Genomic DNA, 72,089 nt, shown 5'->3' on the forward strand with positions numbered 1-72,089 from the left:
TTCTTATTTTGGTGTACACTTTATTTGAGATAATTTTAACTTTTTAAATAAAAATAAAAAATTATTTAATGAAAATCATGAAAGGTTACAAAAGTTTTTGTATATAATAACTCCCAACTATTCTATTTTGGTTTTCCCTCTTTTTATAGTGTTCCCTTCTACCCATTAAAGGTTAAGATGATTGGATAAAACTTACATGCAGTATTATAAATATTGTTGATATTATTTTATAATCAGAATTTAAGTTTTATCTTGATAATATATATATGATAACAAATAATGAAATTGTTTTTATTTTATAATTTACCAAGACAAAACTATAATTCTAATTAGAAATATAATATATTTGATTTTGTTTGTTTAAACTTTTTTCTTCTATAAAAGTATTTTTTTAATAAAATAAACACTTCTTTTTGTTGTGTTTGTTTAATTTTTAAAAAAAATTTAAGTAGTTTTTTTTTTAAAGAAGCAACCTCTATCTATTTCTTAAAGAGTAATTGTTTATAACTAATTTTATTTAAGTTTAAACAAAGAGACCCTATATCTAAATTTATACTTATAAAAGTGCTTATTTTTAATAAAATAAACTTTTATTTTTTTGTTGTGTTTGTTTATTTATTTATTTTTAAAATAAGTAAGTTTTTTAAGAAGCAACTCTTGTCTATTTATTAAAGAGCACTTATTTATAGTCAATTTTATTTAAGTTTAAACAAAAAAAATCGTATATCTAAGTTTTTCCCTTTATTATAACTAGTATTTCAGTATGTGTAATGGAAAAGCTAAATATTTATTATAAGCAACTAAAATTTATAATAAATCATATATAAAAATAAATATTATGTTTGAATGTATAAATTATATTTAAAATTTGTATTTTAAATGTATAAATTATATTTTAAATTTTTGACAAATAATTTATATTGTAGAACAATATTATTTTTATTTATTGATAATTTATGTTAAAATATTAAAATTTAATTCGTTAATAATTATAATAAATAAAAATTGAATTAGATAAAAAAAATTTAATTTTTTTTAAAATTTTCATTAAAGAAAAGTCTTTAAAAATATTATTATATAAGATAAAAATTCATATTTATATAAGACTCAATTGAATTTGGAATTGAGTTTTTCAGGACCTTCAATAAAGGAAATATAAGTTAAGGCGTAAGTAAAAAAATTAAAGTGCATCAACTCTTGAAAACAAAATTAAGAATCTTAATATGTTCTGTTTCTAAAAGCTTTAAATTAATAACTCTTAATTAGGGTGATATTCAACTCTTCAAATATGCTTTGATATTATAGGCTCCAATTTCATTAAGATTACATTATTTGATATACCTTATCTCATAGGATCACATTCCATTATGATTGTTTTATCTCTACTTAATTCCTTTCATACTATTATCCTCCCTCTTGTACTTAACAAATAAATTATAAACATTTTATCATTAAAGTCAACCCAACTCCTCAATTAGATATGGGAAGCTTAACTCCAAAAAAAAAAAAATAATCAACATATCATGGTCAAAATATTTATATTTCTGCGGATATTTTTAAATCACCACTACAAATTCGATAAATATTTTCACTTGATATTAATTCATCACACACTTACTTCTTGGAATGCTTGTATGCTTGTATTAGGACATTTTTTAACAAATAAAAACTAGAAATTTATTTAAGGAGTTGAAATAATTACGATGCAGTTCAACTAAGGATAGTAACAAATTCAATAAAATACTATATTAGTAATTTAGCATCATCCAATCGAGTATGATATTGCTGACAACTTACCAAAATTGTAAGGACATAGGATAGGAATGCCCGTAATGTATCAAAGTTTGATGTGAGTCACGAGATCGAGAAACACGTCCCATGTACCTTTCTGTGTAGGCCATGATGTCCCATAAGTCCATAACTATTCATCCATCACATGTAGATATTGGGATGAGTCATGTTATTCCTATCTCTATTCTAAAGTCCCGTTCACACCCTTTTCATCTTCTAAAATCTTATCAATTTTTTAACTCTTTAACAATTTTTATTCTTTATTTTCTTTCCCTTAAAATTATCTATGTGTGAATGTGAAAAGACTTTTTGTTTGTCCCCTGTGACTATTTCTTTAATTTGGCATCTATTTCTTTTCAACACCTAGCGTCTGCGTGATAGCGTCATCTTTATTTAATTTAACACATGAAAATTCTATTGGCACATTCATATATATAATTGATTATTAATATTTTAAAAAAAAATCTAACCGATCATTTCTAATAAAGTATCTTTTTCTAACTACGTATTTTTTTCTATCTAAGAAACTTGAATCCCTTCCTAAAGAGATATCAAACCTAGTTTCAGTTTAAAGATGAGGCGTTCTTAATGAAATAAATAAGAGAGATGGAAAATATATCACTACAAGTTGTCGTATATTGTAATTTAATTGGGTAGTTGTAATTATTTATTTATATATATGTACGGGGAACCCCATATTCTGCATTTATTGTGGAACACATCTTCTCTCTCATGGTCATCATCCATTTGGATTCTTGATCTTGTACTTCATTCATCGTCATCACCAATGTGCTATATATATAGGTTGTTCATTTATCTAAGTTCACACAAAGAAGTTTCAGTTAACGTCTTGATTTAGTCATTGACATCAACATAGTCATGGAAGAAGTTAACGGTATGTAGTTTTCCTTGGGGAGAGAAATTTCTTGTTATTATTTCTTTTCCTTTGTATACTTGGATTCTTTCATTTTAATTATTTTTCTCCTCTTAATCAACCAATTTCTTTCATCTGGGCAATTCCAGATTCTATAGTTTCATCTAATTTCCACTCTCTCAATCTTCATGAATCACTTGCTTGCAGCATGTGTTATTATTTGTCTGATTCATGTACCCAATTTCTCTTTCATTTTGTTTCCACTTCATCTTTCTTCTTTATCTCTTTCATTACTTCTCACACCTATAAGTTTTTCTCTCTTTATTCCTCCCTTTTTTTCTAACAATATTTAACCATATACACATCTTTAAGTATAGTTGGTGTTGTTTTTCGATCAATGTTCGAGTTTTATCTTAATAATATGCATAATTATACTTACAGGACTTGCATTTAATGCAAATACATACTATCAAAATAAAATTCTAATTCTAATTCTAATCGGAAAGTAATACCAACTGCATATAAGAATACATTTAAGTTTTGTTCTTTGCATTTTCCTTATTTCTGATTTTACTTTAAATTTTGATCCCATCACTCTTTTTATGGTTTGCTACTAGTTTTAAGAGTCCACTTGTCTTTTATTTTTGGAAATAAAGTGTCCACTTGTCTTATATCATAAAAAAGAGTAGTAAAATGTCATGTATACCCAGAAGGCTTATGCAACTTGCCCTGGTAGTAACAAAGTGTATAAATTAAAATTAAGCCACCCCAAATATGAAATATGAACTTTGACTTAAAAAATAACAGAATTGCTTTGGGATGGAAAGTATCATGCCACTCATCGATTTTCAATCTGATACATATACCCATAGAATTTGTACCATCAGTACAATTGTTCTAAAGAAAAATGCTGAATCATCATTATGCTATCTTCTGCTGATCATATTCATATACTATGTTTCCCTAAATACAGAATAAACACAACTTGCTCTATGATATGCGGATATCACAATCGTCTGCTGCATATTAAAGACAAGATGTCACAAATCTGTGTGATACAGGAAAGATATTAGCCTAAAAAATTGAAATATGAACTTTTAGTGGATTGGTGCATCCTTCAACCCGTGGAATTTAAAATTATGCAGTCGCTATTGTAGTTTGGTTTCTCATATATAATATATTATGAATAATTGCAGACAAATTCAACTGATAAGGTTGCAATCAAGGTTACGGACACTCCTAAAACTTTGACTTTAGAGACTAATTTCTCGAGTCAATGTTTGTTTATTTTTAAAACCTTGAGTCAATGTTTGAATTTTTATTTTCCTAGTATTCTTTATAATTTTTGTGCTTTCTTGATCATCCAGTGGTTCAAACCAAGAATGGAACTGTCTCAGTAGCTTCTGCGTTTGCTGGCCATCAGGAAGGTAATGCTTCTGAACTATTTAGCTTTACTTTATTGCATTCTTAGTTTGATTATGTAGGAATCAAGGTTAAGATATAAGACATGCTCTATCTGAAATCAATTATGAACAAAATTAACTAACATGTGTAATAATTGAGAAAGTTGAAATCATTTAATTTTGATAATACTAATTAAAAATATTTTTCCTTTATATCATCCTTCATTAGAACTTGATATTAAAAATAATAAAAAAATGTCATAGAAACAGCTAGAATCTTAATTAAATGAAGAATATTTTGGAAATAATATTATTAAATAAGATAAAATTTATTGATATTTAAATCTATTGTTTATATATTTTTATATTTATATTTAAAATTGGAGGAACAGGTATTTTGAGGTACCCCTCTTGGAACATTATATTATGAAATTTTGGTAGCATTTTATTGATTAGCTTTTGATGTTGCATTGGCTAATTAGCTATACAGCAAAGAGACCACAAATTTTTAAGAATTGCTGTTGAAGAAGCGTATAAAGGGGTAGAAAATGCAGATGGGGGTCCCTTTGGTGCTATTATAGTTTGTAATGATGAAATAGTTGCTAGTTGTCACAACATGGTTCTCAAGAACACAGACCCAACTGCTCATGCAGAAGTCACTGCAATAAGAAAGGTGAAACTCCACAATTGATTTTCAGCTGCAATCTCTATCATATTTGTTCAACATAATTTGTCTCTGCTTAATATATATATAATTGTTTCAGTAGATGCCAAATGGAAACTTTGCTAGCAATCTTAATTTTTGTTCTTTATTTTGATATGCTGCTGCAGGATTTGACAACACTAATATACTGCATATGGTATCAGTTATATGCATACTTCAGGCTATTGGTGTCAATGGAAATTTTAATATCTAGTCTTTGTGAAGAATTCACTATCAGATTTTATTAATTTCTTGCTTTAATTTTTTGAGTTATGAAATTCAGTCAAAATAGAACTGATTGTACATTACTCTGTATCTTTTTTTTTTTTTTTTTTTTTTTTTCTTTTCAGCTTTATGTGTAGCAAACATAATTTATGTCATTAATGTGATTTATCTTTTAAACTCAATGATTTCATTTTACAGGCTTGTGAAAAGCTAAACCAGATAGAACTTTCAGACTGTGAAATATATGCTTCTTGTGAACCTTGTCCAATGTGCTTTGGAGCAATCCACCTTTCACGGGTTAAGGTTGTAAATACCCTGTTTTTCCTACCTTAATTTTTCATTTCTTTCTATTAATTTTCACAAACATTTGGCTAAAATGCACTACTAATATAATTAACTTTTTTTCTCATTGCTATCTAATAATAAATTGTTATATATGGTAAGATTTGTGTAATAATTTAAAATCATATCTAAAGTGGCCTTAAAGATTAATTCCTTCCTAATCATTGTTGTTATAACCTTTTTTATCTATAAAATAATTGGTGGGTGCTGTAAAAAATTTTACACCCCAAGAGGTGAAAATTAAATTTCTTTTACAAAGCATACTTTTGGGTACACTTTCTTACAATAATCAATTTATTCATATAGAGGTTGGTTTATGGAGCGAAGGCAGAGGCAGCAATTTCTATAGGGTTTGATGACTTCATTTCGGATGCATTGCGAGGTACTGGATTCTATCAGAAAGCACAATTGGAGATTAAAAAGGCTGATGGAAAAGAAGCTAACATTGCTGAAGAAGTTTTTGAGAAAACAAAGGAAAAATTTCGAATGTATTGAATTGAATCTCTATGTTTCCTAAGCCATTAGGTATTTGCACAAGATGAAATTTAGCTTCATATAAATAAGCTTGTTGCTCTCATGTGCATCCAAAATCCTGATGAATATCAACTAATAACTGTACTGGGAAATCAAAATGAAAGTATACTTTGTAATATATCATGCAGTTGTCTTGTTAAATCCTTGTCACTGTTGTAAATATTAGTATGGTGTAAATAATTATATTTGTAATATAAGTACACAGTTATTAGAAGTGTGAATAACATAGTAATTAAGAGCAAGCATCTCACTTTATTTCTTTTAATCGAAATTGCTTATCACTTATTTTTATTTTTCTTAATACAAACAATTTTAAAAACAAAATTTCTACAATAGTAATAACTTTTCAAAGTTACTATCAATGGATCCCACAAAAAAATCTTAGAACATTATGTTTTATTAATAACTTTTTTTTATTAATTTATAATTATTATTTTTAAATTAGTTAAAGTTTAAAATTATGAAATTTTGTAGACTAATATTGTGAAAAAATTCACACCATAAAAAATATAAATATAAATATAAGTAAATTATATTTTTATTTAAAATGAGGAAACTTAACCTTATATAAATAATGCAACATAAAGATGCTAATTAAAATATTAAAAATTACATAATTAAAACAATAACTAATTTTACTAATTATTGTGCCCAAATATTCTCTACTAGATTCGCTTGAAGTTGATGATGACTTCTCCTATCATGAACTTCTCTCCTTTGTAATTATCTCTCAAGATTCGGATGAAGATCAATATGTATGTCAACTGTTGAGACATCATCTAGATTATCATAATAGTGGTTAAAATTGTTATTATATGTTTGTCATTTATCTTTCACAATCGTGTTAGACAATATGATGCACTCATATAATATATGTTTAATTTCATACATATTCTAGCCACGAACATTTGCAAATCAAAATTGAAGCATTCCAAACGCTTGCTCTGCATTCTTTTTTGCTGCTTCTTAATATTGAGCAAACAATTTTCTTTTATCGCATTGTGGTTATAACGACCCGTCGTAGTTGTCACACTACGAAACAACACTACACACTACTAGAATATATTTACTAGAATAATATAATAAAATATTTACAACACAAGTTGTTAATCAAACAACCAACAGTAACTAGTTATATACAACAAAATATGCTACTATAAGGTAGCCTACAAAAAAATATCCATCTCCAGGCACCTCCTGTGGCCTCTAGCAGCTATCTCCCAACCTATCCCTGCCCTGCTCCCATACAACGTATTATCATCGCATTCCAAACCACATGGAAACATGCAAGGGTAAGCTAGAGACAATAAACAACTCATAATAATTTAATATGCAACACAACAACTATATAATCATCTTCGCATCCGACACATAAGACAAACAACATATATATTATACATCTTAACATCATTTCAACTTGATTCCACATATAAACACTTCAACACAACTACTGTACAAACAATTGGAATAGTTACCATATTCATCATATCAACAACCAACACATGTATTATACACCTCTCAACGACACATGTTTAAAAACAACTTACAACACAGGTAATCTAGCGACGCTAGCATCATCATTAACTTGTATACAAATAAGCAACTTACAACATAACAGCACTATCATCATCCTCAATAGGGTCAACATACAACACAATCACAGCTTAACAACACAATAACATATGTACAACTCATATCAACAACAAATCAACTCATCAACAACTTATGCGTCGTCACACATTTCAACTCGGAGATCTCCTACAACGTGGTGAGTAGTCTAAGTGGCTAGGTCCTACCAAACTGAAAACACATAACCTTTTTGGGTTTGCTAGGTAAACAACAAATTTGGATAGAAATCCACAACACGATAATGATTTCTCAAACTTTGCCACTTAAACAAAAAAGTATAGTACTCTGTCAGGATAGAACAGCTGGGTTTAGGCCTACCACGGCATTAGCTAGCTTAACTAAGCCACCTGTGGGATTAGCCTACCAACTATCCTCCAAATACTACAACCCTTCGATACTCGGTTAGGAACTAAGTTCCCGACTTCGTACTTTACTCATATTGGTCGCTTGTAATCGGTATAGCTCGACCTGACCCCTATATTGTGGTCGCTTTGTACATGTGTGTCTCGGTCTTGCTCACACAGAGGATCAACTAAGTCCTAGAGGAGAACAACACAATGTCCACTCCAAGGGACAAGTTCCCAAGGAGGGTTTTTCAACAAATTGGGCTCTTAGAGCACCACAACTATCTTAATCCACACAATGGAATGAGCAACTTAAAAAATATCTCCCCTAGTCCTAGTGATCAAAAACTCATCATCACAACTTAATTAGCTTACAACTCAACAACACAGCTCAACTCAACAACTTAAACAACATACAACTTTTCAACTCATCATCTCAATCAACTTTCAACTTAAACAACATGGTTATCATCTCATCAGCTCAATGATCAACTCATTTCAACTTTAAACAACAAAGTCAACTCAACAACTTATTAGCTCAACTCATAATTTACAACTCAATCATCATAAAGTAGTATCTTTTCAACACATGGCATAACATACAACTTTTATAGCAACATACAACTCTCCTCTAACAACTTGACAACACAGTCTACTAATAACATCTATATAAGTCTCAACGCATCTACACACTTCACATCATGCTTCTCACAACTCACAATATTATCATCATGCACTTCACAACTTTCAACTATATCATCTCATCATATTTCACAATATATAAATGTCCACACATAACATATAACAACTTTAACAACATATCACATATTCAACACATTTTTATTTGGCACAACTACTCATTTAGTTTACAACACTATACTCAACATGCATCTCTTCATTTCACTTTCTACTCATCATACATCTCAATGTAATTATACAACTCCATACAACTCAAAAATAACCTCAAATTCAACATGAAATCAACCATGCATCAAAATCATCAAAAATCCCATTTTTCCCAAAACCCCAAAAAATGAGAAAGTCCTCAAATCAATCAATGATTCTCAACATTCTTACTCCATATGAGTTCCTAAACTCACATATAACCAAACAAACATACAATCTAGCTTCCCTTACCTAAAGATTGACTCTAAAAGCCAAGAATTTGAGAAGAAGAAGAAGAAGAAGAAATATCCTCCAAAGCTTGACTCTTGAATTTCAATCCTCCAAAAATAAGCTTTTTAGTCCAGAGTCCTTCTCTCTAGAAATTCTCTCTAAAACCTCTCTTTCTCCTCAACTGCACACAAGTTCTATTTATAAAAGTCTGAAGTGGCCAGAATGACTCGTTTCGAATCCGGAACGGTCCATTCTAGGCTCCTTCATCATGTGTAAAATTCACATGCAGAACGACTTGTTCTGAAACTAGAACGACTCGTTTTGGAACGTCTAGAACGACTTGTTCTTAAACTAGAACGACCCGTTCTAGAGTTGAATTTAACTCACAATGACCATTTTGGAACGGCCCGTTTCAGTCTAAGATTCATAAGCCTATTTAGTAGTTTGGAACGGCCCATTCCAGTTTGGGAACGACCCGTTCTGAGCTACTAAATTACCCACACTATGCTTTGGGCCTTCTGAAACTTGCTACGCTACAGTGGCCATGAGATAGTCTTCACAAGATTAGTCCATTCTAGATAAATATCACCGCTAGATAATACCCCATGTTATATTTGGTTTTATTCACTATAAATTGTAACATAGGGGCTTTTCCTTCCATAATTTCATTGAAGACATGAGATTCATTGAGCATGTTGATGTCGTTGTTTGAACCTAGAACCCCAAAATATGTATGTCAAATTCATAAGTCTTATAATGCCATGACTTCAAACATGATTATGGACGGGGCATCATTATGACAAATTTGACATTTCCATGTTATTAGACAATTTTTCTATTTCCAATGCATACAATAAATGCTACCTAACATACTTAAAAAATCACCTTACTCACCTATTTGCAATAGTGAAGCTCATTATTGTTGGGTCTTCTCAAATATTCAGATCTAAATATATTGTAGACCCCCCTCATAAACTTGTCCAAGAATTGTAATGTTGCGATTTCTCCAATTCGAACATACTTATTGACTTTATTAACAAGTGATCTATATGCTAATATGTGAATAACAACAATGTATTTATGAAAATACATCCTTCCAATTGCATCAACTCTTAACTTATGAAAATATTGATCTTTATTGTCAAAAGGCTTATACAATACGAAGGAAAACATTCCTTCACATTCTACATCTTCTTTGGAATTGGTCATTTGTGTAAATCCCATTGTTGGAAAAATAGTCATTGAATAATTGATTATGTTTGTTTTCAAGATCTCTTTCAATGTGATTTCTTGGATGCCTACTTCTCGTTGCGAGTTGTTATTGTCTTTCCATAACCAACCTCATATATTATTCTTCATAGTCATCATTTAACAAATATTTGATGAGTTCATTTTCAAGAGATGAATCACTGGAGTCTATCTTAAGCAACACCGCAAAGTTATAGAGTTTAAGAAGATTTGACACAACTTTTGCACAATTGAGATGTGTGGAAATCTTTGTACAAGAAAATAATATATATATATATATATATATATATATATATATATATATATATAATGACTACCTATTTTTTGTAATCAAAATAATGGCTGACTTATTACAACTACTAGTTTTTCTTTTTTAAAATGAAATAATAGCTAGTTTGTTACAAGGGCTAGTTTTTTTTTGTAAATGAAATAACTACTAATTTCATAAAATTACAATCATAATTATAAATAATAATTAAAAATTACATAATTAAAACTTAAATAATTAATAAAAGTTACACAGTAAAAATCACATTACAATAACTAGCATAGTTACTGAAGTCCATATTTTTCTATATTTGTGTTACACATTTTTTGATGAGTTTATAGTTATGCATTGATCATACCAACAATACCCTTATAAAGGATTTGCATGTTGATTTCTTTGTTTCTCACCTTGATTTCTTAGTCCCTCAATTTGCTGCATTCATTTTTGGCACATGCATTAGTTTTTTTTTATGCTTTTACTTTGGTCTTGATTACATATTCTATAGATGTGAGATCAACAACATTTGAAGATTTTGTCTTTACTTTTGATTTTGTGGCTCTCTTTGTTACTTTTATCACTATTAGATGATCCATACTAGGTGATGTCGACTAGTAACTTGATAGCATGTATGGATTAGGAGAGGATAAGCATACTTAAGAAGTAGAAACCCTTGTTCTCTCACTAGATTCTTTAAAAGTAAAAACCTTTATTCTCTTAATAAATTGCATGCGCATCTTGCATGATGTTAGACTCAAAGCTACAAAAAAAATTTTCTTTGACAAGCTTATTCGTAGCACACCAAGAATTTTTTATAGTTACCATTGATCTTTTGTCATTAATATTTTAGTTGTGACACTTCTTTTGGCTTCAACTATTGCTCATGATAATTATTGTATTTTTCTGCAACTTTTGTCCAAAAAATTAATTCTTTTTAGTTTATTCCTACAATTGCATTCTTAGAAACATTTAGTCGAGCGTCGACATGACACTCATCTTCTTTTTGGAAGAAACATGATCTTTGTTGTGTTTTGGATGCTCTTTTTCCCTCCTTTAATTTGGGTTGAAAATGGTGGAACTTGAAACTGTGTTGTGAAGTCAAATGGCGTGCCATTCTCTTTTTCATTACATGCTTTGCAACTAATACCCATTGAACATATTTTATGTAGGTACACATAAGGTCTAGGTACATTTTATCACCACTAAGCCCATTTTTCTTCTTCTTCTTGTAGTCTTTTAGGTGTATTGGGCAATTCTTCTTCAAAAGTCCAATCTTACCACATTGGAAGTAGTTAGCCTCCTTAATCACCCCATCTTTTTCTTTTGGGTTAGAGGAATTACACTTGGATTTCTTCTTAGCTTTGTCCTTTGTAGTATTGGGTGTCTTTCCCTTTCTAGATTGGATAATCATAATAGCCTTTCCCTTTCCTTTATTGATGTTACGTTCAACAATTCTCAACATGTTAGTAAGTTTTGAAGTGACTTGGTCATGTCATTCATGTTATATTACATTACAAACTGGCTATAGTTATTCAACTAAGAATGAAGTATTAAATCCATCAACAATTCTAGTCCGTAGGAAATCTTAGCCTCCCTAGACGCTCAATGTTTCAAATCACCTAGAGCACATAAGGTTTTTTTGGACTTCCCTCTACCACCTTGTAGTGGAACGTGGACCTAGATTTGTCAAACCTTTCTTGCCTTGCCTACTCCTGAAAAAGTATCTTGGGGTGCTTAATCATATTGAATGCCTCCATGTTCTCTTACTGCTTTTACATCTTCGAGCTCATGATAGCAAGCATGAGACATTCAACATTTATCATCATTTAGGTGCTTCTAATAAGCATCCTTTTCCACCTTAGAAGTAGTAGTTGTAGGTGGTTCAAGATTTGGCTCCTCAAACACATATAACTTTCTCTTCTACTTAAGAAGAATCCTAAAGTTTCTCTACTAGTTGTGAAAGTTATTCCAAGATAGCTTGTCCTTCTCAAGGACCAATTGTAGTGATAAAAAATTTGTGTTTGCATACATTGTTATTTAAAACAATTAAACTTTGCATAATGTAAGTATCACTCTTTGAAACATATTCAACAAGGACTTTCATAAAATATGCTCCCACTATTTTACTTAAACCATTAACCCTCAACTATTGGTTTAGGAAATCTTATTATAAGATTTTCTAGTGGGTCAATATCCATATTTCATCTCATCCTAAGTCAGTTGTGGTTGATTGCCCATAACTTGGCTATTTAGGTAGGAAATTTCTTTCCAATTGCATTTCGACACAACTCTTGGAACAGTTGTGTGAATAACACTCCTTATTCCAATTTATCATATAAATTGATTCCCAACTATTGTCTATGATATTTCATCATTTAAATCAAACGCAATGGGTGATAGTCAGATATTACCACTAGATATTGTGCTTAGGCCCATACTCGAGTGCAAAGAAACATTTTCTGTATTTTGTTTTACAAAACACACCCATGCATCATACGAAGCAAACAAGAAGCATATATGTATCTCAAACATTCATATCTTATATGGTCATGCTTTCTTAAAAAGAAGAACAACCTAAGAGGACCCTAAGTTACATGTAACTAGTGCTATGATACCATTATTGGGGTTTTATAGGGTAAAATTTCAAAAAAAATATTTTTCATTAAAGAATCCATGACCATAATAACTTGCTTCCCATAAATCACACATTACACAAGAATCATTCTAAAAATTTAAGATTTTACCTTTAAGGTGTGATTTATAACTTTTTAAAATAACCTTATTGGTTGAAAGACCAAAAGCATTCTCCTTTTGATTGTGAAGCGCCTAAGTAGATGGTGCCTTCACTTAAATCATATTTAATTAAATCTATTGTTAAATAATTAAATAATATTTAATTAATTTTCTATTAAATTAAAGAGTAAATTACACTTTCTTTTCCTAATAAATATGAATATTATATTATTCTCCTCTCCTATGTTAAAGATTACGGTCCCTTCTTTCAATAGATTTCAATATATGACACTTTACTTATTTTTTTTTATTTTAATTTTTTCATTAAACTTTCGTTACAAAAAAATATTACCAAAACACCCTTTACACTAATATCTCCTTGGATATGTAAATATTACACTATCTTCTCTTAACAAATTTAAATATGTTAAACTTTAACAATTTATCTCTTGATTTACATATTTAATTATTAGTTTAAAAATTATTATAAATTTTGCTAAAATTATGTATATATCTTAAAAAAAACATTTTTTATTATCATCTTTACAAATATTTTTAAATTTACATATCAAAATAAAAACAAAATATTTGTATAAGTAAAATAAGATCAAATACAAGTTTTAATATATTATTAAATTGATGTAGTTAATATAATATTTTTTTTATAAACATTTAGATAAAATAGTATCTTCATTATATAGTATTAATTATATATATTAAGGTAATATATATTATGAAGGTAGTACTTAATAATAAATACTATTTATTATATTTAACTAATGTAATGTTAAAATATGTTAATTAAATATATAGTTTTTTAAATAAATATATTTATATTAAAAACATATTATTAAATAAAATATAATTATTACAAAATTTAATATTTATATATAATTTAATTTATATTATATATATTGATGTATATATAAAAATATACATATATAATTTATTTTATAGTTTTATTTATTTATTTATTATTTTAATAACTAATTTAATTTTATTTATATATATTACAATTTTTTTAATTAGGTGAAAGAATGAAAATGAACTAAAAATATTTTAACTAAAAGTACATTTTTTTATGAATAATTAAATTAAAAGTATAATTTTATGAATAATTAAATTAAAAATAATTTATAAAATTTAAAATAATTATTATTTAATGATGTTAAGTTAATATAATAAGAAAGTGATAAATATAATACTTATATATTTAAGAGATTAAAGTGGAATTTACTTAATATATTAATATATGGAGAGTGAATAATATAATATAATCCTTATATCCGGTAAGAAAGAAGAATGTAATTTATATTAATAATATTAAATAAATGTATTTAATCATATATATTTTATTTAAAAAAAGAAAAAGACATTAACACTTAGAAGAGAGTAATGTAATTTATTCTAAATTAAATTATATTCAATTCAATAACTCGTTGAAAGTATTTTTACAAATCTAATAACATGATTTATTATAAGTCTAATTAACTAATTATATAATTACAATGTAACAAATATATAATATATTATTTTTGTGAAGAAGGAATATATACGTTTTAGATTGATAATAAATAAATAAATATAAATATAATTATAAGTTACCATGAATAATATAAAAAAATGTTTAATAATGATTAAATTTATGTGATTAATAATATACATGGTATGTATTACTGGCATGCCAAAACCCTCTTCTGTAGATGTATATATGATCATCAACCCATGAGAGGCAAAGCCCTGCTCTGATGAAAATGGCAGCAAAGAAAGCATGGAGAATCGTTCCGAGACCCCTCCTAGAAACCGTCCTCAACAACCACGCGCACCACCACCGCGTCCATCAAACCCTCCTCCTTCACGGCCCCAGAGGCGTCGGAAAAACCACCCTCATTCTCCGCCGTACTTTTCTCTCTCTAAACTCTCTCTCTAAAGCCCAAAGCCCATTCAATTCAACATTCCTCTCTTCTTCTTACGTGCAGGCTTACTCCCCGACTGGAACCAAGGCCCTCACCTCACCGGCTACGTGGACTTCGCCCAACCCATCAAAGCCCACCACGGCCCGTGGGCCTCGTGGTCCACCTGCCCTCCGCCGCCCCTCTCCGAATGCCGCCAAGCCCTCGAGCAATGCCTGGAGTCCATGGCCGAGAAGGGCATCCGCGCCGGCACCATCACCTCCCAACAGATATTCGCCACTCTCAACAAGTGGCACGGCCTCTCCGCCGCCCTCCGCCGCCTCCTGCACGCCGCCAACTCCCGCGCCTCCCCGGCCGCGCTGTGGGACCGCGCCGTGTTCTCGGTGTCCGGCCAGTGCGCCGCCGCCGAGGCTGCCCGGATTTTGGGATTCGGGGAGGAGGAGAGGAATCGCTTGTCCGTTGAGGAGGCTTCTTACTTGAGCGAATCCGTTGCGGCGCTGAAGCTCGCAAAGAAGGTGATCGAGGTTCAGCAAGGGTGGAGGGTCAATGCCATTGCGAACATGAATCGCACCGGCGTCTTCTCAAGGACTTTGACTCATTCTTCCACTGATTGGCCTTGCTTGTTGCTGGAGTTGCTTTCACAAGCTGCTGAAATTGACCATTTTCAGGTGCGTGTCCTAATTCCTAAATTACCTGACTTAATCAAGGTTTTAAATTACACTCATGGATTTCATTGCTGGCAATTCTGGCTGATGTAGCCTCAATTGCATTTGCCTAGACCTCTGGAACCGTGATATTGTGGTTGCAATTGCAGTTGTGGACCATAATTGTCTAATTGTTGAATATAAAGATGCACTTCATGGAAGTATCAATCCGGAAATGAGTTTCTTTTGAAAGATTGGATGCTTATTTTATCAAGTCATGTTGGATTGCGTTGTTTGTAGTGTGTTGTGACTTGTGAAGTTCAAATTGATGATGTATTCATGTAACTGCAGCCAAAGCTGGTTATTAACAATATTGAAGTTCTAAAGCATGCCACTGTAAATGACGAGTTATCAGTCAGTGGACCCCTATATCATGATAGTCTGATATGGAGAATTATTGCTTTGGGCGCAAATGAGCAGTGTCTGCCTGTTTTCCTGGTGACATCTGATAGGTGATTATCTTAAGTTAAACTTCATTTCCTAACATTGTCATAATTTACGTGCAAATTTCTTAAGTTAAACTGTCACTGGATTTCAATTCAATTTTTTTTAGCCATTATTGCTTAATTTTATGCTTATTAAGCTAATTTGTTTCCCAATAAAATAATAAGGAATTTATTTATGCATTTGTTCTTTGGTGTCATTTGATCCATCTAGCCAACATAATTTAATGGGAAAAACGCTTGGTTGTTGTTGTTGTGTTTTGATTTGTTCCTTTGGCAAGAGAGGTCAGGGATTGTAACATGGGCTGTAGATGTATGGTTGAGTATATCATTATTTTTACTCCATTAGAATTGTGGGAAAACATTAAACTTAAGTGCTTGCTATTGAAATATTTGAAGCTTGTAAAGTATATAATCCTGTTGCTGTCAACATTTTACTTAATTACTTATTTTGCATAGAAGGCACTGCAATTCTTTTCATAACTATATTGACTCCTGATTATATAATAATAACATGGAAAAACTATTTGTATCAAATGATTGAAAGACGACTACTAGATGCCAGGACTGGAATAAGTAGTATCATTTCTTGTATTTTTCTGTATCAATTCATTACTTTTGCAGCAACCATATTTTATGATGATTACAAGTAGACGTAGTCAATTATGATTGTTTTACTGCAGTAATTCAAACATTTGCCTTTATACTCAAGAAGTAAATACTTTTTATGGCCTTGGGTCTCGGTTGTCTTCCATGTTGTATGCATCCAACATAACTGGTTCATGCTTTTTGTGGTCTGATTTCCTAGAGCTTTTGGTTTTTCAGAGTTCCATCTATTTTACTAGTTCTTATATCCTCCCCTCTTCATGTATTCTTCTTTCATTCTTATGTAATAATTATGCAAATTGAACATATGGTGTTTCCCTCTCTTTCCTTTTTACAAATTCCAACGTACAGTTATTTTACTTTTCTATCCTTTCTACAAATTTCAATACCTTGTTATTTGCCTCAGTTACTATTCATATGAAGCTTTCTTGGAGTTTGGATATACGGAGATATTTATCTCACGTGAGGTACTTTGAATAACTATCATCTTCCTCCTTCAGTATCTCTCTCTCTTGACACACCTATGCACACTAATACATCCTGTGATCTTATGTATGAATTGGGGTCAAGATACATGAACTGACATGCTCTTGTTAGCTGTCCTCTTTTGAATTAAGCATGGAATAGAAAATGAAGGATTAGTCTACAGCTATTTTGTTTAGAATGTCTATCTCCCTTTCCATGTGAAATACCAAATGTGACTAGTAACAAGGTAAAACACACTTTACCTTCTGAGGTTAGGGCACTTGGGCTAGGAAAGTTGAAAGGAAAACACAATCTGTGAATTTATGTCAGTGCCCATAAGGTTAAGTGACTATTCCAAGTGACACTCACAACTATTTATGCTACTATGTTAGAGTGTAACATCTTTATTTTTTTATTTTTATTTTTTTATAGATTGTTGAAACAAATGTTATTTATCTACTTTAAAATGAATGTTAGGGGCTAAAAATAGTGAATTTTAAAGGGATGGAAACTAAAGAAAAATACTTTCAAGGACCAAAAACAAAAACAATTATATCAATTTCTAGAGAGATAGAAAACAAATAATTTTTTAATATGGACCAAAATCAAAACTCGCTAATTTTACGTAGACTAAGAACATATTTAAACCTTTTATTATTATTATTATTATTATTATTGGTGATGATTTTAAGGAGAAAAAAGTATGGAGTCAACAATAGTTAAGGAGTTTGAGATTACAACTTTTGGGAGGCTGAAATATTTACTAGAAATTGAAGTGTTTCACATCAAGAAAGGCACTTTCATACCTGAACAAAAACATGTCAAAATTTGCTCAAGGAGATAGGTAAGGCAACTTGTAAACCTGTAGGTAATTCCATGGATTCAAACTAGGATAGTGCAATAATGGGTAAGATGTAGTAGTGTTTGGTTGGAAAATTAATGTATCATGAGAGCCAGTTTGACCACTGCAATGCTAGGCAAACTGATATCTGGGTTCTTAATGGACAAGGTTTGCTTGAGGGTGTGACATGGAAGAAATGGATCCGGAGGAGGCTTCAACAACATTAATGGATGCAACCTTGAATTTTTCAAGGTGAGATTTGTGTGCCAGAAGCAGGGTTTCCACTTCATCAATGGACAACAATTCAAAGTGACCGATGATGAGAGACATGGTTGATTCATATTCTTTGCGTAAGCCCTCAAGAATGATATCAAAATGTTCTTTTGAGGAAATAGAGTCACCAATAGGCAATAGCTGTGAGGGCATCAATAGGAATGTATTTTATCCCAAAGTTTAAAGGATGTCTTGTAGCCTATAACATGAGTAAGCATGTCTTTTGACATGGAAGATTGTAACCAAGACAGCAAGAATTGATCTTGCTGTTCCCAGGGAAGGTAAGATTCACAAACTTGACTAGCATCACGATTAGTAATGGAAAGAAACTTCTGAGGTATCTGTGGGTTGACTAGAAAATGATGAAGTCTGGCCCTTGATCACTGGTTCAACCTGCTAGCATCAAATAAGATAGTTCTTGGTGTTTTTAGAGATGGTGTGGGAGAAGGTGAGAGATGGAGTCGGTTTCTTTGGATGAACTGTATTGATGGGTTCAACATTGAAAAGTGGAGGAGGCAGTGGAGAAGAATCAGCTATGAGTGAGGTGTTGAGGGATTGAAGGGATAAAGAAGGGAAGGATTGATGAGCTCTATGATACCATAATAGAGATATATAGTGAAGTCAAGAGAGAGAGATAGAGAATATTTCTGAACTGTAAAATATGTAATCAACCCACTGAATAGAGAGTACATGTAGTTTATATATAGAGGCAAAAACTTCTAACAGAAGTTGTTGGGCTATAACAGCTGTTGGGCCTATAACTGAAATTCTGGAAATATTGAATATGACTAAAATACTAACTGAATAAGTAATACAACAGAAAATAATAAAACAGAAAATGTAAGGTTCTACACTACTGCTGTACATACAAGTAAAGAGTAAAACTTTACTCTAATGAGATGCAACCCCAGATTGATGACATACTAGCACTTCGCAATAACACTGAAGGTTTTGCAGAGGTTTTGGGTAAGTGGCGAGACTTCCAGACTGCGAGAACTCCTGGGAATCTTTTGATAAGATGCAAAAGACTTTTCCCTTGTTTCCCCTTGAGGTGAAAGTTTTTTTTTTTGGGGGAGAGGGGAGGGAGTAATGCTACCTATGATGCACCGATACGATACGCGTATCGGATACGACATGTATACGATACGACGATACGATTATTTTAAAATATTTAGGATATGATACTTGTAAGATACGTGTCATCATATGTATCAATATTCATACAATATAATAATTGTGTACTTGTAATTTTGATCAAAATTCATAAACATTAAATGTATAATTGCTATTTTGCAAATCCAAATTAAAAACATATTTATTGTACATTACTAAAAATAAATAAATTATAAATCATTTCATCATAAATTACTTTTTATTATTTACAAATAGAAATAATATTATCAATTTCATTTCTTTCTTAAAATTGTCTATGTAGAAGACAATTTTCATTTACAGTTCATCAAGGACCAATTCTATGTTTCTATATTAAACATGTTTATATATCTTATTTAGCTGTAATAGATATTTCCTAATTTTTCAAAAATTTGAATACTTTTTCGATCTGTATCACCAATAAGTATCGGTGAAGTATCTGAGAGTATCGGAATTGAATAAAATTTTCATAATATTTTTAAAGGTTAGACATGTATCGGTGAAGTATCCAAAAGTATCGTATCGGATTTGGATACGTGAAGCAAATTGAAGTATTTGTACTTCATAGATTGCTACACATCAGTAGTAAACAGGGTCTATTTTAGGGGGGCTAATAAAGGAAAGGAGGGAATTAGAACATAATTGTAAGCAGAAGTGCCTATAAATAGGAAATAACGGTCAGTTAGTTGGGCAGTTAGAATTTGACTCAGTCTTGGGAGAGAAAGGTGCTCTCAAACACATTTTAACCTGTATTCTTTTTCTGTTCTTCATCAAGAACACACTGAATAATAATACTAAGTTTCTCAGCTCTATATTTTCTATCATTTTTTCCCCTCAAGTCTGGTAGAACCTTTCAGCTATATGCAACATATATCTAAATATGTGTGGCAAGTCATAGTTCGAACAGTTTTATTGTTTATATTTTGCTTTTATAGGTGCATGGAAATCCATCAATGATGATGGCTAATCATAGAGTTGGGATGTATGGAATTGAGTATTGGGTGGTAAAAAACTAACACAAGAATAAGTTCAATATGAAAAAGATGATAATGTTGTGCTCAATGAGTGGACATACTAGATAAGACAAGGTTGGGAGTGAATTTATTAGAGAGAAAGTTGTGGTAGCACCTATTGTAGAAAGAAATAGTAGAATCTTTCCTTATGTGGTTATGGCCAGAGTTTAGAAGACCTATAGAAGTCCTAGTAGGGAGTGTAGATAAAATGGAGAGTAGCTTAATAAAATAGGTAGGAGAAGATTGAGAATGCTATAAAAGAAATAATTAAGGATTTAGTGGTCGATGACTTGTCTTTAGACACAATTCACAAGAGGATATTATGGCATCAAATTATTCATGTAGCTGATCCCACCTAGCGGGGAAAAGACTTGGTGATGGTTGTAACTTATTACTGTGCTTCCACCTAGAATTTGGTTATCAAGACAAGATGATTTTTGAGATGTTGTCCTTACAGTTGCTTGTATGCAACTGGACAATGTACATGAGTGTCTAAGGCCATTTTCATTTGTTATTTTGTAATTAGTTATGTTATTAATTCAACGACTTTTGCCTGGCAGACCTTTGGATGGACCCCACAAGAAGCCAAGATGCACATGGTCACTGACTATTTTAGTCAGTCAGAAGTATGGGTTTTTCATAATCTTCAAGATTTTTAAATTCTTGTTTTTATTTTAGTTCATGGAAATCATTGATAATTTTAACTAATATTTCTTAAATTGCAGTGGAAAGTAATTGATGAGATACTTGGGCCAAACCCTCGTCATCTATTTGAACTTTATGCACTTAAACAAAGGTACTATTACCAGAAGTAAGAGTTTTTTTAAATTATTTTATTATATGCTTATGAAAAATGTAGTGTAAGCAATAACACTCTTTTGAGCATTATGTGGAGGTGTTCTATATTATCACAGGTTCTCTTACTGCTGTACTTTTGCTACTTGTTACACATCACTGGAACTGTATGCCTTACTAGCTCATGCTTTTGTTTGATTCTAGACCAACAGAAGACAAGGCTTGTACCTTCGATGACATTGTAGATGCATATATAGCATATTTGCAAGTAAGTTCAAAATTAGGAATGAAATATATTATCTTTCAGTCCAGACCCTATTAATTTGTTGGTGGGAATAGATTGTTTGCTTGGGTAAATATAAAGCACAAACACACAAGGCTCATAGCATTTTCTTTTTGTGAAGCTCATTTTCATAGGACTTAACTAGGTTGGCTACTTTGTTTTTAATAGTTGACATATATAAACATTAATTCTCAATTTAGATTTTTGTCGGTTGATTATATATATAGGGGATGAATCAAATTACCTTGATACAACATTTCCAACTATGACACCAGGAATAATTTTATATAAAAGGTGAATTTTTTCGATCCAACAGTTGAAGTATAACTTTATATTACCTTAAATATTTATTTCAAATTTTGTCAAAATTGGATAATGATAAGAAAGTAATCAAATTATTAATATTTTAGCATTTTTTGAAAATTATATACTACATCAATTTTGATAGATATATGAATGAAGTATCAAATAATTTTAGATCATTATAAAATGTTATGTATATGATCTAGGTAAAAGGAACTTTCAATTTATAACAATGATTTTTGAGAAAAAGTCATCGAATTGAAAGTTATAGAATGTAGTAATAGTTGATCAAAGTTATATTGGTGTAATTTGATCCTTCCTTTTATATATATATATATATATATATATATTTGAGGTATCTTGGTGTCTGCATTGTGTATATGTAGGAGTTGGTGCTTCATATCTAGAAACTGGAGAATAAATCACTTTTGATTGTAAACAGCCTAAAAAGTTTGTATGAAAAATGGTACGAATGACTTTTCTTTTTAACCTGCGAAATAGATTTCTTTATATTATGCAATTTTGGGATTATTCAAGAAAAGCTCATCCAAATGCATGATATATCTTGTAAATTGCATTATTTTATCCACAATTGCACTATGCAATACCATGAAACTTTTTCTCCCATGAAGAGATAAATTTAGTTTCCACCATATCAAGAAAAGTTGACAAAATGGGTGGATATGTAAAAGATATTATTTCCTTTGTCACTTTGACTCGTATAAAAACAGAAAATAAAAAACTGAATTTTCATTTTTATATATTTTTCAAATTGAAAGGGATGAAGTCGCTAATAAAGGATATAAACAAACTGCTAAAAAACAAAGGGGTTTTATATACATATAACCTCTTTTACCTTATATTTGAGTGTTTTTTTAATCCGGAATTATAATAGCAACAATAGGGTTCGACCCTAGTGGTTTTCTTATATTTGAGTTTAAACAAGAAAGGAAATGGAGAGAAGTCAGATAGGGTGAAATTGCCAATTTTTGGCTGTTTGATTAAGAGGAGAAACAGGAAGGAAATACTTTTTTTAGTGAGTTCCACATGTAAAAAAAAATTACCCCTAATTTTTATTGAAATTTGAGGGAATTATTGTTGCACTATATTTTCTTTAATATGTTAAAAATTATTAAAATAAATAATTTAATGTTGAAAAATAGTAGAGTTTAATTTTTTTGAGTTAAATTTAGTTTTTTAAATCATTATAAAACTTTATACATGATTTACTTTTCCACTCGCTCATTCAAACTAGGGAAGAGAAATTTCTTCTCATTTCATTGTTATTTCTATTCAAGCATTAATATAAAAACATCTTATCGACTCCATTTGACTTTTACTTTTATCCTTATTTTGTCTTTCTCTTGTTTCTCTCCTCTCTATTTACTCTAATCCAATGAGTATTTATGAAGGTAAATAAAATAAGATCGCAGGTGGTCCAACTAGACGGATATAGGAGAACAGAAAGAATTACATATAGTATTTAGCTTGATTTTTATTTTTCAGATCATTATCCAACATTCTAAATAGAAAATCACACGACACATGTATGATTTTGGTTTTTGGTCGACTTACATGTAGTTCTATTTGAAGTTTAAAAACATTTCAAATGTCTTCATTAGATTGTGGTAAATTATGAACAATGCCCTCCAGGAGCTAGTTGATTTTATAATTTCTAATATTACAAACTTGAAATTAGGAAAAATCTTATACATTAAAATAAAAAACATAAAAAGGTTCGTAAAACTTTACTGTTTTTCTGTTGGAGGTGGAATTTACAGATAGTGAATTTTCAAAATCTAAGGATGATGTGTTTTATTTTTTATTTTTACTTTTTGTTGGTTAATTTAAATTAATTTTCTCTAGTCTTCTCACTTCTTCACGTGAGTAATGACATGTATTATTCAACATCATTTAGATTACTGTTGTGAACCCTGCTTTGGATAGAGCATTGGAGATCTTGCAAAAATTTGCAAATGATGTATACAAGGGAAAGGTTTCAAAAGACAAATTACGTTTTGGTGCACCTTGGAGGCATCCACCAAAAATTGATGATCCTAAGTTGCACATGGAATGGGCAAAGCTTCAGTTAATGGATTTTGTGCAGTCTTTGGCCAATACTGAATTTGGGGTAAACTTGCTTATCTTTCTTAACTTATATTTTGTTCTTATGCAACTACAGTTCTGTTGAAAAATGAAAGATATAGGAGGAAAATCATATAAATATATAAGCTAATGCAAATACAAACACAATGCATGGATATCAAATGCAAAATTATAGGATAATGTCCCTACTTTTTATTTTTGTTTGTTAAAAGGAGGTTTTTAAGCTTTACTATCCTACTTGTTATGAGTAGTAAATGTGAAAATGGGTTTTTGTATACCTAAAAGTAGGCTATCAAAGAGCACGTGGATCAATTGGTATGAGATTGTTCTAGTTTAACTAATTGTCTTGAGTTTGAGTCCTAGGTTTGCAATTGTTATAAATACTCAGATTTGCAATTGTTATAAATACTCAGAGGGAGAGAATTGTCGTGTATAGTAGTTCTGCCTAGCTCGAACAGGATTGACTTTCACGAAGGATACATGTGGTCTGTAAACAATAGAAAAAAAAAAGAAAGCCTAAAAATAGGCCGAAAACTTTTATGTGAAAGGGGTCAAGCAGCTTAACTATTATAGTTATTATTACCATAGTGTAAAGAAAATATTTCCTGTCTTGTTGTCAAAAACATGAATACATTATGTAGAAAGACATAAAGAGAAAAAGGAAATAATAAATAGGATATTCCTAAAATTGATTAGGAATCCCAAAATTACATGATTGAAATAAAGAATAAAGTAATTGACTGCAATCCTTCCAATTAATGAGATGCTGTGATTCTTTTACAATTTTGGGATTGATTTCTGACAATTATTGTCTTGTTTAAATTCAAGGAAGTGATGAGAAGACGTATTTATTCTTAGGATCTCCTTTTCTCAGATTACTGTTTGTACTACTGTTAGTATGTTTGGGAAAACTTATTTCCCAACATCCAGTTGTTTTTTTAGTAGAAAAAAAGCTGTTTGTGAAATAAATTGTGAGACAACAGCTTAAAGTAAGCTACTTTTTTTTTTCTTTTAAAGTTAGCTACTTTTATGAATCTAAAAATTTGAAGCTTATGATTATTTTTCAAAAGTTTTTTTTTTTCTCTTAAAACAAATTTACTACATAAAAGCTGATTTTTTTTGCACCCAAACGAAATTAAATATCACAATTTCTTTTCATCAAATTTATCCAAACAAAATTTCATTTCGATTATAATCAATTACAATAATAATTGATTATACATATAATCGATTATTGAAATATTATAATTTTCACAGCTTTCTCAAACATATTGATATTGATTAACTTATGTTTAGCTCCTAGTTGAATGTTCTTGTATGAGTGGATAACTACTAATGAAATGGGAAATTATTTCCATATTCTTTGATATTAAAGTCTGAAGGAAGTGTCATTATTAACTTGTTTAAATTATTTCAGTAAAAAGGAAAATAAGTAAAACATGATTCAACTATTATGAGATAAACTAAGAATTGTTGATAGATTCCAACCAATGCCTCCACCCCCTTGTATTTGTGGGGGAAATATTACAGATATGTTATATCGTTGAGTTTTGTATGAGTTAGGTTAATGTGTCAGTTACACTTTGTAACAATTCTGTTAGATTGTAACCGACTGCTGTATCTGTAGTCAGAATCATATAAATTGGTTCACTATCATTCAGGTCAAATTGTAATTAACTTTCAACCATTTCAGAATATACACAAAAGTTCTCCCTCTCTTTTTCTTTACTCATGCATTTATGAGCTTGTTTGGATTAACTTCTCAAGAAACACTTTTAGGAGAGAAAAATATGAAGGAAAATCAAAATAAGTTTCTTCATAGAGCTTGTTTGGATGCAAGCCTAAAAACTTTTCAGAGCTATTTTCAGTGAAAATACTTACAAAAGCTTTTCTAGACTATATCTAAATAGACTCATATACTAAAACTAGCTGATGCATTAGTTAAAAATAAGATTTTGGAGAAGCTAATATGAGAGTTTCTATAAATTATGCAGAAATTTATTTCATTTTTTGATAGAACTGGTACCAACCGAATATGAAATTCAGATTTAATAACAACAGAATGCCGAAACTTTATTAATCGTAATATTGCTTCTTGAGACGAATTACAACTGGACACCAATAGCCAGCTACCCAAAACCTAATTCTTCCCAATCGTGATCCCAATAGAGGTACAATATCCTCTATTTAAACTAAATCTAATAACTGAAAATAGATAACTAATCAAAACAAACTATTAAAAGATAAACCTAAAAAATAGATAAATTATTTAAAATAGATAAACCAAAGCTTTAAAATAAATAATGATAAAACAGATAACTCAGTTCTGTTTGGCTAACTATTATCATTATTTTCCCTTTTGTGGCGCCTCCTATATACCTTAGTAATAGGAGGTTTCGGTTGAAGTCTATCATTTTTCCTTTCTATTTTTCTCTCTTAGAAGTACTTCTAGAATAGTTTACCGAAACAGACCCTTTATTAAATGGTGTAGGGGACTTCTTTTATGGGTGGTGAGTAGTGAGAGAAAGCATCTCGGAGAATCATTGAGTTAAGTATTGGGCAGAGAGCATTTGTTCTGTGAAGGAGCTTTGCTCCAGGCAGTAGGAATACTTTTTCCTCTGTAATGTTTCCATTTCAAAAATAATACACTTAATACTCATTACTGAGTTGTTTTTTCCCGTTTAATTGCTACTAGTATTTCTGGTATTCATCAGCATCTCTCTTTATGCAAGTAGTATCTCGTATGATAGTTGGATATTTATGGTACTAAAAGGTATTGTTGTTTCGTTTATTTATTGACAGTGCAAATTTGTGCTTCAGCTTGAATCTATTTAATAATGCTGATCATTATCTTCAAGCAGGTCAATTACCGAACTGATTATAGTGAAGAAATCTTTGATGATCCATCTACTGCTGCATTATTACAGGTATGTTAATTTCAGAAATGCCATTGGCTTTTTACGATATTCCTTGTCAATTTTTATATTTTAGGTCATTCAACTTGAAGTTGAGATGTTGCAGATGATTGTAACGTTTATTTTTTTAAATTGGTTGCTTCCTTGAGTCTATTTATTTCTTGTTTTTGTGAAAGGGTGGCTGTTAATTATGGCTAAAATTTCAATTGAAAATTGAAACACCATACAGAATAACTATAGAAGCATAAAGCATAAAAAACTCATTTAAAAAATTCAATCTATCTCATCCATTTAAGAAAGAAAACCATTCAATCCATCCATTAAAAATATGATTTTATAAATGGATATCAGATCCATGCATATAAATAACATTTTAAAAATTAAATAATTTCATTTTTGAAATGTTCTTTTTTTCTTTCTTCTCTATATAGTTTCTCACTCTTTTATCTCTATGTTTGGGCTGTCCACACAATTAGTACGTGAAATTACTTCAATTTTGTAAAAAGGCAGAACATTGAGAATGCTTGATTAATTGACTTAAAAAAGTCTTAGTCTTAAGTTATAAGTTATATGTAATACCAAAAACAATTAAATTTAATGTGTTATATATGTGTGTGTGAGACAATATTATTGCAAAAAATTTAGTTAATATTCACTTTAATCGATCAACATTCAAATGGTTCATGCAACTTTGTTTAAATATTGAGAGTCAGAGACGTTACACAAATGCCTTTAATTTAATAACATTTTTTCACTATATTTCCCCCAAAATTTATGTCTGCCGTAAATTCAACATGTTTCTTTTGTGGTGGTTATTTATCCTCCATTGAAAGTGAAACTTCGTATTCATTTGGCAAGCAGAAATTAAAAGATTAGTTATTAAATTTGTATTAATTTTGCATTTCTTTATCAAAACAAAAAGCCTTATCATTTTTTTGTTATTTTTTCATTTCACTTGTAACTTTGAATGTTTGCTAAATAATTATGGAGTCCTTTCAAATCTTATAAACTCAAATTATTTTCAAATCTTACAATTTTTTATGATTTAAATCCACAGTGCAAGTAAGGGAATGTTTGTATTATTCAGTAACAGAAATAAAGTAAATATGAAAGGAGATCAATCCTACTACTAGAGCGGAGTCTCTCCTAAACATTCTTTATATATGCCAATACCTGGCTCACACATTTGGCAATTCGGTTACTCCCGTTGCCACCTCTTTTCACACCCTGGTTCCTCCTAGCATACACTCCTAGTCTTGGGCCTTCCCTTTAAGTCTAGGCTTACACCACCAGTCTTATCAATACCCACTTCTTCGAAAGGAGACTTGTTCTCAAGTCTTGGTTGTGAGAATTGACTTTTTATATTGAGCTCTTCTTCCCAAGTCGTTTCTTCCATTCCTTGTCCCTTCCCTTGAATTAGAACTCGGTTAATAGATTCTCCAACTTTCTTGATCATTATTGGGGCCAACACAACTTTGGCCTCCTCACTAACAGCATCATCACTGGTCAACACCACAGGAAGAGTCTCCTCCATGTTATAATCGCCCACAGCCTTCTTTAATAGTGACACATGAAAAACTGAGTGTATCTTGGATGCCTCCGGCAATTGCAACCTGTATGCTACTGCTCCTACACGAGCTAACACTTTGAAAGGCCAATGTTAACGGGGAGCTAACTTAGGATTAATTTTGGTTCCTACAGTTAACTGCCATGGGACCTTAGCTTTAGGAAAACCCATTCTCCAGCTTCAACTGGCTATCATTCCTCTTTCTATCTGCTTGGGTCTTCATCCGATTTTGAGCACTTTGCAACTGATATTTTAATTGAGTGATAGCTTCAACTCTGATCTCTCCAGGTTGAAACCTACTGATGGCTTTCTACCATAGACAACTTCAAATGGTGTCATTCTAGTCTATGTATAAAAATTGGTACTGTACCAATACTTAGCCCAAAGTTTGGGCTGGTTAGCCACAGAACACCTCAGAAATTTCTCCAAACATCAGTTCACCGCCTCCGTTTGGCTATCCATTTGCGCGTGATAGGCCACTCTCATTTTTAGAGATGCGCCTGAGCTTAAACAATTCCTTACCAAATAAACTAACAAAAATGAGGTCCCTGTTACTGATTATGGAGGCTGGAACACCATGTAAAATCACCACATCTTTGGCAAAATTCTCAGCCAACACCCGTGCTGAATACGGATGTTAAGGGTAATGAAGTGACTATATTTGGACAGCCTGTCCACCACCACTAAAATGGCTTCATAACCCTTAGACTTTGGAAGACCTGTGATGAAGGCCATAGATATCTCCTCCTATATCTGTTCAGGAATATTGAATGGCTGTAGCAACTCATCAGGCGCTGCAGCTAGGTATCTTTGTCTCTGGCATGTGTAACAACCCATCACAGACTGTTGGACACTACTATTCATTCCAAACCAGAACAGATTTTCCGCCACCTCCTATAAGTTCTACAGTACCCTGAATGGCCTCCTGGGGAGTCTTGTGGAATTCCTTAAGCATTTTGGGTATCCAATCAGAGTTAGAGGACAGCACCAACCTCCCCACATAAAACAGCGTGCCCCTCTTGTAGATGAACCCTGACTTGGTTTCCTTATCCTGTTTCAAATCTGATATAGACGCAGCTTCTCATCTTGATAAACTTCCATAGTTTCCTGAATCCTTTCCCAATTCGGGTAATAAACCAATATGTGCAATTTAGCTTCCCCATACATCTTTGACAATGCATCTGCCCCTCTGTTTTCTACTTCTACTCCCGGTTTATATTCAATATCAAACTTATATCCCAACAACTTAGCAATTTTGTTGATCCATGGTAGTTACTCTCTGTAGTAGTAATTGCCTTGAACTTTTTTGATTCATTTGAATTATAAATTTCCTCCCCCAACAAATATGGTCGTCAATGCTGAATTTCCAAAGCCACAACCATTAATTCTTTCTCTTAGGAAGATTTTGTCCAAGTTCCTCTCTCCCAATGCCTTGCTGATATAAGCTAGAGGTTTGCCGTCTTGAGTAAGAATAGCACCTATGCCCTGATCAGAAGCATCACTTTCAGTCACAAATTCTTGCTGAAAGTTTGTTAAAGCCAACACTGGGCCAGTTTGATGTAATGGGGTCCTTGCCCAGTTACTTTGAAATTTTGTTATAAATATTTTGTTACTTTTCTTGATGTCTTCAGTAGTGCAACATGCTCCTTAGGTCTCTTTACTCTTCTTATAGATTCTTCTAGCCCAACCATAGGCTCCTCCCATTTAGCTATTCTCTTCTTGGGTCTTCTTAACCCAATTAAGGGGTCCGTCCTTGTTGTCTTCCTTTTCTTCTTGAAGGTCTTCATTGATCTTTGTCACTTTTACCACTGAAAATCAACAATAACAACCTAACCTATTCCTTAGATGGGATCAGCTCAATGAGTTATACATACATATGACACTTAAGAAAATTAGAGAAGCAACACAATGTGATTTCCTTAATCAACAGAAGCAACAATTACAAATGCATTTTTCCCAGAAGGTGGGGTTTCCTATTAATACTCAATAGTATGAAGGCCTTGAATTCCTTAAAATATATTTGTAAAATTTATTACACCATGTTCTTAGATACATTGTATGGGTAAATTTCATATCTTTTTTCTCCTCTTTGTGGTGTTTTGAAGGTGGGGTTGCTTTACACTCAAAGGGATCCACCGTTCCTTCGTCCCATATCTAAGGGGATTCAGAGGTGTCTAGTGAGATGGTAAGTAATTTTCTTTAGTTTCAATGTGCAGATAATAAACTGGACATGATTAAAATACTTTTGCATATTGATATTTGATTGCAGGCTTGTACAGCAGCAGATGCAGCTGAATTTCCGCGACTTGATTCATTTTGTGTGGCACAGAATAATACGTGGACGTTATTATCGCCATTTGATGGTACAAGTAGGCTACAAGTAGAGCATGAAAGTAGGTAAAATGTTTGAGCAATCCCCCTTTATTTTGGTTGAGACTAATATCACATAATTAAATATTGGTCGCTATGTTGATCCTCGGTGAATACTGAGATATTACTTATTTGGCAATCAGAAAAATGGATTTAGTTCATTATCTTTACTGTAGTGTTATGGCATTTGTAGAGCTTAGGAGAGATTTTAGCGCTGTAAAACTCAGTATGTAGAGTGGTAGAAAGTGAGGAATATATTGGGAGTTCATTTGGTGGGTTTCGGAAGCTGCTATACTTGGATATATTTGACGGGTACATGGGCCCAAACCAATACATTAAGGAGACGGTATTGCAAGTTTATATTCATTACCCTGGTTTCGGGGTCTTTTTTGCTCATACCCTGTAATGACATTTCCTATTCGGTTAATTACAAAAAGCAATTTTTAATATTCTAATCAATATTCAACAACCTATATACAATAATCTTATTTGCTCTTTTTTCTGCTTTTTGTTCTTTTCTTTTTTTTCTTTTTTTCTATTTTAATTTTTCACATTACATATTTGGGTTGAGAAGAATGATTTGTGTGAAAGTAACTATTGTTATGTATTCAGGTTAACTTTGAAAATGACAAAGTGAGGCAAATTTTCCACTGATTTCGTGGAGAGACATGTATGTTAACTACGACCAATTTATTGTATTTTGAAGATTGAGTGCAATTATCATATGCTGTTTATATTTTTTGTACTCTAACTTCTATTGAAGAGTTTTGGTTAACATTTTTTTGTTGGGTGAAGTTTTTATTCCTTATATCCAAGATGAAATGCATTTAAAAATGGCACATTGCATTATGCTTGGAGTGGAGTAACTTCCTGAACTAGATAATTTGGTTCCTTATTCAGTTACATTTTTGATTTTTGCCTTGTTCCTTTTTATGAGTAAACCCTCAATTCAGTACTTGACAGCTGTCAGTTAGTTATTAGTTTGTTGGTCTCTTAGGTTTTTTTTAGAAGATACTTGTATTTGTAATATAAATACTGCCCTATGTAAACTGAATCATTTTGTATCAATAATATCCAGATTTCTGTTTCTCCTAAATTATTTTACTTCACAATTTAATTATGGTATCAGAGATTGAGAAAATCTCGTATGGCTTCCGATTTGAGACCTTCACCAAACTTGCCGCCACTTGGTCAAGATGAGCATAAACGAATGCCGCGGCAGCTATTTTCGCATATAATAACTCTTCGTGTGGAAGCAGCAGATTGAACCCATGCATCGTGGCCACAAGCTGCATAGGTTTCTCCTAAATCCAGAAATTATGTCGAGGTTTTTCTTTCAAGCTGATTACGATGCTGGAATTGTACAACAATGATTAAGAAATAAAATGAAAGTTTAGGAAAAATGTAATATTTATTACCAATGTCTTTTTATTTTTTTAGTATTTAATGAAAGAATAATTATCATTTTGTTAATTATTGACGATAATAATGGTATAATGGTTAGTAAAACTATGAGTTAATCATCCATACACTGTCAATGTAAATTTTTTTTACACTGGTAACTAATTATATCTTTTAAATTATTTTATTTTATTTTTAGTTCATTAAATAAGTAAATAACATGACACTATTAAAATATATGATTGATTGCTAGTATAATTTTTTTTTACACTGACAGTATTTAAATGATTAAATCTAAAATTATATAACAAAATATTTGAGGACATAAGCTGATGGTTGGAATAAGAGGAAAGTAAGAGTTTGTCAGTTCAGATAATTCAATAAAAAATAAGATCAATGATATAAACTAAATCAATTAAGTTGGTTTAATTTTTTTCTTAATTGAATAAATTCAATTCAAACTCATTAAATTCAACTCTAATTGATTCCAATCACATATATGCATTTTACGAATCATGTTTGAAAATTGAACTAATTAAAATTAATAGTATTTAATTATTTTAATTATAATATAATACTTATGATTTTATAAGTAACATGAGTGTAAAGTTATTATAATGTACTAACCTATAATAGTTATGATATCTTTTATCCTGTATAGATAAATTTAAAATTTCTTAACACATTTATAAGAATTAATCTAAATTCATGTATAAATAATTTAAATGAAATCTCTAACATAAGGTAAAGAGTATCATATAAAAAATTTTGAAAAAAATTCTACTAAACAAAAACAGAAAATTAAACTCGAATCCTATTATAGAAATTAATAAAAATGTTATTCCTAATTTAAGTCTTGATGTCGTAAGTCTTACCAGAACACTTCCAAGACAAGGATTATGTCTCGTCATCGACATAATTAAGATTTCAATGAACATTACATGCAATAACATTCATATAACCAAGACATGGAAACAGGGGGAGTGAGAAACTTCTCACTCTAGCTCATGGTATGAAATAAAAAATAGATAACCAAACTCACTTCATACATTAATCATACAATAACATGAGAATAAAAATCAATTATCATAATCATTCATATATCACTACCAACACAACAACGCATTAATTGTAAGTAATTCAGACACATGCTATGGAATGCAATGGATATAGACTTTCGGTTCGCATGCATGTGGTACCAAATATATGCACAAGCACAATGTATATTAATAATTTATCGATTTGCGTACATATGATGCATTTCACATAGACTCTTTCATATTATGAATTCAATGTATACATATACTTAACGATTTGTCATTCAACGATTTTCCACACATACGATTTGTCATACTCAAAATAGTTATTAATCATACATACCTATTACCATATACACAATTTTCTAACATCGTTCTATTTGCAACATTCATTCATCATAATGTCATAATTTCATATTTACTCATCATACTCAATCATATCCATCAATTAGCACAAGGATCATTATGGAACCATCTAACCACATGAAAACCTTAGCCACAATCACTAAGAGATCATCATCAAATTAAACATTTACATTAATAACTTAACTAGTCTAGCAATGTTATTGATACCACAAATTGATTCCTTAGGCTTCACTATCATCAAACACCTCAGTCATTAACAATTAACTCACATTATAACTTATACATAATTGTTCTTTCTCATGATTTATGTTTCTTAGACATTAATATAGGTACTTCAAACCATTCATATGATTAAACACTCAAAGGGCAAAGCTATTCGTCATCACCATTCACAACTATATTTTCATAACTTAATCTTCTAAGACATCGTGTGGTCCAAACACCTTATTTAGAGCTATATATATACTATCAAGTTGATATCAATTTTATTAGAAATCTAAGACAATTATCTACAACTTTTATGTTGACATTAAGAGTTAATTCTCCCATATACTATTTTCAAAAATTATAAATCCACAGTATTTGAGTCTACACATGACATCTTGACCTTTATTCACTAATTTGATCATAACTATTGAGTTCTAAACCTCATTTTGGGTGATTCTAGTGTCATTGAAAAGCTAACATCTAAGCTTACAACTCTTATGAATAACATGAAACTTAATTCGGCCATCTAAGGGCTCTCATGATGCTTATAAGTGTCAGATGTTATATCTTGCGCACAGAATATGAGACTCATCTTGTGACTAACATAATTTACTTGTTTCTTATCATTTTATGTAATTCTTGTGTCTAAACTCTAACCTCAAATTTATACTTTCTAGCCCAACAATCGGAACTCAATTTCATTAATCACATATAGAGAAATCACATAAATATTAAGGTATATTCAAACAAGAATTTTCAGAATCAGCACAACTCACATCCAAACTCTCTTCTCCAAATCTAATCGGTAAAAACATAGATTAAAGCTTAATATTAGTCTATTATACCATCAATTACACAAATTCAATATAAATTTCACATAATTGCATACTCATAATATCTTCTCATACAATTACCCAAATGCATTTCTTTAGGATTCCATAGGAACCCACAAACAACTCAAATCATACCAACAAACATCAATACACAAAATTAATCATAGATAATCAAAATTATAATAATTAAAAGGGTAAAAGAATCATAAGGAAGACTAAAATTCAAGAATGGAAAATATTTGGGAGAACCTCCTTCATACCACACATACATCAAACAAGTGTCAATACATGAAATTAACCATGAATATATACAATTAATGACAATACAATAATAGAAGAATCATATAGGAGACAACAAATCATAAATAGATATGAATTGAAATTTTCCTCAAAAAACACATATAACAAACAAGAGGTTGGGGGCCAACCTTACTAACCAACAATTATCCCACACCCTATAGCAAGATTACTCACTTCCCCTTACTCTATCAGCAAACAACGAAGAACGTGGGTCTTCGAGATGATCTTCCCCTATCTCCTCTCTTCCTGTTTCTTGAGAGTGTAAAAGAAAGGTGAGGGCATAAGCAAAAACTAACGTGCTTCTCTTTTTTAAATCTAAACCTAATTTATCCTCCCTCTAACCCATTCTTAGTTAATTATCCATAAGTTACCTATTCATTTCCCTCACTTTATTATTATTATAATAATAATAATAATAATAATAATAATAAAAATAATAATAATGATAAAAACATTATAATAAAGTATAATTCTCATATAATTTAATCAAAATAAATATATAAATATAACTTTATCCTTAAAATATTCTCTAACATCAACCCTTTAAATTTTATAAAAGATATATATTATTAATTTAATTACAAAAAAATAAGGTGTTGCAATAGTACTACGGTTATAATTGTTCTTTTTTTATATTTTATAATATTAGTATATTTTATAATACTATTTTATTAGTTGTTCTATAATCAATAGTTATATTGTTTATACCCACACAAATGCCTTCTAGTTATTCAACTTTGTCATTTTTTGAACATTTTGGATTATTGTTCACTTTTTTAACCTAGTTATTCGACTTTGTCATTTTCTGAACAGTTTTAGATTATTGTTCACTTTTTTAGACCAAACATTAGACTAAATACCAAAATTTCTAACATTTATTATAACTTAATATACTATTTGTATGATGACATTCAAGTTGAGAAAATAATACATGAGGATTAATTGGATAGTAATTATAATTTGGACAATTTAGTTATGTTTGAGGGACTATCATAATTTTTAATGTTGGAATATTTTCATTTCAAATGTTAGGGTATGTTTAACTCCTTTAATTTCATATTTCTTAAATTACTTTTTATTTATTTATATTTTAATGTTATTTACACTCTTTTAATAATAAGTTTTTATTTAGATTTTGGAAAAAAATAATAATGTTGTACTGGTAAGGGCAGGTAGGGGCGTTCGGCCACCACCCTGTCGGCCGCCGAATGGCAGAACCAGGTGGCCGAACGCCAGTCAGCCACCAGGATCAGCCCATCATTACTCATTGCCCTTAATCCATGATTAGGGGTTAATTAGCTGATTAAGGTGTATTACCTAATAAGGTAAATACGTTGCAGGGCCCATGGGGTCTAGGGCCCACAAATGTCAGTATAAATAACTCAGGTCAAAAGGTAACATCACTGTTCATTAATTATCCTAGATATTCGTGCTTGTCCTGACTTGAGCGTTGGAGTGCCTTTTGCAGGTATCAACCCTGTCACCAGCTTATCGGATTGGAGCTCTCGTTTGGCCCTCAAACTACGAGAAGATCACTGGTGTACCCCTTTAGACAGGTACATTTGGCGCCCACCGTGGGGCCGAACTGAGACGATTGTGAAGATTAGTTGAGCAAGACAATGGCGATAACAAGGAGAACGAATACGGTAGAACAACAGCCCGAGGAGGCGCGTGTTGAAGTGGTGGACGAGACTGATCTCTCGGAAACCGTTCATTTATTAAAACAGGAGATGGTCGCGATGAAACAACAACGGGAGAAGGATGCAAAGGAGCTTTCGGCATTAAGAGCCGAAAATGAAGCACTAAAAAATGATCCGACCTGGAAACCCACTCAAGTGACCAACATGCCGACCCAGGGGTCCTATCAGTCTCATGAGGTCCATACCTCGGCTCCACATGCCTCGGCGGCGGCACCTCCAATAATCCTTTCAGCTCAACATACTGTTAGTCGTCCTATAGACTTGGCCACTGTTGGCTCGCATCGTCACCCTTTTACTCCTTCCATTATGCAACTCCCTTTAATGGATAACTGGAAATCCTTGCCCATTGATAAGTATGATGGTACAACAGATCCTGATGAACATTTGGATGTTTTTTTGACGCAGGTGACATTGAGTACAACAGATGATGTTGCCTTGTGTCGGATTTTTCCGACGTCTCTCAAAGGCAGGGCCTTGAGTTGGTTTACTCGACTCCCTTCTAACTCCATTGATTCGTTCAACACATTGTCTTCCCAGTTCGTAATTTAGTTTGCAACGAGCCGACCTCATAGCTTGACGTCTCTATCCCTGGTCAATCTTTGCCAAGACAAAAAAGAGTCCCTTCGGACATTTATGGATCGGTTCAACAAAACTGCTTTGGAAATCCGCAATCTCAATCCGACTGTTGCACTGCATCACCTGACAACAGCTTTAAAGCCTGGGCCGTTTGTTAATAGCATCTGTAAAAAGCCTCCTTCGGACATGCATGATTTACGAAGGCGGGCCGATAAGTATATGCAAATGGAAGAATTGGCTGAATATCGCAATCAAGCCCGAGCCGAACCATCGAGCAAGCCAGAGAAGCAAACAGAGCAACCATACAAGGGGCGAGGCAAGGAGATAACCTTTCGGGACCGACCCGTGCGGGGATCGAAGTATACACACTATACCCCTCTCAATGCAAGTCGATCCGCGGTGCTTGAACACGCGTTGGCGACGGAAATACTGGCTGTCCCGAAAAGGGCTTCCACTCCTCCACGCGCTGATACCAGTAAATCTTGTCGGTATCACCGTAATCGTGGACATTCTACTGAGAAGTGCACAGCCCTTAGAGACAAAATTGAGGTGTTAGTCAAGCAAGGCCGACTTCATAATTTTGTTAATCGGCTTGACTCGTCTCGGTCCCGTCAATATCAATCGAGACGTAATCAGCCTAGGCATGACCGTTCGGATAGATCTCGTCGCGAGCGAAGCCGACGAGAGAGAAAAGATGAACCTACAGTTTCACATAGGCGAGTCATCAACACCATCGTAGGAGGATTCGCCGGCAGAGGCTCTACTTCTTCGGCCCGAAAAAGTCACTTGCGTGCCGTGCGGTCGGTCAACACAATCGATAGACAACCTGTTCGGAGATTACCGGCCATAACTTTCACCGATGCCGATTTCCAAGGCATAGATCCCATACAGGATGATCCCATGGTGATTAGTGTCGAAATTCACAACTGCATCGTTAGAAAGACACTGGTGGATCAAGGCAGTTCGGCAGATATATTGTATTGGAACACTTTCAAACAACTGGGTATCTCCGAGAAAGAACTTATGCCATATGACGAACCATTAGTCGGCTTCTCAGGGGAGAGGGTAAGTACCAAGGGGTACATTAAACTTTTTACTCGCTTTTGTTTTGATGAGCAGGAGTATAAAGACATCCAGGTCAAATACATAGTAGTGCACGCTAGTACGTCCTACAATATTCTTCTGGGTCGGCCCTCATTGAATATGTTGGGCGCTATCGTTTCCACACCGCATTTGGCAATGAAATTCCCATCTGAAAAAGGGAAAATCCTCACTGTTCATGTCGATCAGAAGGCAGCCCGAGAATGTTACTTCGCTAGTCTACAAGTAACTCCTGTTAAGGAAACACAATCAAAATCAAAGAGAGTTCATGTGGTGAACCCCCTAGAAGCAGATACATCTTCAACTTGGGATTTGGATCCCAGAATGAATGAGGACGAACGAATGGAATCAACCGAGGAGAAGATTGTATTCCAGATCGGCTCGGAAACTTCCTAAGTCACATATCTCGGGGCCGGATTGGCCAAATCGGAAAAAGAAGCATTAGGCAAGATCATCCGTAAAAACAAGGACCTCTTTGCTTGGGTACCTTCTGATATGCCAGGCATTGACCCAAAAGTGATGTGTCACAAACTCTCCGTTTGCCGGGAAGCTAAACCAGTAGCTCAACAGAAGAGGAAGATGGGAACCGAAAGGAAAATGGCTGTTGAAAACGAGGTAGTTAAATTGCTTGAGGTAAAGTTTATTCGGGAGGTGCAATACACAACATGGTTGGCAAACGTAGTTATGGTTAAGAAGGCTAATGGGAAATGACGGATGTGCACCGATTACACAAATCTCAACAAAGCCTGCCCGAAAGAGCTTACCCGTTGCCTAGCATTGATCGTTTAGTTGATGGGGCCTCTGGACATAGCATGCTGACTTTTCTTGACGCCTATTCAGGATATAATCAAATTCAAATGCACCCCCAGTATGAGGAAAAGACCGCTTTCATCACCGATTCAGCCAACTATTGTTACCAAGTAATGCCGTTCGGCCTCAAGAATGCCGGAGCCACATATCAAAGACTGATGAATAAGATGTTCAAGGAACAAATTGGCAGAAATATGGAAGTCTATGTGGATGATATGGTGGTAAAGTCGGCAGAACTCTACAACCATATCACGGACTTGGTCAAAATTTTCCAGCAACTTCGGCGATATGATATGAGACTCAATCCCGAAAAGTGCACATTCGGCGTCGCAGGTGGTAAGTTCCTTGGATTCATGCTTTCGGTTAGGGGCATTGAGGCTAATCCTGACAAGTGCCAAGCAGTTATTGACATGAGAAGCCCGCAAAGTGTGAAACAGGTACAACGGTTGGCAGGTCGGCTCACGGCATTATCAAGATTTCTTCCATGCCTCACAGAAACAGCCAAACCAATTTTGAGTTTGTTGAAAAAAGTACACAAGTTCACATGGACGGAAGAGTGTGAAGCGGCTTTTCAAGTGTTGAAACAGTGTCTCGGAACACCTCCGGTTCTTTCAACACCTGACCCTCAATCGGACCTTATTATCTACTTATGCGTTTCCCAGGAAGCCATCAGTGCGGTGTTGATACAAGAAAACGAGACCCAAAAGCCTATCTACTTTATTAGCCGAATGCTGCAGGAATCGGAAACAAGATATCAATTACTTGAAAAGGTAGCACTTTGTCTTGTCCACACAGCACGAAGACTTCAGCAATACTTCCAGGGGCACCGAATAGTCGTACGCACAGATTTCCCAATCGCTAAGGTTCTGAGGAAACCTGAATTAGCAGGACGAATGATGGCATGGTCCATTGAACTGACAGAATTCGACATATCATTCGAACCAAGAGGTCCGATAAAGTCGCAATACTTAATCGATTTCATAAATGAATTATAGCCGACTGGACATTTTGAGAACGCTCCATGGACGATCCATGTTGATGGCTCTTCTAACAATCAAGGCAGTGGGGCAAGTATAATTCTGGAAGGACCGACAGGCTTGACACTTGAGCAATCACTCCAATTCGCTTTTCAAGCCTCCAATAACCAAGCCGAATATGAGGCACTTTTGGCTGGATTAAGGTTAGCCCGGGAAGTAGGAGTGAGGAAGCTTATTTGTTGGACTGATTCAAAAGTTGTATCGGAGCAAGTGAATAATAATTTCCAGGTTAAAGACGCTCATTTGTTAAAGTACTATCATACATTCCAAAATATGACACAATATTTTGATGAAGTACTTGTGAAACATACCCCTCGGGGAAATAACGAAAGAGCCAATCAGTTGGCTCGGCTGGCAACTAGCAATTACAAGCCGGGACAACTTCAAACCACTCTCCATCTGGAACTTTCTACACCAAGTGTCGATACGGTAGATTTCTTGGCAGTTTCCGAGCCACCTGTCACATGGATGACCGACATTGTGCGCTTCATCACTGAAGGCGCTCAACCGTCATGCCCTTCGGCTGCCAAAAAGTTGAGAACTCAAGCTGCAAGATTTTCAGTGCTGGGAGGAGAACTCTATCGAAGAGGGTTTTCATCCCCGCTACTCAAATGTCTCGACCCAGAACAAGCCAACTATGTCTTGAGGGAAGTCCATGAAGGCATCTGCGGGTCGCACTCGGGGGGCAGAACATTAGCAGCAAAAGTTCTTCGGGCTGGCTACTATTGGCCGACACTCAAAACTGACTGTATGGATTATGTCAAAAAGTGCATCTAGTGCCAAAAGCATGGCAACTTAATTCATGCGTCAGCCGAACAACTACACTCCATTAGTTCGCCATGGCCTTTCGCCCTTTGGGGTATGGATATACTAGGGCCTTTTCCTCTTGCCAAAGGACAATGCAAGTTCTTGTTAGTCGCCGTTGATTACTTTACTAAGTGGATAGAGGCCGAGCCGCTTGCCACTATCACAGCCAACAACGTTCAAAAGTTCCTTTGGAAGAGTATTGTCACACGTTTTGGAATTCCTTATGCTCTAATAACTGACAATGGACTCCAATTTGCCGAGCGCAAGTTCAACAAATTCCTCGAAGAACTAGGAATCAAACACCGATTCACGTCAGTTGAACACCCTCAAGCGAATTGTCAAGCCGAGGCGGCAAACAAAGTAATTCTTTCAGAGTTAAAGAAACGCTTAGGGGATGCCAAAGGGTTATGGACAGAAGAACTTCCAGAGGTAGTATGGGCCTATCGTTGTAGCCCCCAATCCACAACATAAGAAACACCATTGAGGTTAACATATGGTACGGAAGCAATGATCCCAGTTGAAGTTGGGGAGCCATCATTTTGCCGAACACATTTTGATGAGGCTTCTAATGCACATCGCTTTGGGCTGAGGTTGATATGGTTGATGAGGTGCGCGATCGGGCTCATCTCGTTGCCGAAGCGTGCAAACAAAGAATGACTCGGAGGTATAATTCCAACCTCACACGGCGTAGTTTTAAAGAAGGTGACCTGGTATGGAGAGTGCAAGGATCGGCTAGACGCAACCCCCGCGAGGGAAAGCTAGCAGCCAATTGAGATGGCCCTTTCAGAATCCGACACAGCCTTCAAAATGGAGCGTACAAGTTAGTAGAGCTATCGGGAAAACCCATCCCCCGCACCTGGAACTCAACTCATTTGAAAATGTATTTTAGCTAGACATGTTTGTAACCGAGGGAAATTATCATCAATGTACATGCATGGTGCACTCTTTTCCTTGATCGGTCTTTTCTCCCCTTATAAAAAAGTGAAAAAGGGTTTTGGCCGACAAGGTTTTTAATGAGGCACAAATCAATGAAATGCAGTTCAATTCTTCTCTCTCGTTCAATTCTTCTCTTTCGTTCAATTCTTCTCTCTCGTTCAATTCTTCTCTCTCATCATCAGTCTTACTTTTTAAATAAAGGCTTCCTTCCCGAGTTGATCAACTCGGCCAAGGATGTGCCTTCGGAAAATCGCACAAAAAGGCTTCCCTCCCGAGTTGATCAACTCGGCCAAGGATGTGCCTTCGGAAAATCGCACAAAAAGGCTTCCCTCCCAAGTTGATCAACTTGGCCAAGGATGTGCCTTCGGAAAATCGCAAAAAAAGGCTTCCCTCCCGAGTTGATCAACTCGGCCAAGGATGTGCCTTCAGAAAATCGCACAAAAAGGCTTCCTCCCGAGTTGATCAACTCGGCCAAGGATGTGCCTTCGGAGAATCGCACAAAAAGGCCTCTCTTCTGAGTTGACCAACTCGGCCAAGAATGTGCCTTCGGAAAATTACGCAAAAACGCAATTCCGTGTGAATCCTCTCGGTCTTGCTCAGAAAGAAGCACAAATCCGAATGAATCCATTCGGTATTTCTTAGAAAGAAACGCAATTCCGAATGAATCCACTCGGTCTTGCTCAAAAAGAAGCACAAATCTGAATGAATCCATTCGGTATTTCTTAGAAAGAAACGCAATTCTGAATGATTCCACTCGGTCTTGCTCAGAAAGAAGCACAAATCCGAATGAATCCATTCGGTATTTCTTAGAAAGAAACGCAATTCCGAATGAATCCACTCGGTCTTGCTAAAAAAGAAGCACAAATCTGAATGAATCCATTCGGTATTTCTTAGAAAGAAACGCAATTCCGAATGATTCCACTCGGTCTTGCTCAGAAAGAAGCACAAATCCGAAAGAATCCATTCGGTATTTCTTAGAAAGAAACACAATTCCGAATGAATCCACTCGGTCTTGCTCAAAAAGAAGCACAAATCCGAATGAATCCATTCGGTATTTCTTAGAAAGAAACGCAATTCCGAATGATTCCACTCGGTCTTGCTCAGAAAGAAGCACAAATCCGAATGAATCCATTCGGTATTTCTTAGAAAGAAACACAATTCCGAATGAATCCACTCGGTCTTGCTCAAAAAGAAGCACAAATCCGAATGAATCCATTCGGTATTTCTCAGAAAGAAACGCAATTCTGAATGAATCCACTCGGTCTTGCTCAAAAAGAAGCACAAATCCGAATGAATCCACTCGGTCTTGCTTCAGAATACAAGTTGTTTTCATGCTACAAGAAAAAATATTGATTCGGCCAAGTTATTACCTAAGTCTTACGTGCAAATTGGATAAGTACTTGGAATGAAAACTTATTAAAGATAACAAAAAAGGGATAATATCATTTCATTCAAAAGGTGGAGGCTCTATCGGCCCCCTTGCTACAAACAGTAAAATCCTAACACTAATCATCGGGATTGTTTATTGGGTCACCCTGAACATTAGTCTCATTTTCCCCCTCTGGTTCGGGGTTGGTAGTTTCTTCACCTTCCTCTTCACCGGATGAAGTATTGGCATCTTCTTCTGCATGGGGGGCATCCTCCGGTTCCTCACCATCGGGATTTGCCCCTTCGGGCATTTCAGCAAACGACATGAGTGACCCTTGATAAAAATCTTGAGTCATGTCGAACTCAAAATCCTCAGGGAATTGGCCGAAGTGCTTGGCTTGCCGAACGGCGTGTTTAAAATCGGCTTCGCGTTGAGCAACAATTTTTTTCTTTCGCCTGCTCCTTAAGGTTGTTATACGCAGCCTGAGCTTCCTCCAGTCGGCGGCACTCTTCATTAGCTGCCTTTTGGAGGTCTAGACGAAGAGTATCATTGTCTCGCCGAACAGCATCCAACTCGGCCGCTAGCTCCCGATTTTTGGCCGTTATTTCTTCATTGACCGAAATTGCTTCGGCTGCAATCTTCTCGGCCTCCTCCAGACTTTGCTTCAGATGCATTACCTCGCCGAGAGGCTCCATGGCTAGGTGATGAGCCAGGGCCAATGAGCGAGTTTGCACCTCGCAAAAAAGCCTCCACTTGGCTCTTGCGTCCAGAGTAGCCAAAAACTCCTGCCCGAATGGAGACACCATGTCAGACCGAATCACTGTCTCGACCGATGCATCATCGCTGAGAAATGCCCGAGACATCAGCTGAGGCGGCACCACAATCACAGTCCGATTAGGTGATGCCTCGGATGCTGATTTGGCCTTCTTGGCCTGCTCTCGTCGTTCCTCGGAGCTCTTTCTTTTTGTGTGCTCCCGATTGGCTTCTTTCCCCTTTCCTTTCTTGTTTTTGCGTTCTGGAGGAGGAGGCAATCGGTCATCATTATCAGGTCGGGGGGAGCGCGCAACAACCGAAGTACCTACTCCCCCAGATTGTCAGACTTGCTTCACCCGAGCAGCAAGTAGGTTGCGAATGTTCAGCTCGTCGGCACCACTGGTAACCATAATTCCTGCAAAAAGGTTTAGGTAAACATCAATAGGAATTAAGCTTATAGTTGAAATAGGACAGACAACATACCTATTAGGTCATTCCACCCACGAGAGGATTCAACCAAGTTGATTAAAGACCTAGTCGGCAAGCGCCGAGGAAGACGAAGTAATAACTTTAGATCCGTTCGCTCTTCGATCGTCAGTATTTTCTTCGGCACTATGTCGTAAGGCCGAGGGGCACGAGTGCAGTACAGTGGAAATAGAGGCTTTTCGTCCTTATCAAAGAAAAAGCGTCGTCTATTTGGCCTGATAGTCACTCAGAAGAATCTGGCCTTGAAGTTTTTGTATGAAGAAGTAAAGCTATCCAATAATAGTCGATCGCTCACTCGGCTTAAGGAGTGCCACTTCGCCAATATAGAAGGTCAGGACGAGTAGAAATATAAAAAGAGGAGTGGAGAGGGCTTAATGTGAAGACACTTACACAGGTGTTTGAAACCTTGCATCTGTGCCCAACTATTCGGGTGCAATTGGGTAGGAGCAACATTCAACACCCTCAACACCCCCATAGTAAACTCATCAAATGACAGCTTTACCTTGAGATCCCGAAGGAGGAAATCATACATGTAGAACGACTCCATCTTCGCACCACTTTGATCAAGACAGACCATGTCGGGATTAGGAAAAGCGTTGTTTCGGCATGACCGAACTCCAACCGGATAAGGATTCTCAGTAGCGTCAAAGTTCAGGCAGTTGGTGTAGTCCAGTAGGTTAGTGATCATATCTGTATCTCGGTATCGAGAATAGTAGGAGGTTGCCTCCCCATTCACCCACTCGTATCCAGGAACCTCAGATGGACCGTATCGTTGACGATTCGATACACGCTTTGTCTTTTCCTGAACCTCTTCACTCCCACTAGTAGAAGTCTCTTCTGGAGAAGAAACACCATCATCTGGCCTTTTGGCATCAACAGGGGACCGAACCATGCTGGGACGACTTGAGTCACTGGACGAGGACCCCTCGGACGACGACGACCGAGAGCCGCTGGCCGAAGAGCTTGAAGAAGTATTAACCATAGCGATAAAAACTTACCAATTTCTTCGCAAAACCACAATCGTTAGTCGGATCGGCTTCTAAGACCTTCGGCTACCACAATTCGGTTGAGAGCAGTACGTGCGAATGACCCTACCACGCAACTTATTTATAAGCTCAAAAAGAGGCGGGAAAATTCAAGTTTTGAAAAAAGTATAACTGTTTGATCCTCGACATCCAAAGGTTACAAGTGCGCACCCGTTCACCTTACCCTAACAACCGTCGCCATTTTACCCTTAAAGAAAGCTTCATCTTCCTTTAGGGGGGCAGTGTACTGGTAAGGGCAGGTAGGGGCGTTCGGCCACCACCCTGTCGGCCGCCGAATGGCAAAACCAGGTGGCCGAACGCCAGTCGGCCACCAGGATCGGCCCATCATTACTCATTGCCCTTAATCCATGATTAGGGGTTAATTAGCTGATTAAGGTGTATTACCTAATACGATAAATACGTTGCAGGGCCCATGGGGTCCAGGGCCCATAAATGTCAGTATAAATAGCTCAGGTCAAAAGGTAACGTCACTGTTCATTAATTATCCTAGATATTCGTGCTGGTCCTGACTTGAGCATTGGAGTGCCTTTTGCAGGTATCAACCCTGTCACCAGCTTATCGGATCGGAGCTCTCTTTCGGCCCTCAGACTACGAGAAGATCACTGGTGTACCCCTTTAGACAGGTACAAATGTATTTTTTTGTATTTTTTAAAAATAAATATCTACCATTTTTTAAGAAAACTAATTAAACCGAACCAAACCAACTCATTATAGATTGTTTTGGTTTGGTTCAGATGGCAAAATTATTTTGCATACCAAGAATATGAAAATTTTCACATTTAGTTTATCATCTAATAATAATATTGGTTTCCCCAAAATTGTTCCCATGGGTATAAGTGGAAATTTAACATTCTTAAGTTAAAAAGAATGTTTTATTGTGGTTAAAATATTATGTTCCCATAATTTGTCTAGTTAATACAACAAAAAACTTTGATTTCCATGGGATATTTAATACAACTCCTTCGCTGGTACGCTTGATGCTCCGAGATGGGGGTGGTACCTGCAAAAGAGACTCCGATGCTAAAGTTAGTGTTTGTGTGAGTATTAGTTTCGTATAAGTAATGCACGTACCTAGGTGTGAATTAGGGTTGCTTTGGGCCTTAGGCCTGAGATGAAGTGTAATAGGATTAAATGATGGATTCCGTCTGAAGCGAGATCGCTCAAGATCGGTTAGGATCTGCTTAAATGCCGAGCTGACGTCGCGTAGCGCGTGCCCGACCTCGTTTTGTGCAGTGATGCCGAGCTCGGAGCTCGGCTTCGCGGTACGGACAGTACACTAGCCCCCCGAGCTCCAAAGTCCGCAGGTTGAGAAGTTAAGACCGAGCTCGCTGGGGGGGAGTGGCCTTTCGCGTACTTCTGCCTGTTGAGATGCCATGTGTCACGACTATTCATTTCCCAGAAACGTGCAAGTGGCGCGTTATGGGAAATGACGGTTATGCAATGATGGACTTGCAATTAATTGTGTCGTCAGGCGTGCCCCCTGACCGACACGTGGCGTGCCGGTTTTGAAATGTGGGAAAAACCCCTTCTCCTTTTCTCTCCCGCGTCTCTTCCCAATCGCTTCACTCTCTTCTACTCTTTAGCTTCTTGGGTACGATAGTCTTCTGTGCTTTCTTGTTCCTATCTTTCTTGCTTTCGTTCGCCTTTCGTCTTCGTTTTCACAGTCTTTCTTTGAGTTTTCTTGATGGTTGCTGGTGGTCGTGGCGTTGGTTCTTCTGCGCCTGCCAGGGGCAAGGCGCGCGGCAAGGCGGTGGCTACTGGGAGGGGTGCCGCCGAGAGGAGAGAGTTACCCCCGCCTAAGGACCTGGAGCCGGGTGTTCCTGGTTACGACTAGGTCAAGCGCGTGGTGGGGGTCGTCCAAAGTGTGTTCAGGTCGCGCCTGGAGGTCGATGCGGTTTGGGAGACGCACCGAATTTGCGACCCCACCATTTCCCGGACGATTCGGCTCGAGCCTTGTCCGGCTGGTGAGGGTGTGTTCATGGGGAAGTCGACCGATCCCCCCCACTTTTATGTTTATCAGAGTTTCTTCAGGGATCTGGGCATTTGTCTTTCTTTTACTCAGTTTGAGTGTGACTTCTTGAACTATATCAACGCGGCCCCTTGTCAGCTGCACCCTAATAACTGGGGCTTTTTGAGGGCGTTTCAGGTCCTGTGCGCGGTCTTAGGGCTGGAGTTGTCCCTTCGCGTTTTCCTTCATTTCTACCAGCTGAAGCTGGGCGTTCCGCCGTATGGCATTCTTTCTTTAAACGGGAGTAAAGAAGGGGGTTTATTCACTCTTTACTCCCAATCTTATAAGAATTTCAAGTATGAGTTTTTCCGGGTAGTCCTCGTGGACGTCGACCCTTTGGAGGATGGGGATTTCTACTTTGGTGGACTGCCAAAGTTCCCCTTTTACTGGTGCCCTAAACCGTCGAGGTTTCACGGGGTGAACCCTTTGGAGTTGACGGCTTCGGAGGCTGCCGTCGTTGAGAGTCTCTCGGCTTTGCCTCGCCCGTTGGATTGCAAGACGATCTTGTCGCTTGCGAACTCGGCACACCGGGAGAGGGTCTTGGAGGGTGAGTATTTTTGTATCTTGGCATTTTATTGAGGTTTGTGTAATCTTTCTTTTGCTGACTTGCCTTATTGTCTGTTTGTAGTCCTTATAAGAAAAGACTTGTGGCTCAAGCTGAAACCCTGCTTCAACGTGACCGAGCTCGGAGTTTCCGAGCCTCCAGAGGAGGAGGTTTCCCCCCTGAAAATCAACCGAAAACGGAGGAGGGGTGGGGGGGAGATCGGGGGGACCTCCGCCCCTCGTGAGGTAGGGGAGGTTGCCTCCCAGGTTGTTGAGGCTGGGGTGGTGGACCTTGCTGGGAGCCTGCGGTCAGAGGGGGTCGATCGTGTGGCTGTCAAAGAGGTGGCGCCGGCTGCTGAGCCAGTCGTTCAACCCGGCAAGGTGCCGGTTCAAGCTATTGGGCGGGTTACCGTGGTGAGTGCCTTGCCTGATTATTCCTTCTTCTGTCTTGTATGCTCTTTTTCAGTTTCCTGAGTTGGGGTTGTCTACTACAGGTGGGGGCTGTTGCCGAGGTGGCTACCCGGGCTGTCGGTGAGGTCGCTCCAACCTCCGAGACAGTGGCTCCGGTCACCGAGCAGGTTGCCCAAGCTGCGGAGGTAAGCAGCGTGTACTTGTGATCCTTTGATGCACCGTATTCCTCAATTCTTTTCTACTTGTGAGGTTTATATGTCTTTTCCTTTTTGTTTTGCGGGCGAGCGAGGCTGCCGAGGTTCTGGAGATTCTGAGGTCGGTGACGACAAGGGTCGATGTTTCTGGTGCAGGGCCGGAGGCGTCTGCCTCTGCTTCGGCCGATATTCGCGGAAAAGGGCCTAGCTCCAAGGTCCCGACTTCTGCTCTGGGGGCGAAGGGACCTCCCAAGCGCCCGTATCTTGCGTACCGCTACGCGCGGGAGGGCGCGCCGATGCGGTTGGAACATTTGAGCGCGTCGGAGGAGATCGATTCTCTATGGAGTGCCGCGGTGACGCCGGAGAAGTTTTTCCCCAAGGGGTCACTGAGTGCGGCTGATCAGGCCATGATTGAGTCGGCTGGGCCGGTGGGGGGCCTTGAAGCGGCTCAGATTTTCCTGCAAAGGGGCACGACCATTGTGGATCACTGGAAACACAAGTGGTCCAAGCAGCAGGAGGATGTGGCAAAGCTGAAGGGTCAAGTTCAGCCCTTGAGGGAAGAAAATAAGGTTTTGAAGGAGGAGAATGGGGTTCTGGCTTCCGCTCTTGGTGAAGTGAAGCTGTAGGGGGCCGAGCTCCAAGCGACAAGGGGGAACCTCGCCAAGGTTCAAGAGTCACTGGAGGCTACCCTGCGCTCCAATGAAGGTTATGCGGGCCAGGTTCGCTCCTTGGAAGATGAAGTAGCGTTTTTGAAGGGTGAACTAGTGTCGGTGACCGAGGAGCGTCTTTGCGACGAGGTTATCATTAGTAGTAAGGAAGAGGAGATAGTCGCTCAGAGGGTAGGTCTTTCGGCGTTGGAGGCCGAGAGGGCGGCACTGAAAAGGAGGCTTGAGGAGGTTGAGCGTTCCCTCGTGGTGGAGCATAAGAGGGGTTTCCTTAAGGCTGCTCGCCAGGCTAGACTCCTTGCGCCAGGGTTCGATTTTTCCAGCATGCATGTGGAAAAAGTTGTTCGTTTTGGGAAGTTGGTGAAGGAGGATGACGTCGAGGATAGCTCTGGCGAGGACGCCTCTGCGTAGGCCAACTTTGATTGCGTTTGTCTGCTTTACTTTTCTTTTATTTGAATTCATGTATTGAACATGGTTTTGGTATTTTTATTTGATTTGGGCTGTTTTCACGTTTTAAGACATATGTTTGATGTCTGTTGCATGGTTTTGGACATGGCGGTACTTTGTTTTGAGTCACTCGTGCTGAGGTTCGGAATTGACCTCTGTTTTATTGAGTAACACGTTGCGAAGGTTTGAACTCGACCTTAGTTTTTTGCTAAGTAACACGTTGGGAAGGTTTGTACTTGGCCTTAGTTTTTTGCTAAGTAACACGTTGGGAAGGTTCGTACTCGGCCTTAGTCTTTTGCTAAGTAACACCTTGGGAAGGTTCGTACTTGACCTTAGTCTTTCGTTAAATAACCTTTGTGAAGGTTCAAACTCGACCTCAGCCACGCCGGGGTTCGATTTCGACCTCGGGCCTTTCGTTGAGTAACCTTTGTGAAGGTTCGGACTCGACCTTAATCGTATCGAGGTTCGAACTCGACCTCAGTCACGCCGAGGTTCGATTTCGACCTGGGGCTTTTCGTTAAGTAACCTTTGTGAAGGTTTGGACTCGACCTTAATCATATCGAGGTTCAAACTCGACCTCAGTCACGCCGAGGTTCGATTTTGACCTGGGGCTTTTCGTTAAGTAACCTTTGTGAAGGTTCAGACTCGACCTTAAGCATATCGAGGTTCGAACTCGACCTCAGTCACGTCGAGGTTCGATTTCGACCTGGGGCTTTTCGTTAAGTAACCTTTGTGAAGGTTCGGACTCGACCTTAATCATATCGAGGTTCGAACTCGACCTCAGTCACGCCGAGGTTCGATTTCGACCTCGAGTTTGAGTAAAACGTAAAACAATGTGAAGTTTGAGAGATATAAGTAGAACAAAATGAGTTCTTTTCATTGATTGCGTAAATGTACCTCGTTAAAAACCCTCTCAACCAAAACCCATCTTTCTGTTTTTTGGGACAAGAGATTGAGGTGGGGAAAAGAGTGCACAGCTTATTCATACAAAGTTTAACTGAAATAGAACTTGAGATGCGTAGCATTCCAAGTTCGCGGTATAGGTTTCCCGCTGAGTTCTTCCAGTCTGTATGCTCCATTTTCCAAGTCTACTGTAATTCGGAAGGGGCCACCCCAAGTGCGTGCGAGTTTCCCATCTGACGTGTCCTTTCTTGCTTCGCCTAATAATCGCCAAACCAAGTCACCTGCTCGGAAAGAGCAAGGTTTTACTCGGGTATTGTATCTGCGGGATGCTCGGAGCTTGCAGGCTTCCTTGTGGATTCGAGCTTCGTCTCGAAGTTCGTCCACTAGGTCGAGGTCGGCTGCCAGTTCTTGGGCATTCTGTTTGCCGCTGAAGACTTGGCGTCTGTGGGATGCTTCGCCGATTTCTACCGGGATCATCGCGTCGGCTCCGTAGGTCAGCTTGTAAGGTGTCTCTTGCGTGGTCGACTGGGGGGTGCAATGATACGCCTAGAGGATGCTGGGGAGTTCATCGGGCCACTGCCCTTTGGCGTTTCCTAGTCGCTTTTTGAGTTCCCGGAGGATGACCTTGTTGGAAGCTTCGGCTTGGCCATTGGTTTGGGGATGTTCCACCGAGGTCGAAAGGTGTTTGATTCTGAGCTCACGGAGGAAGTCCTCGAATTCCTGTGCGATGAACTGTCGACCATTGTCAGTCACGAGGGCGTGAGGGATTCCGAACCTGCAGATGATATTCTTCCAAGTGAACTTCCGCACGTTCTCGGTGGTAATTTTGGCGAGTGGGCATGCTTCGATCCATTTGGTGAAGTAGTCGACCGCTACCAGGAGGAATTTTAGTTGGCCTTTCGCAGGGGGGAATGGCCCGAGGATGTCCATTCCCCACTGGGAGAAAGGCCACGCCGACATCATGCGGTGGAGAGTTTCGGGCGGTTGTCGGTGTGCGTTGCCGAATTGTTGGCATTCTTTGTATTTTTGGATGTGGTTTTGGCAATCCGACTTTAGAGTGGGCCAGTAGTACCCAGCTCGGAGTACTCTGGTTGCCATCGAACGTGCCCCGGAGTGCATGCCGCATATCCCCTGGTGGATTTCCTTGATGACATAGGCTGCTTGAGACGCAGTAAGGCATTTGAGCAGTGGGGAGGAAACGCCACGCTTGAATAACTCATCCCTGATGATGACGAACTTGGCCGACCTCATCCTTATCTTCCGAGCTTTGTCTTTATTTTCGGGCAGGACTCCTTCTTTCAAGTAGCTCCAGATGTCTGTCATCCAACCCAGGCCTTCATTGTCACTGACGTTGACGACCTTGTCGTCCAAGCTGGGTGAGTGCAAGGTTTCCTGGATGATGGTTCGGTGCTGCCCGGGTCTTTTGGTGTTGGCGAGCTTCGATAGGAGGTCAATTCGGGTGTTTTGCTCTCGTGGTACATGTTTTATGGTGAATTCGTCAAAGGATGAGATCTGGTGGGACGCAGTGTGGAAGTATCGCTACAGCAGAGTGTCCTTTGCCTGGCATGTCCCACTGAGCTACTCCACCATGAGTTTCGAGTCGCTGTTGCAACTCACTCTTCGAGCTCCGAGGTCGCGGGCTAGCCTCAGTCATGCGAGAAGTGCTTCGTACTCTGCCTGGTTATTGGTCACCTTGAAGCCAAACTTAAGGGATTGCTCCAAGGTGACTTGGTTTGGTCCTTCCAGAATGATGCCTGCCCCGCCGCCTTTGGAGTTGGAGGACCCGTCAACATGAAAAGTCCACACCTGGGGCTCCTCGGCCGTAGCTGGTGTGAGCTCGGCTACGAAGTCGGCTAGGCATTGGGCCATCAGGGGTCCGCGACCTTCGTACTGGATCCCAAACTCGGATAGTTCCACCGACCAGGCGATCATGCGTCCGGCGAGCTCAGGTTTTCGCAGGATTTGCTTGATGGGGTAGTCAGTTTTGACTATCACCTGGTGGCTCTGGAAGTAGGGTCTAAGCCGCCGAGCCGCGGTGACAAGCGCCAACGCCAGCTTCTCGATCATTTGGTACCTCCTCTCCGCGTCTTGGAGGACTCTGCTGATGAAGTAAATAGGTGTCTGTACCTTCTGGTGCTCTTGCACGATAACTGCGCTGATGGCGTTTTCCGCTACGGCGAAGTAAAGGAGGAGGTCGGTGTTGTTATCCGGCCTCTGTAGGATTGGTGGGGTTGTGAGGAAGGTTTTGAAACGTTGGAAAGCTTCTTCGCACCGATCTGTCCACTGGAAATCCTTTGGTTTTTTTAGCAGAGTGAAGATTGGTCCCACCTTCTCCGCGAGCTTGGGAATGAAGCGGGACAACGAGACTAACTGTCCGGCTAGGCGTTGGACCTCCTTCACCGTTTGTGGGCTTTGCATCTGGATGATGGCTTTACACTTCTCGGGATTGGCCTCAATTCCTCTACTAGTAATCATGAAGCCAAGGAACTTGCCCCCTTGGACACTGAAGACACATTTCTCCGGGTTGAGGCGCATGTTATGCTTCCTGACCTGGGCGAATACTTCGGCGAGGTCGGCAGCGTGGTCTGTCGCCGAGGTGGTTTTGACTACCATGTCGTCGACATAGACTTTCATGTTTCTTCCGATCTGTTGATGGAAGACCTTATCCATCAACTGTTGGTAGGTTGCCCCTGCGTTCTTGAGGCCAAAGGGCATCACTCGGTAGCAGTAGTTGGCATGGTCGGTGATGAAGGACGTGTGCACTTCGTCAGGTGGGTACATCATTATCTGGTTGTACCCAGAGTAGGCGTCGAGGAAGCTGAGTAAGGCGTGTCCGGAGGCTCCGTCGACTAACCTGTCAATGTTCGGCAGGGGGTATGAGTCCTTGGGGCATGCTTTGTTTAGGTCGGTATAGTCGACGCACATACGCCACTTCCCCGAGTTCTTTTTTACTAAGACGACGTTTGCCAGCCATGTGGTGTATCTGACTTCACGGATGAAGCCGGCGTGGAGCAATTTCTGTGTTTCGGCGACGATGGCCTCTCGTCTTTCGCCGCCGACTTTCCTCTTCCTCTGGGCGACTGGTTTCGCCTCCTTGCGTATGGCTAGCCTGTGACAGATGAACTCGATGTCTATGCCGGGCATGTCAGTGCTAGACCAAGCGAAGAGGTCGGCGTTCTTAAGGATTTCTGCCTCGAGTTGCTGTCGCAGTTCCGGAGTTAACTGCCTGCTGATCTTCGTGGTTTGTCCGGGGAGTTTCCCGATTTGGAGGTCATTGAGCTCATCAACGGGTCTAGGCCGTTCGTCGTGGACGTCAGATCTTGGATCGAGGTCGGTGATTTCTTCGTGGCTGGCGCGAGCCACGGTGGTAAGGTCGTTCAAGCACTGCTCATCCAGTGGGGCGATTTTCAGGCTTTCTGCGTAGCATTGCCGTGCCATCTGCTGGTTTGCTTTGACGGAGATAATCTTCCCGTCGTGCCCTGGGAATTTCATGGTGAGGTGCGGGGTGGACACCACCGCCCCGAGTCGATTCAAGGTTGGCCTGCCGATGATGATGTTATAGGAGGTGTCAGCTTCCACGAGTAGGTATCAAACCATGACCCATCTTGAATCTGGAGGTGCTCCGAAAGTTGTTAGTAGGTCCAAGTATCCCCGAGTGTGAATGCTTTTCCCTGCAAAACCGACTAGGGGTTCTTTGTGAGGTTGTGTGAGAGAGTGAGGGACATCTAACCTGAGGAATGTTGGCCAATATAGGATGTCAGCCAAACTCCCTTGGTCGACCAGGGTCTTGTGAACCTCCCAATTGGATAATGCCATGGTTACGACCATGGGATCGTCATGGTTGGGATTTACCCCGGCATAGTCGTCGTCGGTGAAAGTGATCGCCGGCGAGCCTTGGGTTGAAACAGAGGTGGTGAGGTGTACGCGGTTAACGTTGCGCCGGTGTTTTTTCCGGGCTGAACTGCTGGCGCCTCCCCCAGCGAAGCCACCTGCAATTGTGTTGATTACTCCCCGTAAGGGAGCTGGCCTCGCCGCCTGGCATACGTCAGCTCGCGTTGCTCCGCCGGGGTTGAATTGAGAGCCGGGAGGAGGGTCAGGGTGTCGTTGCTGGGGTGGAGCACGAATCCTCTTGTTTTCCGCGGGCAGAGCCGCTAGGTCAACCACTTTAACGGTACGTATTGCGGCCAGGTCGATTTCGTGCTTGGCACGCACGTTCTGTGGATTGGTGTCGTGCTGTTGCCGTATCTGCTCGACTTGGTCGACCAGCCTCCTCAAGGTCGCAGCGTCGCTATCCATGGTAATTGAGTGGTCTACGTTGTCTGTCGCACGTCTACTATGGCTTCTGGTGAAAACCATACAGGTGGCCGATAAGAGCTGTCTTGATTGGCCCCACGGTGGGCGCCAAATGTTCTTACCGAAAATCTGCTGTAGAGCTGATCCGCCAGGTAAGATCGGTGAGCCTCCTTCGCTGGTACGCTTGATGCTCCGAGATGGGGGTGGTACCTGCAAAAGAGACTCCGATGCTAAAGTTAGTGTTTGTGTGAGTATTAGTCTCGTATAAGTAATGCACGTACCTAGGTGTGAATTAGGGTTGCTTTGGGCCTTGGGCCTGAGATGAAGTGTAATAGGATTAAATGATGGATCCCGTTTGAAGCGAGATCGCTCGAGATCGGTTACGATATGCTTAAATGCCGAGCTGACGTCGCGTAGCGCGTACCCGACCTCGTTTTGTGCAGTGATACCGAGCTCGGAGCTCGGCTTCGCGGTACGGCAGTACAATAAATATTCTTAAAAACATTTATGACTAACCAAATAGATTTAATCATTCCTAGTAATCATGATTCACAAGATTTATGAATTTTCCAACGACTTACGATTCCTAGACTTGAAAATTTTTCTTCTTCTACCAAACGGCCCCTAATAGTGCATGACTCTTGTATCCTTTTTTTAAATGTTAATTTATGATTGTGATACCTTCTCTTAGACGATTTTATATTTTGAATAAATTACATTATCTTTCTTGAAAGATAAAAATGTCATATAGTCTTTCATTCTTATGTTAAAATATATAATCTATTTTGTTTGGCTTATTGTTGATGTAAATTATACTCTGCTTTTTTGAAAAATACATGTATTACAATATTTTATTTTCATATATTAAAATATAAAATAAATTATATTTTCTTATTTTTAAAGATATGATTTTCATATTGTCATTCTTCTATCATATAAAAAAATATATAATAGAGTAAGATGTTTTTTTTACTATAATATAGGAGTGTTTTATGGCTCCTATTACATTTTAAAATATTATATGAAAAAAATATAACAATCATACAATTATGCGTACTATATGTTTTGTATCATATACTAAAATATCTTTAGTTCATGTCGTTAACTCAGTTGATAATTTTTAAAAATATATAATTAAATTAAAATAAATTATAATCAAAGTAGAAATAGAAATTATGAAATGAATTTTTATATATACATATATAAATATAAAATATCTATTATTAAATAATATATTTAAAAAAGTCCACACATGTACATACATAATTTTTTTTTAAAAATAAGGGTAGATATGTCAAATCAATATAAGGCAAAGACATTCAAACTAAGTTGGAACTCTAAGCCTACCAAATGTTTGCCAAATAGCTGTTTAGTCAAATGAAACAATTCTCAGTAAGGTTTTGAGTAAGACAAATATAATAAATGTTGTTATTACTAACAAGTGTGTTAGCGTTTCAGATAAAGACATAAGTATTGGCAAACTGAAAAATAAAAAATATACATGTATTACTGTCTACACCAGAACCAAGAAGATATGAGCTAAGCACTGGGTAAAGGTTGCCCAAAAGAAGGAAATACATCAGACTAAGATACCCACAAACACAGACACAAAGGAAATAAATAACTGAGCATGAGCAACCAAGATGAAAGGCAAAAGCTAACAAGACGACAGATGAGGAGATCAAACGAAATCAAGCCCAGCACAAGAAGAAAAATAATGAAGCCTCAGATGATACAAGACCATGAACGATGGACAAAACTAAGTTAAAGCATTCTAGATGGAGTCAAGAGCTTGCACAACTGACTAGACGGAGACTTAAATGCACAAACGAAAACCAAGAAGGCTGGATTGCGTTTGAATTCACAACAAGAAAAACTACCTAGCATCCACACTCTCAGAAGAACACATGAAGTCATCAAAATAGAAGAAGAGAGAAGAGCAAAATGGACTAGCGCTTATCCACAAATCAAAGCTGCATGTGTTAGAGCAAGTACACCTACCAATCAGCAAAGGACAATGCCTCTGAAGCTACAATACCAAGAAAGTACAGAAATATCTAGGTCATGATTAATTTCAGATATAGAAGCAAATAAACGGTACAAAAGTCTTCGTGAAACGCAGATTCAGCAAGCAAACATTCAATGCAAGATCAGATGCATTAAATGGAAGAATCCACGAAGCATGTGCAAACTAAACAAGAGAATCGGATGATGGCTAGTCAAGCATCAAAACAAGGTCTGCTCACAGACAAAAGAACATTCAACAAACACCAGATGAGGACTACTACAAGAAAGAGACATTGAAGTATCATAAGAAAATCCAAAACGAGACCAAACCTGGAACAAGAAAAGCTGTGTAGAACATCAGATGAAGCCAGATGGTCAACTCTGTTAAAAGAACAGTTAAGGCAAGGCACATCATGAGAACTAGACAATTCAAGCTAATTGAATAGACAAAGTGCAATATGTGCACTAGACAACTATGAGTCCAATATCAGATGGATGTATGTCAAGAACAACCTCCAGTGCAACATGAAGAAATGGACCAGGCATGAGACAAAGATAAGAAGAAAGTCAACTATACCTCAGACGAAGGACAACACAGACTGAAAGACACACCAGATGGAAACAATGTCTATCTATTCACATTGATGACCAGATCAAAGAAAAATCAAAGCATTAAACTTAGACGCTAAGACGATGGTCAAGATTGAGATGCACGTGACTAACAGACGAAGACGAAAACTGCTACGCAAGCAATTAAAGAATCAAGTCTCAAAGGAGTACTCTGGCATCGTCTACAATCACATATGTACTCTCAAAATAATAACGTGATCAAATGAAGAGAAGAAAAAGAAGAAGGAAAGCACGCAAAAGCAACAACATGCATGTGTCAGAAAAAACACATCACTTTTTTAGATAAGGACAATACTCTACAGCTACGAGACCAGAAAAGGACAAAAAGGTTCTTAGGTCTTAGCTAAGGTCAGGCACAACAGCTAACAAATGAAGAAAATTACACGCAATGTCCATGAACAGGAAGCAACATTTAATGCAAGAACCTGAGCATTAAATGAGAAGACCAAACTGGTCATGAACGACTACATCAGCTTCAACAGACATATGCAACGGATAAATTTTACAAGCCTATAAGTATGAAATAACCTCAAACCAAAAAAGCCTGGAAAGAAGCAGAATAACTATAGGCATTGCCTTGGGCTCTGAACATTAAGCACCAAAAGTAATATCAAGCCCAAAAGAAAAATAGAGAAATCAGAGATCGATTCTTCATAGTCAAATCTACAATGTACCATTGTATTCGTATCTGTAGTCTAAGGTGTTCCAAGGTTATCTTAGGAAAGAGACCTTAGTGAGTGTTGTACCTCTTTGTAAAGAGTAACCCACACACTCAGAATCTCTATAGGACTAAGGTAGTGAAACCTTAGAGAGTGTGCCAACTTATGTATCCTCTCTATGAGAGTAACCTAAACACTCAAACCAAACTTGCCTAGTTGATATTTGTAAAGCCTAAAGAGGCTAAGGAAAAAATACTTGTAAAGCCTAGAGAGGCTAGTCAAAGAATACTCACTGCTAGCTAGAAGTGGCTGATAAGAATATACTAGCGTCGACGAGTGAAGCCGACGGGCCAGGAGGTGGTCAAGAATACTCACTGTTAGCCAGAAGTGGCTGATAAGAAAATACTAGCGCTGGTGAGTGAAGCTGACGGGCCAAGAGTGGTCGAGAATACTTGGGGAACCAGAAGTGGTTTAAGAATACTAGAGCTGGTGAGTGAAGCTAGCCAACCAGGAGTGGTTGAGAATACTCGTGACCAGGAGTGGCCGTTACCTGGGTGGTCTAGAATACTCATGACCAGGAGTGGTCGTGACCTGGGTGGTCTATAATACTCAATGCTAGCCTGAAGAGGCTGATAAGGAAATACTAGCGTTGATGAGTGAAGTCAACGGGCCAGAAGTGGTCGACAATACTTTTGTACTGAATTGCATATTTAGTAGAACCCTTCAGTTGAAGGAGATTGGAAGTAGCTCGGTCTGAGTGAACCAGTATAAAATAACTTGCACTGCTAACTCATATTTCCTTTAGATGCATATCTTCCTTACTTATTAAATCCTTGTGAAAAACTTCGTCCACCAATAACCTTTAAGTGAAATCATCCTTCAGACACAGACGCAAACTTTGATTAACATATCTAGTATACTAAAGAGTTTTATCTACTACTTATCTTTAAACGAAACTATCTTGAAAAGGAAAATGCAAGAACTTTAATCATAATTGTTATATGAAACATTTTCCTTCAGCAAACGATAAATCTTTCAGACACAATGACCTTGTGTTAAGAAAATTCTACATAACTTTCTGGTATCTAAAAGTGCACTGGACGTAGAACATTATTCTTGCAAAAATGGTTTAAAATTCCTTACACACAGACACATATTCAACCACCCTTCTATGTGTTTCATGTCTAACTTCAATTGGTATTAGAGCTTGACCCCTTGGGTTGAGCATCTAACAATGCAGGGGATATATTGATCCATGAAGGAAAAAAGGATAAAGGAGAAGTCAGAAAAGCAAGGAGAACCAAACAGTCGGAATAGGTAAAGCGAGTATCAATTCTTTTATCTCAGTAAGGTATGTACTAGGTATTGCAAAAATTGAACATATTGAACTTGCTAGAATATTAAAATATCTACTGTCTACCTCCATGCATAACATACTAGGATGACAAGCGTGGCAAAACCATTACGTCCATGAACTCCTCAAAATGTAGTAAGAAACCACTACGTTTGAAATTCTTAGTCTGATGCTACACCTAAGTAATCTCTCATATGTTTAAGATTGACTCTCTAACGACCGATCTTAAAAGTTCATTCTAAAAAAATAGGTGTATAGTGATGGTTTATTTCTAGAGATTTTGTTAACAAAGTTATATATTTATATATACAATAAAAATACTTATCTTATTTTATCCTCGTCATTAGTTAAAACTTAAAAACTTATATACTTTTAAACAACAAAAATTATAAAAACTATTTTTATATAATTTTTAAAATAATTATAATTATTATAAAAATTAACTTAAAAACTTATATACTTTTAAACAACAAAAATTATAAAAAATTATTTTTATTTAATTTTTAAAATAATTATAATTATTATAAAAATTAGTAACCTTCTTCTTCTTCTCCTCCTCCTCCAATAACAAATTTATGCTTCCGCATTTTGCATTCCGCTTTATAGATCGCTCTTTAAATTTTTTTGATGTCAGTTTTTGTTTTCATTTGACTTGTTACAAGCTGTGCTATAAGTTACACACTGTTTCAAATTTATGGTATTGGAACCGATAGCAACTACGGTTTCTCAGCGCCTTGAATTGTCATCATGTCATGTCCATCTAAATTATCAAATGCATGTTTTTTGTGATTGATTCGATTTGTATTAATTGGTTGGCATTTTGAGGGATCCCCACTTGGTGTCTAAGACTCATAAAATGTAATCATTATTGAGAACTCAATTGCCTATATGCATTTTTTTTTGGCAGTCTATGCTTGTAATTATCCAGTACTTTGGTATTTGTTATTTTAGTTACATGTTTGTGGAGTTGGGAGTTTATCTTTTGTTGAAGTTTGTATGCTAATTGTGTAGTTATATGTAATATTTAATTGGGATGATCATGAATCAGGTTGAAAAATGAGCATGGGGCTTTGAGTTAAGGCATTTGTAACTTTTTTCAAATCTACTATAATCTGTAATATAACTACATGAAATTTGTTGTTATGTTATTTAATCCTCAAATTGGGGGGCTTGGCTGTTACAATCAAGGTTGTCAATATCGAAAGTTTATGTAATCTCGTGGAAGTTCTGTAAACTCGTATCATAAACCCGTTTCATAAATTCGTAAGAGTTTACTTAATATAAAAAATATGTGAAAAATACTTAAAAATAACATAATAACTACCATTTAATTTCATATTAAAGTAAAATAGTAAATTGTAGCAAATAAAAAATAAAATGACAGCAAATAAAAAATTAAGAAAAGATTAATATGTTAAATAGAAAATAAAAATATATTAGATAGAGAATAAAAACGAAGAAAGAACATGGTCTAATGCAACTCGCGGAAGAGCACGACGCTACTCGACTTAATGTCTGTGCGAAGAATGACGAGTGCGGCTGCGAGCATTGACAACGAGTGATTACGACTCTCGGAGAACAACGTGCAGAGGAGGAATGATGCGCAGAGGAGAAGCGGCATGAGCGGCGCAGATCAGAATGATGCGCAGAGGAGGTGCGGCGTGGCACGGATCGGAACGACGCATGGAGGAGTAGCAGCATGACGCGGATCCGCGCAGATTAGAACGATGCACAGAGGAGCAGCAGCATGGCGCGAATCTAAACGACGCTCAAAGGAGCAGCGATGTGAAGGAGAAAGACATGCGGAGGAGAACCAGACAACATGCGAAGGAGATAAGAAAAGACTGAACGACGAGGTTACCCTTAGGGTTTCGGGATTTGGTAAACTCGCAGATTTCGTTGTAAAGTCGCGATTTCATGCGAGATTACTCGAGTTTACCCGATTTTACTGGAGTTTACTCAAAAATGAGTTTACCTCCGAGTTGTCCCATTTTGCTTCAATAAACTCGTAATCTCGGAAAATATTACGAGTTGTAACTCGAGATTGACAACCATGGTTACAACTGTGTAATTGATTGTTTCACTTTTTGTCACTACAAGAAATTATGTTTTTAACTGGGGTTATTTAACTGGGATTACTTTAACCCCTGGAAACGTAAACATTTACGGGAGTTTTAATAACCCTAGTTAAATTATAGGGGTTTGATTTCAAACCCCGGGAAAGTGCCAAGTGTTTTTTAGAAACCCTGGGTAATATTATTTTAATTAATTAAAATATTATTTTTTAAATTTTCCTCCTATTATTTCCTTTCCCTCTTTCTAATAAAGACATCTTGTTCAACCCGCCGCGGCGTCAAAACCCTAGGAAAGAACTCCGGCTCACTTTCATTCCCCTTCACATTTTCGACAAGAAACGCTTCCTCCACATCCACATCCACACCCTCTTTCAACCCTCGCGATTTCAAGTAAGAGTGGACCAGAATTCCCAACGACGCTGCCAACAGAACAACCAAAACCACGGCAAACGCCCAAGACACCAAAGTGCTGGGGTTGGGTAGGAACCCGAAAGCCAAGAGGTAAAGGGCAACGACCACGACGATTGTGTTGAAAACCCCGAAATAGGATGAGTCTTGGTCTTCCTCCTGAGTGACAGCGGGAGGAATCTCGCGGAGGAAAAAGATTCCAGAGAGGCAAACAACGAATGGAACGAGAGCGAGCATGACTAGAAAGGATGTAGGGTCGTCGACGAAGAGAGCAGAGCAGAGGTCGGTGAATATGGTGGTGCTTAAGCCGACATAGCCTTTGAGAATGCCAGAAACGGGGCCTTTGTTGCGACAGAAGTTGTGGATGCAGGTGACTAGAACTGCCGTGTTCATCCAAGTTGTGCCATTGCCATTTTTTTTTGTTCTTTTGTTTTCTTCCATTCGTTTGTGTGATCCTTTTTAGGAGTTTGACTTAACGAATGAACGATTTCTTGTGCCGGAGATGCTCTTCCGACCTGCTGATTTGGGTCTGTCATTACGATGTGATTTAGGTTTATTCTTTAATTTTGAGGGATTTATTATGTGACTTTAATTGTTTACAGGAATGAACCATGTTGGGATCGTGGAATGTATTGTGCATGCTGTTAATGCGTGCCATCCGCATCTCCACCCTGTGGTTTCGGTTGAAGTCGAGCAACCTGTTTTTCAGTCTCAGAAGAAGGTATAACTGTTATGCTAGCTGAGTTTTGGTTGTTTTATGAAATATTTGCATTTGGATGTGTGTTGCTTGTATAGAATTTATAAAATGTGGATTCATGTTAGTTATGTTCATGGCTTGATTGATATTTTCGTTGGACAAAATTAATTACTTGCATAACTTTGATTTAGAGTCACAGCTAACGAATCCCTTTTCAAAGTGCAAATAAATTAATCCTTCTTGGTTTTTAGATTTTACACAACATAAAGCCATCACCCCACTCACCACACTATATATTCCTGAAACAGAAACACTAAGCCAATAGCAGCAATGGTTAGAGACACAGAGCCTTTACCGTATGATGCTGTTAATGGACAACAAAAAGACTTTGATCCTAGTGCTCCTCCACCATTTAAGATTGCAGAAATAAGAGCTGTCATACCAAAACATTGTTGGGTAAAGAACCCTTGTGAGATTCACTGTACTGTTTCCATTGTTTGTGTATCCATATTATTTGGTGAGTGCTTTTTGACTTGGAAGTTGGAACACAACATTATTATAGTATAGTTCAAAAATAATGGCTTTTCTTTATTTAAGAGGAGGCCTTATAACTGTTGATCGTGATTATGGTTGGATTAATAACATCCACCATGACATTGGCACACATGTTATCCACCATCTCACTACTAGAAAAACACTATCCCTAATAAATCTGTACAAAATAAAAGGAATTGTGCACTAATAATAGAACACAATCAGTTCAAAATATATATCTAGCATTAAAACAGTTTTATTTATAAATAAATAAATATATAATGCATGTTTCAATATGGGAACTTATTTTTATTATGGTATATTAGTCGACTGTTGGAAAGATGATAGAGCTTCTTGGAGGGAAAGCAGGGGTTTCATGTGGCAGGTTTCACTATAGAAGTGCTTTTAGCCAAGTTTCCAATATTTTTATAACCGTAGAGATCGATTTGTTAACTTAACTACGTGGTTGATGGTATTTCTATTTTTCTGCATGTTTTTTTACTGTTTAGCTTAACTAGGTGGTTGTTGGTCAGCTCATGTAATTAGTGTTTAGGGTGGCTAAATTATCTTGAATTAATAATTTTTGCTCAAAATTATCAAGGCCAATTACCTTTTGACTTGGCTATGTTCAATAATTCACCGGTTGTGTTTCAAAATGAAATCACTTTTTTCAATATCTAATATTGTATATTTTGTGTTTCTAATTATGATTTATGTTTATATTGTAGGTTTCTGATCAAGGAAGTGTGCCAACATATGAAACAAATTCTCAACGTGAAATGGGGTGTGGGTGATAGCTTAAAAGCACATTAATTAATTTGTAGTTGATTTGTGCTTCATTTTTTGAAGATAAAAACTGTGTGCTAGTTTATTTTGAGTAATTTGTAGTCTATTTCTTCTTTTAGGAGTGACTTCATGAGAATACTCCTTTATTACTATTATGCTACATTATGTTAATTTTAAGCTTCATACCTTATGCTAGAAATATAAATTTAGTTTATATTTATAACTTGCAAATTTGATTTGATTTACAAACTTTATTAATAAAAATAAGATCTTCTAAAAACTAGTATTATATATATATATATATATATATGTGTGTGTGTGTGTGTGTGTGTGTGTGTGTGTGTGTGTGTGTGTGTGTGTTTGTATATATACACAACAAATAAAAACAATAATTTATGAGAATAATAGTGGTTCAAAAACTTATTGACGTACACAATTAAGAAATAAATGTTAAAATAAAAATAACAATGATGAGGTTAAATAACCCCTTCTACAAATATTTTATAGTAATTAATCCTCAACAATTAATGGGAGTTAAAAATTGCAGACAAGTGCAGCACTATATTAGTTTTTTAAAATTTTTTTAGGATTATTAATCTCTATTAATTAATAGAAATCTCATCTAATTGTCAAAAGTTTACAAATCGTGAGGAATTAACCGGGGTTCTAGAACCCCAGGCAATCACTACAAGAAAAATGCTAAATAGCGACCGAAATTTTTCGGTCGCTATTTTGCGACCGAATTAGCGACCGAAAATTTTTGGTCGCTATTTTGCGACCGAATTAGCGACTGATCAAAATAGCGATCGATTTAGCGACCGAAAATTTTCGGTCGCTATTTTGCGACCGAATTAGCGACGGATTTGGGTGGTAGCGAGAAAATCGGTCGCTATTTAATTGTGTTTTATGAAAGCATGATCTGCGACAGAATTAGCGACCGATTTTGAATAAATATAAAAAAAAATTGCGACCGATTTTATTTCGGTCGCTAATCCTAAACTTTTGAATATTTTAGCGACCGAATTAAAATCAGTAGCTAAAACTTTTTTTTTTTTATCATTCAAATGTCAATTGATGTGGCAATTTTTATTAAAATGTCAAAGCTAGGATTCGAACTATGGACATGGAGATTATGGGCCACGCATGGTACCGCTGTGCCACTTTAATTTCTTTGTAAAATATTAAAAGTAATATATATACATAATATAATATCTTTTCTAAACTTTGAAAAATCCTCAACATTATATTAGATATCTTTTAATTTAATATTAAATATCTTTTAATTATAAAATATAATAAATCAAATCTAAAATCTGTAATAATTTATTTGATACAAATATTTAATATGAAATTATTTATTATAAATTTAGTTATGATTTTTATAATCTTTTAATTTAATACTGGATTTCTTTTGATTATAATATTTTAATATATTTTATTTGAAATATCAATTAAAATATTTTATTACCTTTTCATTTTAATTTATTGTAAAAGAATAAGAATATTTAATTTAGCAGTAATAAAAAATAACTATTATAAGATTTAATTTGTTTAATTTTATTATTTATTATAATATTTTTAGTCGCTATATTGATAAAAAAAAATATTTTTAATTAAAATATATTTTAAAATTTTAATTAATTTATTTCATTCACTCTCTTTATTAAAAAGTGATAAAATATAATTTATATTCAATTAATTTAGTAAAATAAAAACTTAAAAATATGTATTTAAAATCTATAACAATTTCTTAAATACAAATATTTAAAATTTTAAAATAAATGTTTATTTATTTATTTATTTTAAATAAATTAAGCACAAATTAAATGTTGTGATTTTTTTAGAGTATTCATCGTTAAAGTTGCAAGCTCAGTTACTTGCTGTAGAGAAGGAGAAACATAAATATTGAATAATTCATCTTTTGAGAACCATGAAGGATCTCAGATCAAAGTTAGAGCAAGTGAGTATAGCTGATTTGTTTTTAAATTTTTATTGAAATAAATGATCAAAATATATTGCCTCTTTTAATGTGTTGCTTCAAGTCAAAATTAGCCAATCTGATTACAAAATAAATTAAAGGCAAAAAAATCACGTATCAATTCATATCATAATCAAATTTGATTATAAAAGAAAAATGAAAGATCATATCTGGTTCCGTGAAACATCAGTGTTTTAGCGACCGAAATAGCGACCGATTTTATTCGTAGCTACATCAGTGTTTTAGGAGTATTTTTTTTTCAACAGGAAAAAATTTATAAGAAATCTTTTAACTTCCTATTTAATTTGATTTCTACTTGTCATAATTATTTATGAACTAGATTTTAATATTTTAAAATAAATTATCATCAAATGAAAATAATTTTATACCAACTTGATTTCTTTGGGAAAGTAATATATATATATATATATATATATATATATATATATATATAAAATACAGAAGCTTATAATTTTTATTATCTTATAATTTAATATTGGATTTCTTTTGATTATAAAACATAGTAAATAAAATCTAAAATCTGTATTAGTTTATTATAATTATCTTTTTGATAATTATTATAGTAGTAAATCAAAATATTTATCTGGATTTGAGTTATAATTATTATAATCTTTTTGATTTAATATTAGATATCTTTTGATTATAAAATATAATAAATAAAATCTAAAATCTGTAGCAATATCTTTATACAAATATTTAATATCAAAATATTTATTATAATTTTAATTATGATTTTTATAATCTTTGGATTTAATACCGGATTTCTTTTGATTATAATATTTTAATGTATTTTATTTGAAATACCAGTTAAAATATTTTATTTTTTTTATTTTAATTTATTATAAAATAATTAGAATATTTAATTTAGTATTATTAAAAAATAATCATTATAAGATTTAATTTATTTAATTTCATTATTTATTATAATACTTTTAGTCATTGTATTGATAAAAAAAAATATTTTTAATTAAAATATATTTAAAAAATTTAGTTAATTTATTATCATTCACTTACTTTATCAAAAAAATGTTCAAATTATGTCTGAACAAAAAATAATTATTTTTAATTGTGACACAATGAAAAAGTGTCGTACATATTTAAGAAGTATCATATCTAAAATATATCAGAATATTTAAAATATATTAGAGTATCATATATTGGATTTTGTGGATGTATAGATGCCTCATAATTTACTGTTTAGTGTTTAACATTATAAATTTTTATTCAATATCTTCACTTTAAGGTGGGTTATGTTGGGAGAGGAAATTAGTTCTTTACTCCTTCATTAGATATGCCAAACAATCAAACTATTTATAGAAAGAAAGTAAAATAATAGAAAGACGGGAGAGAGAAGCTAACGTATCACATTTGTTTACAAAGAGAATTAGGTAAGAACGAAAAATAAATAAATAAATAAATAAATAATTGGGTCTAATTGATTGTTTAACAAAACTATTTGCTTTCTCCACTCTGTTTCCTATTAATAATGGGTTCGTTTGCTTAAAACTTTTTTTTTCTATAAAGCACCTTTTTTTATTAAATTTTATTTATCTTCCAATTGAGTTAGATTAATTTAAAGTTAAGTCACAATCTTCCAAGTCACTACCATCACCAGTCACTGCAGGGGTGATAGAAGAAATGCAAAATAGGATAACTAAATTAAATGTTGAGCTTGCTGCAAAAGAAGCAAAGGAAAAAGCATTAGAAGAGCATATGCGACAGCATGATGAGCAGATGCGATATATACTACGCCATCTCAACATTGACCCTTTAAGGCCAACCCCTCCTGCACCGAGTACTACCCCAGATGATCCTGACCATGCTGTTGATGATGTTCTTGATGACATAGCAATAGAAACATATGAGATTAGAGTAGAGATATTAATTTTATTAATATTATTAATTATTTATTGAACTTATGTTGATTTTGAAAAACTTTTTGCAAAGATCCATATAAGTGCTTAACTACTTTTCTTTCCTTATTTTTTTATTTAATAAAATCAACTATGTAAGTTTTTTTATTCACTTATTTGAACAAGGAGAATTTTTCTTCACTTTTTTACTCTTTTTTTTTTATTATGAGATTTTAAAAGAAAAAGAAAGAGAAAAAAATTACGTTTAAATTAATTTTCAAAATTTTACAAAGTTATTTAAAAATGAAAATAAGATAGTAAACGCATACATAATCTCACAATTCTAATAATACGTTATTAAATAATAATGAAAAATTATTTATACTAAAAATATTCACAATTATCCCATAGAATCAGCTTAACCGTAAGAGATTTGGAAAATATATATGAAACTTTAATTCAAATTCCATCATCGTCATTTATAGAAAAAAAAAAAGAATACACAAGTCATTATAATAAAATGAGACCAATGTATATAATATTTGTGCATCATTTCATATTTTTCTCTGTCGAGGAGTTTTCATTCTTGTAGAATTGACTTTCTAGACAAATCAAACACATCACCCCGTGGGTGATCTTATAGAAACACGTTGGAGAACGACAAATAAATTCAAATTTCGTGCTTTTCCAATGTAATTTCCAATTGAAATAAACAATTGCTCGTCAAACTGTATCTCTGTTGGTGCTTTTGTAAGCGACAGGGATCGCGATCTATGGCTTAAGTTGAGGAAAGAGCTCATCCGTTGATTGACACCCGCATGAACGGTGACATTCGCGCGGCTGAATCAAAATTTGGCCGAATGAAAAAAGAAAAATTCCCGCTCAACCTTTTTTGGCGATGTGTACCCCTATAAATAAAACAAACACTAGTCTCATTCTCTCTCTCACTCTTGGAACCCTCCTTTGCGATATCAATGGCTCGTACCAAGCAAACCGCAAGGAAGTCCACCGGAGGAAAGGCTCCGAGGAAGCAGCTGGCGACGAAGGCCGCACGTAAGTCTGCTCCGGCCACCGGCGGCGTGAAGAAGCCCCACCGTTTCAGGCGGGCACGGTGGCGCTGAGGAGATCCGCAAGTACCAGGAGAGCACCAAGCTTCTCATCAGGAAGCTTCCTTTCCAGAGGCTGGTGAGGGAAATCGCTCAGGATTTCAAGGATCTCTGCTCTTCAGGAAGCCGTCGAGGCCTATCTCATTGGTCTTTTTGAAGACACAAATCTCTGCGCTATTCATGCCAAGAGAGTCACCATTATGCCCAAGGATATTCAGCTTGCTCGTAGGATTAGGGGCGAGAGGGCTTAGGGCTTTCCTTCTGTATTGTAATCGATTACTTTCACTTATCAGTAGTCTGAAATTTCTAGTTTTGGTGTAAGTGGATGTATAACCCTATTTGTAATTTGAGGATAATCAAGTTTAATTTTAATGTTTAAGTCTTAGCATTGTTTGTATCCTTAGACAGGTGATTTTGATTTAAGCTTTTAGCTTTCCCCAAATTTAAAAAACCTTTATGGATATTTCTTTTTACCACCTCTTTTATATGAAACATGTCCCCATTTCTTTCTTTTACTTTCTCAGGATCTGTTTCTTGTTCTTATCAAAATTAAAATTTTAAATTTATTTGGTTTGTTTTGTTTTTGATGGTGTTTTAGCGACTGAAATAGCGACCGATTTTATCCGTAGTTATATCAGTTATTTTGCGACCAAAATAGCGACCGATTTTATCCGTAGCTACATCAATTATTTAGCGACCGAAATAGCGACCGAGTTTATCCGTAGCTACAACAGTTTTTTAGCGACCGAAATAGCGACTGATTCATAAAATGTTTTTATTAAATAAATACAAAAAATAGCGACGGAAATTGCTACCAAAAAATTCGGTCGCAAAATTGGTCTCCAGAAGTTAGGAGACCAAAATTTTAGCGACGGATTTTTATTGTCTAGCGACTGATTTTTCGGTCGCTAAATTGCGACGGAAAAAATTTCGGTCGCTATTTGAAATAGCGACCAGGGTTTTAGCGACGGAATTTTTCGGTCGCTATTTCGGTCGCTGAATGTAATAGCGACTGAATTTACCTAAATAGCGACCGATTTTGGTGGTAGCTAAAACTTGATTTTTTTGTAGTGAATCATTTGAGGTTTTTAAAACTTCTGGTCATTAAATGGGGTTTTAAAACCTCTGGTAATTAACTGGGGTTTAAAAACCTCTGGTAATTAACTGGGGCTTTAAAACCGCTGGTAATTTAATGGGGTTTTAAAACCCCCGGGAACATATGCGTTTACCCAAGGTTCGCTAAAACTGCTGGTAACACGTTACCGACGGACAATTTGGCTGCGGAAAATGCAACCGCGGGTAACGTCATTAACGGGGGTTTTAACCTCAAGTAAATTTAAAATTAACCTCTACTAAATCCATTTTTTTTTGTAGTGTGTTTTTTGCATTACTAGTGATTTCATGGGATATAAGTTTGTTTCTAATGTGAAATATATTTTTGTATGCTCTGTTTTACTTGTGGTAGCAGAATGGATGCATAAAGTCTGCATGGGACGCCAGTGTATTACTATGTTAGTAATTTTCTATTCTCTTGCTTGGTTTGTAGCTTATGAGCATAGATCAATGAAGAAAAATAAGTGCATGTATTGCTTCTAAGTGATACTTCTCATCTCATCAATATTATTTTATTCTCTTTTAGTTCTCTCACTAGTACAAAAATTACTTTTAAAATCGGTCTTAAGGTAGCCAATTTTAAAAGTGACGCGGTGACAATTTTGTAAATAATGACATTACATTTTAAATCGGCTATACCTTATGACTGATTTTAAAAGGTCTCTGATGCTACTTTTAAAATCGGTTTTTAAATAGCCGATTTTAAAAGTGTTACTTTTAACATCGGCTATCTAAGACCGATTTTGTATGTAGTTTTTAAAATCGGTTCTTAAATTGCCGATTTTAAAAGTGGCTATTTTTAAAATCGGTTCATAGATAGCCAATGTTAAAAATGTCCGAACTTATTTTTCTCCCTTCCCTTCCATTCTCTTAATTTGATCTTTGGCTCCATTCTCTTTCATTTATCCCTCCATTCTTTTCTTTACTCTCTCGGGCTCTCATCTAAACTCTCCAGCTTCTCATTTTCTTTGCAAGACTACAATATTAAGGTAACATTCTCTTCTCATGTCTCTAGTTTCGTTGTTGTTGGGCAAAATTTGAATCTGGAACGACCCGTTTTGCTTGCAGAACGGGCCGTTCTGCAAGCAAAACGGGCCGTTCTGCAAGCAAAACGGGCCGTTCTGAGCTCGTTCCAGACTACAATTTTAGGCATTTTTCAGATCCTGGAACGGCCTGTTCCAGTTTAGGAACATCCCTGTTAGTCAAGTAGCCTCGTATAACTTAAGAGGGGGGGGTGAATTAAGTTATCTAATTTTTCTTCTCTTTATAAGTTTTTCTAACTTCTTTCTTATAAATTCAATATCATAAACAAATTATATGTAATGATGCAAAAACTTCACAACAAAATTAAAAGTATAGGGAAAAAGAATTGCAAACTTGATTTTATACTGGTTCGGCCAACCTTGCCTACATCCAGTCCTCAAGTCCCCACTTGAGATTCTCACTTTGCTTGTAACTTTTACAAGACTCAAATTCTCCAACACCTAGGAATTCCCTTTCCTCGTGTTGAGAATCACAGACCAACAAGGAGAACAACACTTTCTCCTTTACAGATCAATAGATGATTTGAATAAAGTAGAACAACTCTCTTTTGAAGAGTGAATTTTACACTTTGTTGATCTAGTAGAACTCTTTAGATAATGATTGCAAAATGATTTTGGTCAAGTGATTTGTAAAGATAAT

General features: G+C 36.0%; 4 protein-coding genes, 1 long non-coding RNA gene and 1 pseudogene across 11 annotated transcripts; 5 read left to right on the forward strand and 1 right to left on the reverse strand.

Annotated features, from left to right (window-relative positions):
* The first annotated feature begins 2,500 nt into the window (after window positions 1-2,500).
* LOC109806835 (guanosine deaminase) lies at window positions 2,501-5,990 on the forward strand. Its single transcript, XM_020369354.3, has 5 exons — window positions 2,501-2,686; window positions 4,033-4,092; window positions 4,551-4,741; window positions 5,195-5,299; window positions 5,645-5,990. The coding sequence occupies exons 1-5, from the start codon at window positions 2,671-2,673 to the stop codon at window positions 5,831-5,833; spliced, it is 561 nt and encodes a 186-aa protein (XP_020224943.1). The 5' UTR covers window positions 2,501-2,670; the 3' UTR covers window positions 5,834-5,990.
* Window positions 5,991-14,898: 8,908 nt separating this feature from the next.
* Window positions 14,899-32,429, forward strand: LOC109809755 (uncharacterized). 7 transcript variants are annotated; one of them, XR_003805057.2, is made up of 13 exons: window positions 14,900-15,106; window positions 15,187-15,788; window positions 16,116-16,276; window positions 17,280-17,340; window positions 21,178-21,243; window positions 21,343-21,413; window positions 21,617-21,680; window positions 23,917-24,129; window positions 26,966-27,031; window positions 30,692-30,771; window positions 30,856-30,983; window positions 31,569-31,626; window positions 32,086-32,429. XR_003805057.2 is itself a non-coding variant. In XM_020373148.3 (12 exons), the coding sequence occupies exons 1-11, from the start codon at window positions 14,956-14,958 to the stop codon at window positions 30,968-30,970; spliced, it is 1,650 nt and encodes a 549-aa protein (XP_020228737.1). In that variant the 5' UTR covers window positions 14,899-14,955; the 3' UTR covers window positions 30,971-30,983; window positions 32,086-32,429. The 7 variants fall into 7 exon arrangements, 5 of the variants coding, with proteins under 5 accessions (XP_020228737.1, XP_082916269.1, XP_020228735.1 ...); XR_003805058.2 differs by having other exon boundaries at window positions 30,856-30,979; XM_020373148.3 differs by lacking the exon at window positions 31,569-31,626 and having other exon boundaries at window positions 14,899-15,106.
* A 5,004-nt stretch (window positions 32,430-37,433) lies between these two features.
* LOC109807099 (uncharacterized) lies at window positions 37,434-38,873 on the forward strand. Its single transcript, XM_020369627.2, has one exon. It carries the CDS (start codon window positions 37,434-37,436, stop codon window positions 38,871-38,873), a length of 1,440 nt encoding a protein of 479 aa, XP_020225216.2.
* Window positions 38,874-50,982: 12,109 nt separating this feature from the next.
* LOC145954469 (uncharacterized) lies at window positions 50,983-51,369 on the reverse strand. Its single transcript, XM_083068727.1, has one exon. The coding sequence runs from the start codon at window positions 51,367-51,369 to the stop codon at window positions 50,983-50,985; it is 387 nt and encodes a 128-aa protein (XP_082924853.1).
* An 11,034-nt stretch (window positions 51,370-62,403) lies between these two features.
* LOC145953950 (uncharacterized) lies at window positions 62,404-64,551 on the forward strand. Its single transcript, XR_014431167.1, has 3 exons — window positions 62,404-62,688; window positions 62,921-63,039; window positions 63,324-64,551. It is a non-coding gene; the product is annotated as an uncharacterized LOC145953950 (long non-coding RNA).
* Window positions 64,552-69,070: 4,519 nt separating this feature from the next.
* LOC145949620 (histone H3.2-like) lies at window positions 69,071-69,678 on the forward strand (annotated as a pseudogene).
* The last annotated feature ends 2,411 nt before the right edge of the window (window positions 69,679-72,089 follow it).

The sequence above is a fragment of the Cajanus cajan genome, chromosome 1 (genome assembly GCF_000230855.2).
Source record: "Cajanus cajan strain Asha chromosome 1, NIPB_CcT2T_4, whole genome shotgun sequence".
In the NCBI taxonomy this organism is placed as follows: domain Eukaryota; kingdom Viridiplantae; phylum Streptophyta; class Magnoliopsida; order Fabales; family Fabaceae; genus Cajanus; species Cajanus cajan.

Coding starts and splice junctions, on each gene's coding strand:
- LOC109809755 (XM_020373148.3), top strand. CDS start 14,956: ATGAAAATGGCAGCAAAGAAAGCATGGAGAATCGTTCCGAGACCCCTC. Junction 17,341..21,177: donor AGATATTTATCTCACGTGAG/GTACTTTGAATA, acceptor TTTGCCTGGCAG/ACCTTTGGATGGACCCCACA. Junction 21,244..21,342: donor ACTATTTTAGTCAGTCAGAA/GTATGGGTTTTT, acceptor CTTAAATTGCAG/TGGAAAGTAATTGATGAGAT.
- LOC145954469 (XM_083068727.1), bottom strand. CDS start 51,369: ATGATCCCGGTAGAAATCGGCGAAGCATCCCACAGACGCCAAGTCTTC.
- LOC109806835 (XM_020369354.3), top strand. Junction 4,093..4,550: donor GTTTGCTGGCCATCAGGAAG/GTAATGCTTCTG, acceptor TTGGCTAATTAG/CTATACAGCAAAGAGACCAC. Junction 5,300..5,644: donor TCCACCTTTCACGGGTTAAG/GTTGTAAATACC, acceptor TTATTCATATAG/AGGTTGGTTTATGGAGCGAA.
- LOC109807099 (XM_020369627.2), top strand. CDS start 37,434: ATGGATCGGTTCAACAAAACTGCTTTGGAAATCCGCAATCTCAATCCG.